The sequence below is a fragment of the Ptychodera flava genome, assembly GCF_041260155.1.
Source record: "Ptychodera flava strain L36383 chromosome 23 unlocalized genomic scaffold, AS_Pfla_20210202 Scaffold_24__1_contigs__length_23054250_pilon, whole genome shotgun sequence".
Taxonomy (NCBI): Eukaryota; Metazoa; Hemichordata; class Enteropneusta; family Ptychoderidae; genus Ptychodera; species Ptychodera flava.
In genome coordinates, this window is record NW_027248278.1 from 422,499 (window position 1) to 494,587 (window position 72,089).

The 72,089-nt window shown below is 36.8% G+C and overlaps 2 protein-coding genes and 1 long non-coding RNA gene across 7 annotated transcripts in view; all 3 read right to left on the reverse strand.

The window, feature by feature from the left end:
- Positions 1–16,335: 16,335 nt before the first annotated feature.
- On the reverse strand, positions 16,336–20,178 carry LOC139124906 (uncharacterized). The gene is made up of 3 exons (XR_011550089.1): positions 19,404–20,178; positions 18,618–18,688; positions 16,336–18,050 (listed from the first exon to the last, which is right to left on the reverse strand). It is a non-coding gene; the product is annotated as an uncharacterized lncRNA (long non-coding RNA).
- Positions 20,179–21,366: 1,188 nt separating this feature from the next.
- On the reverse strand, positions 21,367–57,381 carry LOC139124752 (sentrin-specific protease 1-like). Of its 5 annotated transcripts, XM_070690862.1 has the most exons (15): positions 57,290–57,381; positions 56,423–56,664; positions 55,827–56,002; positions 54,015–54,748; positions 53,396–53,425; positions 52,881–52,938; positions 52,487–52,582; positions 51,562–51,660; positions 51,054–51,137; positions 50,644–50,706; positions 49,613–49,681; positions 48,971–49,046; positions 48,021–48,089; positions 34,676–34,826; positions 21,367–22,588 (listed from the first exon to the last, which is right to left on the reverse strand). In XM_070690862.1, the coding sequence occupies exons 2-14, from the start codon at positions 56,558–56,560 to the stop codon at positions 34,797–34,799; spliced, it is 1,722 nt and encodes a 573-aa protein (XP_070546963.1). In that variant the 5' UTR covers positions 56,561–56,664; positions 57,290–57,381; the 3' UTR covers positions 21,367–22,588; positions 34,676–34,796. The 5 variants fall into 5 exon arrangements, 1 of the variants encoding a protein (XP_070546963.1); XR_011550022.1 differs by lacking the exons at positions 48,021–48,089; positions 48,971–49,046; positions 49,613–49,681; ... (8 more) ...; positions 56,423–56,664; positions 57,290–57,381 and adding exons at positions 35,019–35,102; positions 37,350–37,488; XR_011550021.1 differs by lacking the exons at positions 48,021–48,089; positions 48,971–49,046; positions 49,613–49,681; ... (8 more) ...; positions 56,423–56,664; positions 57,290–57,381 and adding an exon at positions 37,350–37,488.
- A 13,392-nt stretch (positions 57,382–70,773) lies between these two features.
- LOC139124757 (uncharacterized) overlaps positions 70,774–72,089 on the reverse strand; it is a 6,808-nt gene continuing 5,492 nt past the window's right edge. Inside the window, exon 4 of the mRNA XM_070690867.1 lies at positions 70,774–71,022. Within this exon, the coding sequence (XP_070546968.1) occupies positions 70,858–71,022 (165 nt within the window). The 3' untranslated portion in view covers positions 70,774–70,857. The remainder of the gene's footprint in view (positions 71,023–72,089) is intronic.

Sequence of the window (72,089 nt, forward strand, 5' to 3'; positions counted from 1 at the left end):
AATGTGGGGGCACTAATCCTCTAAGGCTACGCGTACGTGGTGGGGCAACTAATCCAATACGGGTACATATACGTCTTGGGGCCACTAATCCTCTAAGGGTACATATACGTGGTAGGGCCACTAATCTGAGGGTACATATATACGTGGTGGGGCCACTAATCCTCTAAGGGTATATGCCGTTCATACACAGGCCATTGAAACGCCTCTGAAATGGTTCTGGGCCAATACTGACACAGAAAGTTATGTGTGGACACTCCGAAGTGGTTCTGAAGCGTTTCAGATTTGAGACGGTTTAGTCGGCCCGACCAGAGCCGTTGTAGGGATTAACTCTATCCGCAAATTGCTGTGTGGTCAGACTGAGCCCCTTCAGAAGCGTTTCAAACGCCCTCACGCGACATTTATTTGTAACATAAAACAAACAACAACCAACAAACAATATTTTCTTTCGCCATGGCTGCCGAACACAGTACTACCAGTGCGGACGCAAATATGCGATTTTTCCGTTGTTGCTAAGCATGCTTATGCCAAATTCCATTGTTGCCAAGGGGTCCTGGCGTGCGCTTCAGAGCAACATCAGACTGACTGGGCGACGGTTCAGGTAGGTGGAGCCACAGGTGCTTAAATCAACCAGTGATTGGTAATCAACCAGTGATCGCGGAGCCTCCTGTAAACGTAAATAAATAGTACGTTTACAGGTAGCTGTGATATCGCAGCGGTACTTGTGGCGTGTATCGAACGCGATCGGGTCATTGAGGTCATCGCACGTGGCGATGACCTCAATGACCCGATCGCGTTCGATACACGCCACAAGTACCGCTGCGATATCACAGCTAGTTTACAGGAGGCCCCGCGATCACTGGTTGATTACGTTTACAGGAGGCTCCGCGATCACTGGTTGATTTAAGCACCTGTGGGTGGAGCTCCCCAAATTTTCGTTTAATTTCGCCAAATAACTTTGAGATCGAATATTTTAAGCACAGTCCCTCTATCCACCTGTGTTTTAAGTAATCTTATTTTAAGAATACTGGTCTCCGATCAAAATTGACCGTTCATGCAGTAATCCTCCTCTAAATAATGTAAATATGCCCAAAGAAAATTAACATTGCTGACGATAGTGGATTGCATCGTTAGGAGAAAGTTGTCAGTATTATGTCCTGCTTTCTGATGTTAATATTTCCGTCTCACGGCCGTATCTTGAACAATTTTGGTAATTTCCGTAACAGTTTATGTATAGGAATAGATTTTGTGAATATCGCTTCTGGAGGAGGTCATTTGACAGTACGATAGCGTATGAAATGCAGACACCTGAAAACCGGAATTACATTAACTTTCCAGGCGATATAATTGATGATAACTTCGTTCACAATATTCATATTTAGTATCACGGTCGTTTAATCCAGTTATTTGTTAGGGAAGCATTAAGTTGACAATCTTCTGTCGCTTACTTGATGTATTATCATGCAGAATAGCTATAACCGTCGCGGTATTTCAAAAGCAATACCATGCAAGTTACCCTCGAGCCACAGTCACTTGCTGTTCGATATAAGGCGATGGCCGCTTTGGTATGCATTAGAAACATAGGAAGTCGGGAAATTGAATAGCCGCTATACGCACGTACAGCCGAGTTCGGAGACGGATTTTCATGACAAAAAGCTATAGTTTACTTAATAAACCAGCATCGATGGCTTCCAATACGTCTCTGAATCCATACCTGTTATAGTCTATTGTCAATAACGACCTTCTTGCATTTTTTGGTACGATTTCCGATTCTTCTCTCGATTTTTCTCTGAGTGTCTACAATGTGACGTAGTATTAAACATGAAAAAAACAAAGTCTCCTTCCTATGACCCTGTCTTAAGCCATAGCAGTGACTATTTTTTAGCTTCACCTGTACACATTAGAGAAAATGATAGTCTAGAGGGCGATGCTGTATACTAATTAGGCTGAAGTTCATATCAAGCATAGGGAGTCTATTTGGAGTTCATATCGGATGTGCATTAAGTTTGTGAGATGAGATCCTATCAGAAACAAATGAGAGCATTTAAGTCGGACGATTCCACAGAACAGCTGATATGGAAGGATGTTTTGTGAAAATCCTGTTTTATATAACAATATCTGCTACTGATATCTGTTAATATATCATGCATGTTTATCCATTGAAGTGATAATTTTCAAAGAGTGTCATTCTTTATACAATTTACGCACTAAATTGTCCTAACAATTGACTGAGGACTTGATAAATAATCATTGACAAATACTTTTAAAACATATGTATAATAAATGATAAATTTGCTGGTTTTTGATATGCATGTATATTAATAAGTGGTGTGAACTTATTCTTTCAGATCAACACTACATGGACTGATGGCCAGTGAACGTTATGCGTGACAAGACTGAAACATTTAAATTTCTTTTTGACATGTCATTACAACAATGATTTATTGCCATTAAAGACATTAAAGACATTAATTACAATCTAGATTTGCTGCAATTTTATGAATTTTGGTTGAAAATGAACTCAAAGTTCCATCATAAGATGGTGACAGTGATATTGAAAATGTAGAAAGCGAAAAGATGCTTGGTGTGGAAGATTCAGAGTCATGTTGATAGTATTGTGAAAAATAAAGAGTAATCTGTATCTTCTGGCCAGAATTTAAGCATTTTTACCAGTTTCAGCAAGGCGTCAATTTTATAACAGTTTCACTTTACCATATTTTGATTATGGTCTCGGTATTTGGGGTTGTTGTAGTCAAAAGGATATGGATCACTTGAACTGTCTTTTAAAGCGGGCAATGCGACTGATTTTGAATTGTGACATTGGTACCTCATCCATTGAAATGTTTACACTTCTACAATGGTATCTGCTATCCCATCGCTATAAGTACAACATAGTAGTGTCTGTTTACAAGGCCAGTCTCCTCCATACATCCGGGATATAACAGCGAAGTACAAAGATCCACAAAGATTTTAAGATTTATTAATAATAAAGCTCTACAAGTTACATTTGCTAGAACCGAATTATTTAAGCAGTCTTTTTGAGTAATTACCTGTACAACAATTGACCTTCAGCAATAAGAATTTGTACAAGTGTTAGAGGTTTTGAGCAGGCTTGTTACAAATTTTATCGACAAAGCTTTTTCGACACTTTTACATGAAACCTGTCTGTGTTGTAATGTTGTTGTTATCCTGTACTCTGTCTTCTGTGTATAAGTTTTCTTTGTGTTTGACCCTTGTGAAAAGAGGCGTATACCTATCATGGCTATAGAGTTAAAATAAAGTTTATAGGGCCTACTATCGTTGTATTGTTGTAAGATACTTATTGCATCAAATTGTAAAAGATTTATAAAAAATACGTATTTTAGTTTAGGTAAATCGCATAACCTCATTATTAATTAAACCTGTACTTTTAGAACAATAATTGTTAAATTGGACTCAGGTATAGCCTTGAAGCTGTGATACTTGTAATTTTTTTCCCTTTCTGGCTCAATATGCAAGTGTGCATTTCAGAAAAATCAGTGACAATCAGTAATAGTTCATTTATGCTTTTTTAGTAAATTCATATTGGCCACTTTAGAGATACAAGGCTTCAGTAAATCGCCTCATGCTTAATTTTCTGCACTTTTATAGGGGAGATACTTTCTCCGGCGCAAAAGTTCAGGAAAACGGGAGAAACGGTAAACGGTAGCCGACTGGTTTTGTGTGAGGCCTAGCAGCTAGGCGATGTTGCTGTGAGTGTGTGGGGGTTCGAATCCCGTTTGGGTTATAGTAAAAAGTATATTTGAGAAACGCTTCAATGAGTATCGTCGCTAGAGGGCAACCTTCACTCATGCGCTTTAGCTGTTATTTTAGGGATTTGCAAGGACTACCTGTACCCGCCAGTGCTATTTTAAGTAAACATTTCCGTCTCACGGCCTTATCGCCAAAACTGAGGGCATAGCGTTTCAGTTGGATGTCTGTGTAAAAGGACAGTGACAAAATCAAACTTGGAGAAGAAACATGTAATGAGCGTGACCAGAAAATTCAGGAGTGAATGAGTTGTATTTTCTGTCAAAACGCACGAGACAATCGCGATTTTCAGCGATATAAACTAATAAGACACTAAAAAATGTAAGCTTTGATAAATCTAACTTTATCTTTCAATTCGCCTAGTTATAATTAACATAAGTTGAATTCTCGATGAACTACAGGCGATATTTCTTTACAATGTGTAGCGCTAGATTTTGTGATTTTTTTGAAATTTTCGCGTTCCATACCACATACCACCCACGAAGGAAAATCGATTTTGCGCGTCTCGGGTATATGCGTCCGCACTGTACATCTCGCGGTATACTGATCCGACGAAGAGATAAGCTTGCTACCAAAAACCCTGTAACCTCCACAAATGTAATAATCTCCACAAATGTAATATCAACCACAATTGTAATAAAATCAACCACAAATGTAATAAAATAGTCAACCATTAATGTAACAACCCGCAATCACAAATGTTATAAACAAATTAACCATAAATGTAATAAAACTCAACCATAAATGTAATAAACTTGAACTTGCATATGTGATCATTTGTTTATCATTGCCCTGAGTAAATAATAACTTTAATAAGACTAGTGTAATGTTATTGCATACTTTCCTGAAACTAGGTTTCCTTTTCGAAACACAAAATAGGAAACGGCGAGGTACTAATCAAACCGTTAGATAATGGAAGTGGAACAGCAGCTCTAGACACTGATAATTACATAAAAGGGAAGCGTCAAAATAACTCATCAACCAGTGATACCACACAAAGTTTATGACAGATGACTCAGAACAAATAACAGAGAAATATAAAACCTTATAACAGAAACTTACGACACAAAACATATTGACGAGAACATATATTTCAATCTAGTAAAAAAACAATACGAACTCTACCTTGAACACAGTAGAACAAAATTAGACATCCTGGCATCCCTAGTGAAGAAACAAACTTCAAGTGGGACAACATAGGAATACAGAAAATCTATTAATTATTCCACACAATTTATCCATTGCTTTCCTTATTACATAGATCAATATTTAAGGGCTAATTCCTCAATTGCGAGGACAAAATAGATTTATTACATTTATGGTTGACAAGTATTACATTTATTGGTGATTTTTTTATTACATTTATGGTTACCATTTATTACATTTGTGGTTGGTGTTTTTATTACATTTATGGTTGATTTTTGTTACATTTATGGGCGATATTACATTTATGGGTGCATTTTATTACAATTGTGGTTGATATTACATTTGTGGAGATTATTACATTTGTGGAGGTTACAAACCCTATCAATTCGACCAGAAAAATTAATTACGATTTGAAAAACGTCGAATTAATAGGAAATTAAAACTGCCGAAATAATTAAGTGGTCGAATTTAATTTGGAACGACGAGGATGAAATTTAAGCGAGACATGTTTGCCATGTTGAGACTGCTTCAAAGCATGGACTGTGAAATTTTGTGAGGTCGACAAATTAGGTAACAAAAAACCCTCAAACAATTGTTGGTGTCACATCAAAATCAAAGTGGCCACGATTACAGACGGAACAATCTGTTACACTGCCTCCGGCCGCTCGACAGACGACACGTAAGTTGACATCGTGTGCCAGCCCTTGGAAATATATTGTAACTCCTTGACAGGCAGATGAGATAGTCTTATGGCGTTTGATGCATTGAAAGTTTGTGAAAATAATAAAAAATGACATCACCCATCATAAGAAACGTGGTGTTGAAGATAATAGTTTTTAAGAGAAGACTATGACGACCCATATTTCTGTAAGTATTATCTAACTTTAGAAAACCAACATCTGAAGATTTACTTCAACCAACACTTTTGGATTTGTCCTACTCTTTATTATAAGATTAGTCGAATTTCTGAAAGTAGGTGTACATTTTCGATGTCTGTGTATCGTCTAAACCGAAGTCAAATCCGAAAGAGTATAATCAGTTCGCGACAGCGTAAACCTCTCTATCTCTCCCTCTCTTCTCCGGCATTTCAATGTTTTATATTGTCGACATTTATATATCAGTCTGAAGTTTCAGGTCACTGCTCAATGCAAGTAGTTGATGTCAATTTTTCCGTATCGGGCATGGTCTCTATCGTCACTCTAATCGTTAGTGTTTTCCTGTTATATTCGATATCAGACTCAAAACACAACGTGAACAACGTTGATAATATATTGCATCTTTCGTATCGAAAACCGGTAAAGTTCGTAACTGGTGACATGTCGCGGCCTGGAGAAAATTCATCACCATCGATCGAATGTCCGTGGCGCGGCGCTTTTGCTTCCAAATAGACATAATGAAATGCACAGGGAACTTCGCGGTATGGCAATTATATGAATTTTACCTTGAAGAAAGTCTGTGACTTTAAACTGGCCGTACAACCAACAATAAACATGGCGGAGCAATGATACCGATTTCAGAGACTTCGATTTTGTTTCATTGCGACCTCGGCCGCTGGTGAGAGCGAGTCGTCTAATTTTTTCCCACTGGCTATTTGGCTTTGAATTTTCAATTGCCATCATGTGCTAAGTTAAAGCTAAAAACAAGACGGGCGTTCTCTGTAAATCAATAAGCCTTTTAAATATGAAAAAATCGGACATCTGAACCTCAATACGCAGCTTGAAAGTTGTTCTCCGAATCAGGACAGGGACATCGGCCCCGGACATCGGTGAGGCCGGATTTCACGTAGTAGTTATGGAAACCGACGGCTCTTTCGTTGTAAGAAACCATGCGATGTACGCTCCCTTGGGCCATGGAATTTCGCCGTATCGCCTCTACAGACTACACCGTCTATTACCTAACCATGCTATTAAACAATCACACGATAGTTCAGTAACATATATCTTCATTAATCTACCGATCATCGACCGTCAAACACTTCGAAAACAATGGTCGCGGTCATGGATTCAAGGACGTTCACAAGAAGAAACTATCAATAAGTGGCGCGCAGAATTATTTTTACTGGTTTTGAGAACTTCTAAAATAACTTGTAATCTGCATATCTTCGCACATCGAACCGATATTGTATACCTATGACCGTCGAAGTTAATGTCTTTTACTGTAGAGTTCTTTTCATCCAAAACACATATCCAGAAGAGTCCCACAGAGCGGTCAAATGAAAGAATATGTGCTCCAAACGAATGAAATTGCACGAAAGAATGAAAATCAACAGCACACCCTGGACGTGATTTAAAACATTAGCGCTTGTGGATAGGACTATTCTATTTGAGTAAAAAGTGCCGTTTTTCTCGCAATTTTAGCAACTGTAACGACCCTTTATTCTTTAATAACTTTCCACAAGTTTAGGGCTTATACACACAGTGTACACTGATGTATAGAACTTTAAAAAGTATTCTGCTGGGACCGAGCAGGGGTTTACACTCTAATGGGCGCAGTAAAACAATGGTCACGTCCATAGGTTCAAGGACGTTCACGGGGAGACACGATGGCAAATAGTGCAGTGTCGTAAAATTGCTTAGACTAGTTTTAAGAATGGTACAATATCTGGTCATCGGTGTATCGCTACCTGTGAATCGAAACGACAAGTGTAGACCTATAGCTTCGAAATTTTATGGACGAGACACCACGACTGAGACCGACAGTAGCACAACAAACTATTCCCAATTGTGCGTCCGTGTTTAATATAGACATCTCTGTAGGTGATTCTGGTTTCTCAATCGAATCAAAAGTCCGACATTGACAAAATTGACATAAATAAGTCCGAAAAGTTATGTTTTATTCAACTAACTGATTCATCTCCTTTGATATCCCCTAAGCTACATGTAAACAGTCCGGAAAGACTGACATCGATGTCTCCCGGGCCCCCATTTCTTCACCGTTTTGCAAAACATCTCATCAGCCGGACGCATGGGCAATGTCTTTGTACGTTGGTCAAAACTAATGACAATATAGGTCAGCATGTAACATCGGTCAAAGTAATATTGAATATGGAAGACGAAAATGCTTTCATCGATTGACAAAAATGAGAGGGAACGAGTCAGTAAATATCGAACCATAAAGAGGAGATCGAGACTGCCATCCCCTATGATTAATCAACTGGGAACACAATATATATTTCGATCAACAGACTTATACAACCAGAGACAGCATTTTATTCAGCTTTAAAATAAGTCACAGCCTTTCCTATAATAACACCCCGTTTGCGTTTCGAGATATATCGAGAACAATAGAATTTAGCGTGCGCTAAAAAAGCCGTACGGAACTCGCGCCCGTTCCGTACGGCACGGTTTCAAGGCGCCCCATTCCCTGCGGCTGTATCTGCGCGTTCACTGTAGAACGGTTTCAAGGGACCCCTTGGACGAGTGCCAGAACAAGTCTCTCGCGCGCGCTCTGTACGTAGTGTGTGTGTAGTGCACACACTCCAAAACTTGCAGAAGCGCGTCCGAGGTAGCGTTCCACACTGGCGTGATAAAATCGGAAGAAAAATTATTGACATTGCACGAAAACGGTCACTACGACATTTTGATGCCCCGATCAGGAATGTAAGATGTATAATAATAAGGTTATTTATATATATTGGCGCCTCGCATCGCCCTCCGCTTCGCGTCGGGCGATACGCTGCGCCAATGTCCTCGTGCACCCTTTGCGGTATTTTCGTAATAACCTCATAATAGCGAGCGCAGCGAGAGCGGCCGAAGGCCGCTCGCGAAGCGAGCATTAAGACTAACGCGTGTACAAGAAATTTAGAATGGAATCTCTATATACCTACGAGTTTGAAAAGAGAGCACAGTTCCATGGAGGCGGCCATTTTGAATACTTTTACACGGATTGCGTGAAATTAAAGATATCATCTACCACAAAAACTACTCGACAATGTGTATTGCCGACAAAAGAATCTCTCTGTTCAAAAGAAAGTGTGAAATTTGTTTCAAAATAACTATTTTCGATCACTTATGAAGGCCTGGATCTGTCATCACTAGGCGCCGCCATTTTGAAACAAGCCTACTCTCGCGAGAACGAACGGTCAACTCACGCGAGAATTAAAAATAGTGTGCTGAGAGCTAGCTGCCGACGGGAATATCATCAAGTACGTGTTTTACATTAGACTGCCTCTGTTCCCGCCCCCTTTAATATAATAAACTGATCGGAATCATATAATTTACCAGTTTTAAATAATTTTCGTTAGTGAACTTGGCATTTCCGAGTTAAATTGCTATAAATGTTATTCTAGAAAACAATTGACAATAATCCAACCTCAATGGCCAAGATATGCAACATGCATCAAACACAGAAATTAGCATGCTATTGCCTGATACATTGTAACATCAATGACGATATACCCTACGCTGAGCTCGCTCTCAGATCAGACCTGTTACATATTATTATTATAGTTACTGACTGGCTGTGCACCTGTCTAGACGGCAGCTGGTACGGAGAAGCTTCATTATTTCGTAAATGGCGTGTAGGTCCGTAAATCGCTGCCACCACGCCAGTGAGGAGACAATCCCCGTTTAACCATCAGGTCAAGACTGCACAGGATGTCGGAGATAAACGTCAAACTTTATTACGACTGGAACAAAACTAACTACAACATTGCGATGCGGAGAGAGAGAGAGGGGGGAGACGCATGCGCATAACAACTAGGTAAAGAGTAAAGAGCCGACGCAAGAGGGCGACATAACAAAGCAACAACACATAGTTACTCAATTAGAGTTTGTTTTGTACAAATCGCTCGAGCAGCTTTTGTTTTGATACGAACCACTCAAGTAGATTCTGTTACGTATGAATCACTCAAAAGGAGTTTCTGTTGTACAAATAACTCAATCTGAGTCTCTTGCACTAATCACTCAATTGAAGTATTTTTCGTAAAAATTGATGAATTTAAGTTAGTCCTGCAGAAATGACTCTGTTGGAGTTAGTCTTGTACAAATCATTCAATTAGGGTTTGTCTTACAAAAATTGGTGTCTTGCATAAATCATCTCTCAATTGGAGTTTGTTTTGCACAAATCACTCAATTGAAGTTTGTCTTGTATAAATCACTCAATTGGAGATTGTCTTGTATAAATCGCTCAATTGGAGTTTATCTTGTCAAATCGCTCAATTGGAGTTTTTCCTGCAGAAATGAGTCAAAGTGAGTTAGTCTTGTACAAATCACTCATTAACAGTTTGTCTTGTAAAAGTTGCTGAATTTGAGTTAGTGTTGCATAAATCACTCAATTGGAGTTTGTCTTGTATAAATAGCTCAATTGGAGTTTTTCCTGCACAAACCACTCAATTAGAGTTTGTTTTGTACAAATCGCCTAGTTACAGTTTGTCTCATAAAAGTTGCTGAATTTGAGTTAGTCTTGCATAAATCACTCCAATTTGAGTTTGTTTTGTATAAATCGCTCAATTTGAGTTATTTTGCACAAACAGCTCAATTTGAGTTCTTTTGCACAAATCACTCAATTGAAGTTCGTCTTGCACAAATCGCTCAATTGGAGTTTTTCCTATAGAAATGAGTCAAAGTGAGTTAGTCTTGTACAAATCACTCAGTTACAGTTTGTCTTGTAAAAGTTGCTGAATTTGAGTTAGTGTTGCATAAATCACTCCAATTTGAGTTTGTTTTGTATAAATCGCTCAATTTGAGTTATTTTGCACAAACCACTCAATTAGAGTTTGTCTTGTCAAATCGCTCAATTGGAGTTTTTCCTGCAGAAATGAGTCAAAGTGAGTTAGTCTTGTACAAATCACTCAGTTACAGTTTGTCTTGTAAAGTTGCTGAATTTGAGTTAGTGTTGCATAAATCACTCAATTGGAGTTTGTCTTGTAAAATAGCTCAATAGGAGTTTTTCGTGCACAAACCACTCAATTAGAGTTTGTCTTGTACAAATCGCCTAGTTACAGTTTGTCTCATAAAAGTTGCTGAATTTGAGTTAGTCTTGCATAAATCACTCCAATTTGAGTTTGTTTTGTATAAATCGCTCAATTTGAGTTATTTTGCACAAACAGCTCAATTTGAGTTCTTTTGCACAAATCACTCAATTGAAGTTCGTCTTGCACAAATCGCTCAATTGGAGTTTTTCCTATAGAAATGAGTCAAAGTGAGTTAGTCTTGTACAAATCACTCAGTTACAGTTTGTCTTGTAAAAGTTGCTGAATTTGAGTTAGTGTTGCATAAATCACTCAATTGGAGTTTGTCTTGTATAAATAGCTCAATTGGAGTTTTTCCTGCACAAACCACTCAATTAGAGTTTGTTTTGTACAAATCGCTCGAGCAGCTTTGTTTTGATACGAACCACTCAAGTAGATTCTGTTACGTATGAATCACTCCAAAGGAGTTTCTGTTGTACAAATAACTCAATCTGAGTGTCTCTTGCAGGAATAACTCAATTGAAGTATCTTTCGTAAAAATTGATGAATTTAAGTTAGTCCTGCAGAAATGACTCTGGCTTGTACAAATCATTCAATTAGGGTTTGTCTTGCAAAAATTGGTGTCTTGCATAAATCATCTCTCAATTGGAGTTTGTTTTGCACAAATCACTCAATTGAAGTTTGTCTTGTATAAATCACTCAATTGGAGTTTGTCTTGTATAAATCGCTCAATTGAAGTTTGTCTTGCACAAATCTCTCAATTGGAGTTTATCTTGTCAAATCGCTCAATTGGAGTTTTTCCTGCAGAAATGAGTCAAAGTGGGTTAGTCTTGTACAAGTCACTCAGTTTCAGTTTGTCTTGTAAAAGTTGCTGAATTTGAGTTAGTGTTGCATAAATCACTCAATTGGAGTTTGTCTCGTAAAAATAGCTCGATTGGAGTTTTTCGTACACAAACCACTGAATTAGAGTTTGTCTTGTACAAATCGCCTAGTTACAGTTTGTCTTATAAAAGTTGCTGAATTTGAGTTAGTCTTGCATAAATCACTCCAATTTGAGTTTGTTTTGTATAAATCGCTCAATTTGAGTTATTTTGCACAAACCACTCAATTAGAGTTTATCTTGTCAAATCGCTCAATTGGAGTTTTTCCTGCAGAAATGAGTCAAAGTGAGTTAGTCTTGTACAAATCACTCAGTTACAGTTTGTCTTGTAAAAGTTGCTGAATTTGAGTTAGTGTTGCATAAATCACTCAATTGGAGTTTGTCTTGTAAAAATAGCTCAATAGGAGTTTTTCGTGCACAAACCACTCAATTAGAGTTTGTCTTGTACAAATCGCCTAGTTACAGTTTGTCTCATAAAAGTTGCTGAATTTGAGTTAGTCTTGCATAAATCACTCCAATTTGAGTTGTTTTGTATAAATCGCTCAATTTGAGTTATTTTGCACAAACAGCTCAATTTGAGTTCTTTTGCACAAATCACTCAATTGAAGTTCGTCTTGCACAAATCGCTCAATTGGAGTTTTTCCTATAGAAATGAGTCAAAGTGAGTTAGTCTTGTACAAATCACTCAGTTACAGTTTGTCTTGTAAAAGTTGCTGAATTTGAGTTAGTGTTGCATAAATCACTCAATTGGAGTTTGTCTTGTATAAATAGCTCAATTGGAGTTTTTCCTGCACAAACCACTCAATTAGAGTTTGTTTTGTACAAATCGCTCGAGCAGCTTTTGTTTTGATACGAACCACTCAAGTAGATTCTGTTACGTATGAATCACTCCAAAGGAGTTTCTGTTGTACAAATAACTCAATCTGAGTGTCTCTTGCAGGAATAACTCAATTGAAGTATCTTTCGTAAAAATTGATGAATTTAAGTTAGTCCTGCAGAAATGACTCTGTTGGAGTTAGGCTTGTACAAATCATTCAATTAGGGTTTGTCTTGCAAAAATTGGTGTCTTGCATAAATCATCTCTCAATTGGAGTTTGTTTTGCACAAATCACTCAATTGAAGTTTGTCTTGTATAAATCACTCAATTGGAGTTTGTCTTGTATAAATCGCTCAATTGAAGTTTGTCTTGCACAAATCGCTCAATTGGAGTTTATCTTGTCAAATCGCTCAATTGGAGTTTTTCCTGCAGAAATGAGTCAAAGTGGGTTAGTCTTGTACAAGTCACTCAGTTTCAGTTTGTCTTGTAAAAGTTGCTGAATTTAAGTTAGTGTTGCATAAATCACTCAATTGGAGTTTGTCTCGTAAAAATAGCTCGATTGGAGTTTTTCGTACACAAACCACTGAATTAGAGTTTGTCTTGTACAAATCGCCTAGTTACAGTTTGTCTTATAAAAGTTGCTGAATTTGAGTTAGTCTTGCATAAATCACTCCAATTTGAGTTTGTTTTGTATAAATCGCTCAATTTGAGTTATTTTGCACAAACCACTCAATTAGAGTTTGTCTTGTCAAATCGCTCAATTAGAGTTTATCTTGTCAAATCGCTCAATTGGAGTTTTTCCTGCAGAAATGAGTCAAAGTGAGTTAGTCTTGTACAAATCACTCAGTTACAGTTTGTCTTGTAAAAGTTGCTGAATTTGAGTTAGTGTTGCATAAATCACTCAATTGGAGTTTGTCTTGTAAAAATAGCTCAATAGGAGTTTTTCGTGCACAAACCACTCAATTAGAGTTTGTCTTGTACAAATCGCCTAGTTACAGTTTGTCTCATAAAAGTTGCTGAATTTGAATTAGTCTTGCATAAATCACTCCAATTTGAGTTTGTTTTGTATAAATCGCTCAATTTGAGTTATTTTGCACAAATCACTCAGTTACAGTTTGTCTTGTAAAAGTTGCTGAATTTGAGTTAGTGTTGCATAAATCACTCAATTGGAGTTTGTCTTGTACAAATCGCCTAGTTGCAGTTTGTCTCATAAAAGTTGCTGAATTTGAGTTAGTCTTGCATAAATCACTCCAATTTGAGTTTGTTTTGTATAAATCGCTCAATTTGAGTTATTTTGCACAAATAGCTCAATTTGAGTTCTTTTGCACAAATCACTCAATTGAAGTTCGTCTTGCACAAATCGCTCAATTGGAGTTTTTCCTATAGAAATGAGTCAAAGTGAGTTAGTCTTGTACAAATCACTCAGTTACAGTTTGTCTTGTAAAAGTTGCTGAATTTGAGTTAGTGTTGCATAAATCACTCAATTGGAGTTTGTCTTGTATAAATAGCTCAATTGGAGTTTTTCCTGCACAAACCACTCAATTAGAGTTTGTTTTGTACAAATCGCTAGTTACAGTTTGTCCCGTAAAAGTTGCTGAATTTGAGTATATCTTGTAGAAATCACTCAATTAGAGTTTGTCTTGTAAAAATTGCTGATTTTGAGTTAGTCTTGCATAAATCGCTTAATTGGAGTTTTTCTTGTACAAATCGCTCAATCAGATTTTGTTTTGATTCAAACCACTCAATTAGATTGAGTTTTGTAGAAATCACTGAAGAGCAGTTTCTGTTGTACTAATAACTCAATCGGAGTGTCTCTTGCAAAAATCACAATTTGAGTTTCCTTCGTAAAAATTGATGAATTTTAATTAATATAGCATAAATCACGCAATTTGAGTTTATCTTTTACAAATCGCTCAATTGGAGGGTTTTTTGCACAAATCACTCAAATAGACTTTGTTTTGTACAAATCGCTCGATCAGCTTTTGTTTTGTACAAATCGCTCGATCAGCTTTTGTTTTGACACAAACCGCTCTATTAGATTCTGTTTTGTACAAATCACTCAAAAGGAGTGTCTCTTGTAAAAATCACTCAATTGGAGTTTTTTCGTAAAAATGATGAATAATAAAATTGATGAATAAATCACTTAATTTGAGTTTATCTTTTACAAATCGCTCAATTGGAGTTTTTATGCACAAATAACTCAATTATAGAGTTAGTCTTGTACAAATCACTCAATTAGGGTTTGTCTTGTAAAAATTGCTGAAATTGGAGTTAATTTTGCATATTTTGCTAAATTGGAGTTTGTCTTGTACAAATCGCTCAAATGGTTTTTCCTGCAAAAATCACTCAGTTGGACTTAGTCTTGTACAAATCACTTAATAAGAAATTACTTTGCAAAAATTGTTGAATTTGAGTTACTCTTGCGTAAATCGCTATATCGAATTTTTCTTGCACAAATCACTCAATTGGAGTTTTTCTTGTACAAATCGCTCAATGGGAGTTTTTTGCGCACTAATCACTCCATTGGAGTTAGTCGAACAAATCACTCGATTAGAGTTTGTCTTGTAAAAATTGTTGAATTTAATCGCTCAATCGCTCAATTTGAGGTTTCCTTGCTCAAATTACTCAATTGCAGTTAGACTTGTAGATATTGCCCAATTAGAGTTGGTCTTGTACAAATCGCTCAATTAGTTTTTCCTACACAAATCATTGAATTTGAGATAGTCTTGAACAAATCACTCAATTAGACTTTGTTTGGAATTTGTTGTCCTTTTGAGTGATTTATACAAAATTGAGTGGTTTGTATCAAAAAAGAGGCTGATTGAGCGACTTTTACATAACAAAATTTAATTGAGTGATTTCTGCAAGACTAACTCAAATTCAGCAATTTTTACAAGACAAACTCTAATATAGTGATTTGTACTAGACTAACAAACTCCAATTGAGCGATTTGTACAAGATAAATTCTAATTGAGTGATCAATGCAAGACTAACTAAAATTCAGCAATTTTTACAAGAAAAACTAATTGGGTGATTTTTGCAAGATATACTCCGATTGAGTTATTTGTACAACAGAAACTCCTTTTGAGTGATATGTATAAAACATTATCGAATTAAGTGGTTTGTATCTAAACAAAAGTTGATTGAGAGAATTGTAAAAACAAACACTAATTGAGTGATTTGTGCAAGAAAAACTCGAATTGAGCAATTTGTACAATACAAGCCTTTATTGAGTGGGAGATGTGAGCGGGTAGGGTTAGGGTTAGGGTTAGGATCAGGGTTAGGCTTAGGGTTCGGCTTTTTGTTAGCATTAGGACAGTTGGGTACATAGAAACTATGTAGATTTTGGTTAGTTAGGTAGGCGGTGACCGATAGAATTTGAATAATTTAATAGCGCTGTTCACGGTTACAGGTTTGTTACTAAATACGTACGCGCGCGACATCAGACATGCAGCTTAAAATGCGGACAAATTTTATCAATGTTGCATACATGGCCGTTTTGGCAGTTTGTACTCTGAGTCGTGAATATGCTTTTGGTATTCATTGTTACACCAGCAGTCGCCTACTAAGATGTGTTTTCGTCGTTTTTACATCCGAAATTTTCAAAAGCGTAATCTAAAAATGCGGACAATATTTATTTTTGCATAGTAATGAGAGAACAGTGACGTAAACTGTGAACAGCCCAATTGTCGTTCAATATTTAGCAATGACCTCTAAAATCCAAGGTGTTGTCAAGCTTCGTTTGAACTTTTGAATGTTTGACATCATGGTGAGGATTAACACTCAATTCCTTGAAAGTCCGTTTAGGGCGTATGGAAAAAGATCCGAGAAAGAAGCGATCGAGGAGACTTTGAAAGAGATTAACAGTTGAATACCATTTATTGTTCACATTGATTACAGATTAGATTTGATACTTTTCTCGATCTCTAGGTCTCTTAGAATAATTAAATCCTTACCCAATATTTAGAAAATTAAGAAGACGCTCCCTGCGCTCCTCTCTTCGACTGATCTATGGTGGTCTATGGTGAGGATTAATGCCTAACTTACCTAGATAAAGTTACTGTCGTTTTTATGGATATGTCGAAGCTTAATGCCTAACTTGCATAGATATTAGCTGTCGTGGAGAGAGGTGACGACTAAATGCCTAACTTACCCGAGATAGGTATGACTATCGGCGTCATGATCATAAGCATGGCGAAGACTGGTTAGGGTCATGGTTAGGGTTAGAAAATTTTAAACATTGTCACTTTTAGTTTTAAAATGACTGTTTTATTCCATTTTTCCTTTAATTGAAGCATTTGACTTTGGGAACAAAAAAACGACAGTCTTTCAGATGATTGTGTCCAAAATCAGCTTTGTTGTTTTATGTTTTGTTGTGGTTTTATTTGAGTAATCCGTTTACTCTGTTGTTAAATTTGTGTTGCATCCACAGATCACCCAGTTGTTGCTGACATTCTCTGATGTATAAATCACCAGTGCCAAGAACTGCTGTTCCCCCGAAACCCTCTTGTAATCGTTACGTTTTTTAGGGTTTCGAGACTTTCGTCTCGAAATCCTATTGAAATCGTTCTCTGTTTTTTTATTATCATTATTGTTCTCCCCACGTTTTCGCCTCGCATTCGGACACCATTGTTCCAATTCAGTTCATATTTAGCACATTGGTAAAACTCAAAATTCACATTTTCTATCTATGTTACCATGGCGACAGGTCACATGACCCGGCTGCAATCTTGTTTTCAAAATTTAAAATTCACCTAATTTGCATAAAAAGAAAGGTATCAAAACTCCTCGAGGTCATTTTGTAGACCATACAGTTGGGCTGCTTCGTGCCAAAAATCAAGTTGTGTTCAAGGTCGTGTTCGTATCGTGTTTACCAGATTGAGAAATAGATAGATATATGTGGTCGTCAACATGTTTAATGTTGTGCTGTCAAAATGTTGTATTTTTTCTGTTATAAGTTGTCAGTTGTAAACTTTGTTTGAAATCGTTGGTTGACGAGTTATTTTTGACGCTTCCTTATTATGTGATCACTAGTGTATACAATGTCAATCCGCTTCCTCTATCTAACGGTTTGATTGGTATCTCACCGTTTTTTGATAGCGTTCGACATGCCTTCGACATGAGATGTGTTCTATTCCGTGTTTTGGAAGGGGATATTGAGATGAACTCGAGGCTGCTGTGTGTATCGATGTTCATTTTGGTTTCACCATTTGTGCCCGTGTAATGCGACATATTTGTTGATGTTATGTGCACTATTTTGTTCTCTGTTTCTGTGCCAGCTTATACTGTTATCGCCCGTCTTTATTTTGTAATTTTATGTGTAATTTTAGTGTACAATTTTGGTGTTGAGGCATGGCACAGTGTTGATACAGAAACTCTCCCTTTTGAGGCAAGTTATTATAGCGCCTCCTATGGGCAAGTGATTATTGTGCCTCCTATGAGCAAGTTTATATTGCTATGCCTGTTATGGGCAAGTGAATTTCTCCACATCTATGGCCTCGGAAAATAATCTGTTGAGGACAGAAAAAATCAAAGTAAGATATCCATTGCATCCTGTTAAACAATTGTACTACTTAGAAAACACTTGTAACAACCAATTTGAGGTCTTACAACATTCCATAATCTTTTACAGAAATAGCATCACAGCGCACAGAGAAAACTATTTCTTAGAAAAGCTTTGACTTGTTGTTCTTATGTCTATCAGACCTGAGATCAACAATGTATTTTGGTACTGAACAAAATATTAATGCATACAACCTGCTAGATATTCTGGGAAAAATTGGGAAAAGTGAAAACAAAATGGCAAGCCAGTGGGAAATTGCATCTTATCACAAAACAAATCAACAAGAATATGTAAGCCATAGAGGATTTTCCTTATACCAAGTTGTTAAACAATCAGTCAGGGCATGTTTGAAATAAAATGCCAAACACTTGGATGCACATATGAAAGAACAGACACACACTACCGAATCTATAACTCCCTGCAGACAAAGCATTTCTTAAACAGAAATACAAACAGAATAATAAAAAGCCTTATGGACTAACTAGCTAAGAATGAAAAAATAGTATGAACTCACACAAAGAATCGTGTTAGACTGGACTGTCCTTATAAATAACCTGTGGTGACGTAATTATGAACAGACTAGTCCTGCAAATGAAAACAAACATTACATCATTACTAACTGAGATGACCATTGTCATAATTTTGTTGCGGCTATGAACTTTCATATCATTTACATGAACAATCTAATCTTATACAGCTTTGTATACATTTTCATACAACTTACGTGTACTACAATAATTTCAAATACCACTAGCGATTTGAGACTTTTGGATGTAATCTGATTTAAAAATAAGTTTATGTTTTAGGACCGATTTCACCAATATCAGTGCACTCATACTAGGGTACTTTTGTCATTAATGGTAAACCTAAAAGCACATGCTAAAATTTTGAAACACCAAAACAGACTGTACAAACAAACAATAATAGTCGCGATTCATCATTGCTACCTATGTACTCAGTGCGTCCACGAGTCGCAGTCGCCTTCAATCTCAAGCGTTTTGGTTGCTGCGAATCCGTAGCCTCTGCCACTCGGGTAGCTTGGTCATTGGAGTGGTAATGTCTGCCACTCCCAGCAGAACACGTCAAGGAGTGGCAGGGCTCGTTTTCGCAGCAAGCGTTTTGGTGCATACGGTTGTATTTACTTAATTACTTATGGCAAACCGTCCTCATCAAATTGTAGTATCAAACACAGCTCTGTGCATAAAATTACGAGATAAAATCAAAACATCACATATAAATTGTGATTAATTACTTTGAACACGGTCCCTCCACAACAGGGACCGTCCTTTGATTTACTTACCCACACGACCGACAGTCTCAGTCTAGCAAACATCATCCAGAGTTCGTACTGCAGCAGCAACTTTAACAAGGGTAAGCGAGCGCAGAAAGTTGGCTGGATAAGCGAAGAACTGTGAGTTTCCACTTTAAATGTCGAACAGCTTCTTATGGCCAGGTATGAGCCAACACTACGGAGTATTTACCGATGGTGCACTCAATTTACACAACCATAGGGCGGCGGATCGACGCAAAACTAACGTGACTGGTGCCAGTCGCCATGAGCTCATTGTACAGCCTGAATTGCTTTGGTAGAGCGCCCTCAACAGCAGATGTAGTAATGACCTTTTATTTACTGACAACAAAAGCCTACATCAAATTAATTTCAGTTATTGCAATTAAGCAATCATGTATCCATTGCGTACATTGATTAAACAGTTATTGCCATTGTACTGTTGGATGCCTAAACAATTCGCTTCACTCAGATCACTGATTTTGAAGTTATTGTAAGTTTTATTAAATTATTAATTATGGAAATGATACTTAATTATGCACGCCACACCCGCCAAAAACTAATCAGTTCTTACCATTTGCAAACTGAATCTATATACCAGATTTGATTCTGATCTGATGAGCCGTTTTTGAGATATTGAGTACACAGACAGACAGACAGACAGACAGACAGACAGACAGACATCGCTGCGACATATGCTCACGTGTGTCAACACGTGAGCAAAAAATTGCTTTGGAAGAATTTTCTAATGAGATGTCAACCATACTAGAATCAGATAGTTTACAGATTCAAGAATGTGGTTTTGTTGTAAATCCAAAGTGGCCAAAATTTGGTGCAACACCTGATGCAACAATAGTTTCAAACACAACTGGAAATGTGAAAGCCATTATTGAAATCAAATGCCCATATAGATATCGGTTTGTCACCTATTGGTGTACTTGGATATCCCATTGTACAATCTGCAAATGGTCCAAAATTAGATGAGAATCATAATTACTTTTACCAAGTTCAAGGCCAACTTAATATATGTGATGTTGATGTTTGTTACTTTGTAGAGTGGACAACACAGGGTATTTTGATTGTTAAGGTAAATAGAAATGCTGTGTTATGGAAACGCATGATAAAAAAAATGACAATTATATATGATAATTTGGTGTTGCCTGAACTTATTGAACAAAATGTCAAAAATGGAAGATCACTTAAGGTATTAAATAAGAAGCTTTTACAATCTATTTTTTCATATAAGACACATTGAGTAAAACTATTTTGTCCATAGAAATGCAAACCATATCCAGGGGACAGAACAATTCAGTGATCTGAGGTCATAGATTTTTATACTGGGCTTGTAATTTTTGCTCTGACTAGCCCAACGGATTGTAAATTTAATTTGACCTTGACACTGGTATTGTACTTGCAGCCTTTATGCAAGAAACTAGGTTGGCCAGTGATATTTTTTGCTGTCAGCCCGAAGGTACATGACGTGCTATAGTGATGATTTTAATGATTAACATTAATAAGACTATTCTGTTCCTAAACTTGATAAATGTTAAAATGCTTCCAACTGTGTATCTGATTGCACAGCATCAAAAACCAGAGCCTTGAAGTTAATGTTGTGAATTGGAACTCAATAAATATTGAAAATTGTATCGTATTTTCTGTTTCTTAATGATTTGATTAACACATACCTATATATATACCTATATATATACCTATATATATATATATATATATATATATATATATATATATATATATATATATATATACATTTACACACACAGTAAAAATTGAACGGCGTAGGTTTTATTCAAGAGTTTCACACTACGTGTGTTCTCTGTAGTGATCATTTTATATATATATATATATATATATATATATATATATATATATATATTATATATATATATATATATATATATATATCACACACACACACCATCATCAAAGACGACATTGCTGCAAATGACACTACAATTTTATTGTCGGACTTTGAAAATTTGTCAGATAACCACAGGTCTTCACAATTTGCTCAACATTTCATTTCATACTGAGGGGGATAGATCTGTCTAATATGTGGAAATTTTTAAGGCGCCCAATGGCACGTTCGACACGTATGCGACACTCAGAAATTCGCCTACTTTGGCTTACTTCTTCACCTGTTAATTGAGATCTGCTTGCTTTGAATGATGGGATGATGAGATTTACTCCATAAGTACTGAACTCTGCTTCCATATCAAATCCCCTGTCAGCTATACAAGAATCACCAGCTTAGAATTCATCCATAATGCCACAATTTCTGGTAATACATTTATATCAGGCCCGCCCACCCCACATATTTGATACGTAACAAATTGCCCCTTTAGCGGATACACCAATTAAGAATTTGAAGGTGTCATGATGTTTGTAGTTTGACCAGGTTTGCTTGCCTTTCTGAAAAGATTTCAGTGCAATCGATTACTAGTTTCACTCTGGTGTATCTTTTGAAACACTGCGGTAGGACACCTTCATTTTCAAGCTCCTCAGATGATGGGATTTGAATTATTGACTGAACAGCATTGGACAAAAAATGTATCCAAGTTGTAAAAATACGAGAAAAGTAACTCTCAGAAATCCCAAAATTTCTTGCCACTTCTTTGTTTAACATACCCAGTCTAAGCCGTACTAGTACTGCAAAAAACTGACTTTCCAAGCACAGTTTTCTTTCCCCTTGAATATCATTTTTCCAAGTACCATCGGTAGTAGTGTACTTCCCTCGCCATATTAAATTTTTTGCTGCATCTGGCTCAAAATATTCAAATAAAGCTTTAAAAGTAGCGTAATTTGGTAAAGATGTGTAAAAATGAACTAATTTGTCATCGTCTTTGATGTTCTCAAGGGATAATATTTTTTTCTCTGTCTCTTTAAGTTTTTCTTTCACTGTATCAAGTTCTAGTTGCAGATCTTTAATTTTCTTGATTTATTCATCCAAGGTTGAATTATTTGCAGTAACTATAAGACTTGTTGCTCCAATGCAGTAATCATGATCGTGGAGAGATGCGTGGAGAGATGCGCTGATACTTGAGGTAGCTGGACACTCACTCACAGTATAATCATGGAACATGAGGGCATTGAGGTTTTCAGGTTCTCATCTTCTCTCGATTCTTAGGATTCTTCCATCATGTTCTCTCATCTTCTCTCGATTCCTTTGTCTTTTCTCTCTACAAAATATATATGAAAGTCGCTATATTTTATCTGCCTATGATTAAACTATTTACAGCAACCTTTAACCAGATATGAACTGAAAATGCTCACGTGTTTCATTATATATTGCATTTATGTGCAAGTTTGAACCTTTGCTACATGCTTTGCTACACTTAAATTGTTATGATCAACACAATGAATTTCACCACAGATCAATTCTAAAGGTCATTAAGTATTCAAATATGTAATTAGCTGAAATAAAAATAATTAATTTCTTCGAGTACTGTCATTGTATCACAATGTAGCATGTGTGATTGCCTTTGGTCAAGTCCTTCAAGTTCTATATGCCAAACCGTGAAAGCTTGTTAGCTATTTATGCAAATTATGAATTAACTGACATGAAAATGCAAAATGACTTTCAATACTGTTATAACCTGGTATAATGATCAATGTACACAGCATGTTTCGCTAAATTTTATCTAGTAAATGCCAGTATATATCCCTAATTTGGAAGGTTCATTAAATATGCATATTGGGAATTGGCTGAAAAAAAAATGTCAAATGACTTTCAATAATCTTGTATCATAGTATCTTTAATGTACATAGTAGGGAGGCCAACTGAAATTTTGAAATGTTCAATCTGCATTTTAATTAATGTAGTTTTTTAGATTTCAATGAGAGAAGCTAAACATTTTTTTAATTTTCGAAATTGGATGAACGGTTACAATTTTATAGCTTTTTAAAACATTCACTTTTACTCTTTCTGTAGAAAGACAATACATATAATAACAATGGGAACAATGGGACAAAAATGAAGGAGTTTTAGCTGAAATTTACAGTAAATTTGCTGTAACTTTGTTAATAAAACATCTTTTTGTACCAAATTTGGCATGGAGATAGATTTCAATGGCACACACAAATGTATCCTAAAATCACGCGATTACGATGGTGGCCATATTGGATTTATCCATGGCAACGGATGACCGACACTTAACGAGAAATGACAAAATGAAAATATTAAGCTCAAATGGCATAAGTGATATATCAAATTGAAGGTCTTTTTGAGCTGATGACACTTTTGAATAGCTCTACTGCATTAAGACTACCTACAAAAAGTATTTTATCCAAATAAAGGCTTTCAAAACATCACCACTGGGGCCATGTGGAGTTTTGATAAATTTACGGTATACATGTAATTACAATTGAAAATTATATACCCATAATATTACTATTCACTTATCTTTACAAATACCAAGTGATAATAAGCACCCAATAAAGTTGGAGTCTACAAACAAATATAGCCTCCCGAGAGTTGCATTGGAGTACAAACAAATCATGTGATGATTGTGTTCAAATCAGGTAGCACCAGATAGTCTTATTAATGGAGGGTCCTTGGATGTCATTTACAGTTTTGTGCATAGAATTAATGACTCTTTGGTTTTCAGATGTGTATTTGGTATTTGGAGCAAAAGGAAGGTATATGACAAGGTATATACATATGGCATGATATACAGAAATTTTTCATCCGTAAGTTCACTTTCAGATGCGAAAAATATATCCCAGCAATGTAAAATTGACACAGGAATCACGTAAACAGCCGATTGTCAGAGAGAAGTTTATACATTCAAACTAATAAATCATTTGTTCATTCATTTCCATTTTGTTATCATTGAAAATAAATTCTGTTGATCGTCAAATGGTCAATTCTTACACAAGATGTACAATGTACGTTCTATAACCAAGCGTAAAACGCAACGGTAAAAACAGACACTCTACATAGGGATGACTGTGTAGTACTGTACATGTAGTCAAGATTTATCGCTTCTAAAACCCAAATTAGTGGGGTAATCTAAAGAAATCTTCACAAAATGTCACAGATTCACATTGCAAAATATAATCGCTACATTGAAACAAGAAAAATACCAACTGTTTTCTGTCAAAGGCTAAAAACGAAGTCATGGTTGGGAAATCGAGGGGGGCCGCCATATTGAAAATACCACAAAGTGCCCGTATGAGAGAGTACCGGAATCTTCGATCGAAGTGCATAGCAAGTGAGGCTACCAACAATTCCCTTTGATTTGTGTGCTCAGACATTATTTGGTAAAGGCTTCTTCAATTTTATCAGTTTCTTAACAATTTGAAACTTAGAATTTAATTTAAGGATTATTGGTTAAAACTATGTTCCAAAATTATTGATCATCTTTAAAATTCAGGAGTAAATTGAATGAGAAGTCGATGTTTGGAGGTGCTAAAAATTGCACACTTGTCATGGTAAAGTTATCAGCAACTAAGATGGTCTCATCATACCACCTGTCAGACATGCAAATTTCCGTTGTTACAAACATTCAAAAAAATCAATACCCTTTCTTTTGCCAACACAGATGCAACTTATTCCCTTAGTTTCCTTGAAAATATTGTGTATGGCTGTCAAAAATCTATGTCGACAAAATCACAAAATTGCTATCTCCTCTGCGCAAAAGGGATTGATCTTCTCATTATTCACCGTGAGAAATTAGAGAATTATGATTATCAAAACTATGGTCCCAGAATTTTGATATATGGACCGAGCTGTTCTGTGTACAGAAGAAATTGCTCCAGTTCAATGAGTGATCTCCGTGTGTACGGATCATGGAGAATTGTGGGTAGCCTCACTTACTGTGAAGCGTGGTCAATATCTCCGTCAATAAATACGTGAGCTGTTCAAATTTCTCATTTTTCTAGCAAAAATTCAAAAGAAATAATGATAAACTGCGTACAAGAGGACGTTTCACTGAGAGTTGGTCGGGTTAGGTCTCGGAAAAATCGCTCTCAATTTTTTGTCTTGGATTTGGTCATATACACTGCCCTATGTTGGTGAAGAACCTTATATCGCGAGAAAGAGCGAGATCTGGGCTTTCAAATGAGTATTCGATGTAAGGGATGTTTTGATTGGCTCACCTTCAAACATGCGTTTCAAAATCGGCGATGTAAATATTAGGTGCTGCCATGTTTCAGATCCCATTCCCGGTACCGTTTCTAGCTCAATTTTGCAGTTTATTCAAAAAGTGAATAGTTCATATAAAGAAATAAACATAGGGCCAAAGTCCCTGAAGCTACTATAGACATGGATACAAAATTAAGTATTTCCTGACTGTATGAAATTATCTCACTAAGGTCATCCTAGGGACATGTAAACCAAATATTGAAGCTGTCTGACCAGCGGTTTTGAAAAAACAAGCGACTCAACAGTTGACAGAGCTCTGCTGTGTTATGTAGAGAATAACCTTTTGTGACACATGTATTGATGAAGAAGGTGGATATCTTTGATAGCTTATTTAAGGATGGCCTGACCAAAAATGGAAAAAAAAATTCCGTAAAAATACAGATTTGCATATTTCATCACAATTTTAACAAATCTAAGTTGGGTTATCCCTGGAGACCTGTATACCAAATAACAAAGCTGTCTGACCAGTGGTTATGAAGAAGAAGATTTTTTACCAAAAAGGCCTTTTTTGGTGCTAATTTGCATATTTTCAACAATATCAAAAATTAATAAAAAGAGTTTCTCAAAAACATATATTTTATTCACACAACAAATATTAAATCAGTAAGTACTGCTGTTCTCAAGATATTTGAGTGGACGGACGCCTCACAAAAGGACATACATACATACATACATACATACATACATACATACTGACAGTGCACGCCAGATGGATACCCATCCCAATAGCTTCTATAGACTATATTAGTCTATAATAGCTAGTAATAAACAAGAGTTAATTACATTATAATTAAAGTAAACAAGAGTTGCTTAAATCAAGATTTTCGTCATAAGAAAACAGCATATCTGTCAGGTTATAAAGAATCTTAAGCTGGTTATCTTTATATCAGTATTTTCATTTTAACTTTCAAATTAACATTGTAGATAGATAGAGATAGATATTTATTATAGTGACTAGTGACATTACACCAAGCCTCAACGGGCTTATTAGTCACTTTTAGAAAGTGGTACAATTTCATATGAGGGACTGTGCCCAAATGCATGAGAAAAGAAAACATTACAAAGATTTCTTGTCTTATATTATTATAGTGGGAAAAAGGTCAATGACAAAGGTTAATTCTTATCGTTTTTCGTATAATATGGATTGTCTTTTCCCATAAGCCCTGGCGATAAATTTCGCCGTGCTTCGACTAGTGTTTTTAATTAAGTGTTCCAGTGTTTTGACATAAAATTCTGGGATTTTTGAAGAGTCGATGTAATGAATATGTTGCTACTGGGAAACAGCGCCCTCCCCTCTCATTGTAAGTAAGTTCTGTTGAATAAGTTGAGACTGTACTTACTTAGAGAAAGCACACTGAAGAGACAAATGTTTGAAACTTAAGAAGTTCAAGGTCATCAAAAGCATCATGTAAGGCTTTCATTGCACTGTTTACACAGATTGCATAATTGCTATAAATAGCACGTGAGGAATCTTACAGCCAAGCTTTACCATAAAAACCCTATCACTTTGACCACTCTTTTAATTGACCACTCTATTTTTTTCCTCAAAAAGTAATTTTATTTTATCCTTACCAAGTTAACCATAAATGGAAATTAGAACTTTCTCTATCTCTATTTATTTGACCACCCTATCATGACAAACTATTTTGAGCAATTTCTTTTAGATAACATACAGGGCACAATAAATGACGGTTCAGAATATGTCAAAGTTGGGATTCAGGAAAGTTACTTTTACATGTTTTAATCCTCCAAGATGTAAGCATTTCACTATGAACTGTCAAAAAAGTTGAACTTTCTGATAATTCTACACTAAAATTATTTTGGCTTTGATGATTTCCTAATTCAATTATTTAAAATCATGTTAATTATTTTTTTCTGGGTGAATTGATAGGGTTTATACAGTACAAGAATTACATACAATGTAAGTCACATTTTGATCAAAAATGACCAAAAAAATTCCTTAAAAATACAGATTTGCATATTTCATCACAATTTGAACAAATCCAAGTTGGGTTGTCCCTAGGGATCTGTATACCAAATAACAAAGCTGTCTGACCAGCGGTTATGAAGAAGAAGATTTTTTACCAAAAACGCCTTTTTTGGCATTAATTTGCCTATTTTCAACAATATCAAAAAATTAACAAAAAACAGTTTCTCAAAATCATATTTTTCATCTACACAACAAATATCGAATCAGTAAGTACTGCGGTTCTCAAGATATTTGAGTGGACGGACGCCTCACAAACGGACATACATACATACATACAGACTGACGCCGGACGGATACCCATCCCAATAGCTTCTATAGACTATAGTCTATAGTAGCTAAAAAAACAAATGAGAGAATAGCTGCATTTTTAATTTTTAGCCTCATGTATTTTTTTCCACAATTTTCTTTCCCGTTATCGATGTTTTTCAATTCTGAACATGACTAAGTCACTGGTGATTGAGTGTCAATTCAGCACGTCCTGGGCGACCTGCTGGCCTCCCTATACAAAGCAAGTTTTGTCAACTTTAGTCAAGTCAATACAGATAAATATCGCTAATTAAGAAAGTTCATCAAATATGTAAATTAGAAATTGGCTGAAGCAAAAATTCTTCACAAATTTCAATAGCATGTATGTAGCAAGATTTATCAACTTTGGTTGAGTCAATTCAGATATATATATCCCTAATTAGAAATGTTCATTACATATGCAAATAAGGAATTGGCTGAAATAAAACTAGTTACTGACTTTCGATAATGTTATATCATAATATCTTCAATGTACACTATGCCATCGTGTGGGCCAATCAGGTGGCCCACTTTTAGGTCCTTGGCAAACAAAAAGACTTCCAGCAACACAGATTTCGCATACTCAACTTTAACGTTTTGAGACAAAAAATTTCATCGGTGGCCAAATTTTCCCGCTTGCAGAAAATGATCTTTGAACTCTTTGCTTGCAAATGGACCGCGTGGTTTTGATTTCTACTGTTGTTTTCAGGAGTTAGAGGTGATCTATAAGGGCGCAGTACAGAGAAAGATATAGATTTACATTCCCACGGCTTCCAATCCTGGAAAAACCTCTCAGATAAGCAGTGAAAGCAACTAAAAATGACAACAGAGTTGAAATACGGGTTTCTTGCAATCTTTCTAGTGGTCTCATATGCCTTATGCGGGATATCGGACCGCAGGTGGGCGAAGATTGCATTATAAGCGCGCCAACCCAAACTCACTGCATGGACATCACATTTACGAAATCGAAGTCCAAAGTCAACTACGTCATTGTTAGAATAAGAGAGGTTTTCCATCACACGGGAGCATACCACCACAAATTTTGCACAGATAGCGTTGCACTGGCATTGAAAAAAGGTGCATGGGAGCATGGTCCACGCGGGCAGTTTCCCTCGCTATGGGTAGGAAATGCATTGAGCAAGACACACTTCCGGGTTCGCAAAAAAACGAGGATCCCATTTACGGGGCGCTCAAATATAACTATTTGCTGTGATACATAGCAGAGGCGTATATGTTTGTGATGCTGAGAATAACATCAGTAAATAAATGACGGGTTTTAAAAGTTGACGTTTTTTGCGATGAAACAGACTTCTGAAGGTAGCTCGCTTGGGGAACACGTCATCCCGACCGCTGTCCGCTTTGACCCCAGTAATTCACACTGGTTTTGGTCGACCCCAGGTACCCAAGTCACTTCGACCCATCACACTTTTAACGTTATGTGACATTTTACTGAATATTTAACGCAACTTTGCTAGAGAGAATCGATGGTGTTTCTTTGATAGAACTGTTTGCTTCGAAACGATAATTTGGCCGCCGAATGTTTGCACCATGGCCTAGTGCCTACATGTCCACGGAGACGATTCAACATGTTCCACAACAAAGCCAAGACAAAAATTGAAAATATCAATAAAATGGCTTCACAAAGGCTGAAATACACGATACTCGATGAAGTATGAAGTTTATGCAATGAATCAAATTGACAACACAAGTGTTTGTCTCGGGTAGTACCACTTGAAGTTGAACTATTCTACAGACTGTTTTTTCCATACAGTGCAGTATTTGTCAGTGACAAATTAATATTTGCAATACATTATTTGCGATGAGCTGGAAATTTGATTAATATCGAGTTAATGTACATAAATATTCCGTTATTTACTGGGACACGTTTATTTTCTCAATCCGCTATCTGCCGACTATGTGCTGAAGTACATTGACTGTTCATGTCAACGATCGTTTCTCCCTCTGCAGAGTTTTTGTATCCCGTTCAACAACGCTGTACCTCGATCACACGATAGTGACGCTATGTAGCTGTGCAGTATTGAAACTTATCATCTCGTCTAACAGTAACATGTATTGTTGGGATTAACGTACGGAAAAAAGACTGCAAAAGTAAGACTTATGAATCTTCATCGGAATTGAACACATCATGATTGTACATGAGTATCAACCGTGAATGCACGTTGAGCTCGGCAGTTACACAAGAATGGCACGCTACATGCACTGCCGCGATGCTGATCGTATGCATTCCAAGGCCTATCCCGGAATTTGTTTCACAAACAACCTCACCTTTTTAATGTGACACAGTCAGAATTTAAAAATGGTTACAGAGGAGAGCAAACATACTTTTATGGACAATGACGAGCACGTTTCTTGGCGAAGCAAAATCAAAACACTGCAGAAGTACATGAAGTAGGTCATGGCCTTGGACTCTGTGCACGAACCTGATTGGACACTTCAATACCTTTGACCCAAAGTTATTATTCATCAGCACTTCCATATTTAGGGATCGGGGCGAGTGATAATGCCATGCCATGAGGCTAGGTAGAGAACGTATGTTTAATACGTTGACTTTTCAGGCCTCAAATCATAGTTATACGAGTTAATTGTTTTATATGTCCTCTGAATAATTAGGGCTTCTTTATTGCCTCTCATGGTGGCGATTTTTACACATTTCGGACCACGTATACTTTTTTGCACCAATTTTTGGAAAATGTTAACGCAAGAGTTGAGAGGATACCAACAAACACATCCGCGGATCCATGGACTGAAAATTACGAACATTTCCAAAGAACTAGTCTGTATGAGATATTCTAACGATAAAATATTACCTACCAACCAGTTTTACGATTCAAAAGAAAGTTGAGAAAGAATGGAGTTGTTATTTTTGGGCGAATTTTATCATTTAACCATCATCGGGTAGCGCAACTTCGGCAATCTTTGGATACGACGCTGAAGCTGACGCTGAGTAGCGTCATATTCAGCGTCAGCTAGAAAGGTCACCTGAGGATGAGGATGAGGATGAGGATGACGCCAACTTTACGTTGGTTTCCATATTTAGGGATCGGGCCGGGGCGAGTGATAATGCCATGCCATGAGGCTAGGTAGAGAACGTATGTACTCATTTCTGGCGATCGAGCAGCGAGGGAAACAATCAATTACCAAGGATAAAGCTAATTTGCTAAACGATATTTTATCTTGAATAGTGAGTTGAATGAGTAATAAAATATCATATTTTTAATGTTCAATACGAGGTTGAAACACGGAGGGACCGTGGTTGAAACCAGAGCTATCTAGCTGTAGCCAACCTGGACCAGCTCATTTCACAGCGCCCTCAAACAGTCGATTGTTTTCACTTGTCATACCCGGCGTAACAGAAAAATCAAAACTTTCGTAACTTCATTAATATCCAAGCCACACCCACCAAAACCTTTTCAGTTCTAGCCATTTGAATTCTGAAGATGTCTACCAAATTTGACTGAAATACGTTCAGCCGTTTTTGAGATAATGGGGATACAGACACACAGACACACAGACACAGAGACATGGCTAAACCATATGCTCACGTGTGAACACGTGAGCAAAAAATGTTAAAATATCTCTCAATATATTCAATTTATGTTGAGTGCTACAGGATTAATAACTTTAATCCTTGAGTTTAGAGCATATACCTGCTCAAATATATGGCTCAGAATTTTCCATTAAAAAGTTGCATATGTTTACAAACTTTATGCATTTTACATTTTGCAGATATCAGTGTGGGATTTGACTCTTGTCAGTATTATTTATTTTTACCTTGAGGTCAGAGTTTCTTGTGCCTTTCTTTTCAGTTTTTTTTTCTTTTGCTTGGTCTTAGGCGTTGTTTATGGTGAATACTGTGGGGATATATGACCTAGAGCCTGGTTTGTCACTTTTTTTACCACCAACAAAGTGTGCTGCCAAAGCCTGAAATAAGATAGTAAATAAAACAGTGATCAGTTTATGGAGAAAAGTGGCATCTCTTCTCTTTTTCACCAAGAAAACATTATATGATCAGCGGCGATTTTGAAATAGTACTCCGTATGTATGATATTGGCGCCATTTTCAAAACTGGTGCAGACGACATTTTTTGCTGTGCAGGGGTACGGGTTACCTTACCAGGTATTTTCATTTGGCGTCCAGTTTTTACGTGAAATTGCACATATCCACGCTCTGCGCCTCTGAGGTGGTCTCACAGGTATCCTGTAGAAGGGTATTTTTATTAGTCCACGACTGTTAGTGCATCCAACGGCACAGCAGTATGTTCGTTTTCCCATACTGAACTTCCCTGCTTGCCGTTTACGCTGTGGCAACAGCTGATCGTCGCCCGGGCCGGCAACAACACCCCAGACAGCGTCATCTGTCTCCGTGACTACCATGCGTGCGCATCTAAAAAGCGCCATCTTCCACTTCCGGGAAAGTGGTCTATAGAGGGATAACTATTGAAACAAAGTTTTTTAACAAAATGTCACATGACTTGGGACTTCATGTACCTCATTAATTATGTGCATATGTAATTCTGGGCTTGAAAATAGAGGTAGAGGTCTGATTTTTGGTTTATAGGGATAACTACGGGATACAATTTTTTTGAAAATGTCACGTGACCTCGATGACCTTTGACCTAAAATATACATATATGTCCATAACTAAGTAACCATGAGTGCTACAACCTTCGTATTTTATATGTAGTCTGGTTCCCTGACCCATTTTCTCCGGTAGAGGGCATGGGGGAAATATAGGGTCAGGTACCGGGTAGCCATCTTGAACAGAATTTTGTTCAAGATGGCGGAGGTTAGTCACCTGACAGAACACGCACACGCTGACTACAACAAATATGGCTGCTACCATGAAAACGCCGGTCAAAATTCGACTGGATCAGAATTATGTTCGAACACTGGTATCAAAACCAAAAACATTGGCACATGAGACGGGACACATAAACTGAAAGGATTAATCCAGAAGTACGGGGAAATGATTGAAGGCTGGCTGTGATATTGCAGGAGTACTTGTGGCGTGTATCGAACGCGCTAGGGTCATTGAGGTCATCGCCGACTGTGGCGTGACCCCAATGACCCAAGCACGTTTGATACACGCTGCGATATTACAGCTAATTGAAAGCAAACTTTGTTGGAACTGTGAACTACGATTGATTTCGATGGATAGAATGGTGTCCGAATTTCGTGAAAAATGCCAGGCATCATGTCAACGTTCTAAAAGTATCAAAAGGTGTGCTAAAATCTCAGTGGCTAAATCGTGGCTTTGTGCAGACATTACACCGGACTTACCGGTCCTACTAAAAACTGCCCGGCAATGCCAGGCACTGCCCGGCGACAAACAGGGCACTGCCCGGCACGAAATAAGCGCGTCAGCTATCACAAGAAGTCGATATCTACATACCACAGACCACTAACTCTTATTAAAATCCTAAAAAACCATAGTTCAAGCCTCGAAAACGTCGATTTACTGGTTTATAGTTACGGCGTTCGTAACCCTACGCTGGGCCGGCCCTACGCAATCTTGTTTACAGAACCAACTATTTACTGAGAGAAGGGGTAGTAGCCTATCGAAATTTAAACGAAACTTCGCCTTGTACTTTGAAATCTTGCTGGAATCGGGTGTCCGAAAGCAAGTGCATTTGACAGTTCCAGATTCCCGGTTTTTTTTTCCACTTTTGATGTTATCGATGTACAATTCATTATTCTGAGGGCTAGCTGGCCCAGAGTTATACTTTTTTGCACCAATTTTTGGAAAATGTTAACACAAGAGTTGAGAGGATACCAACAAACACATCCGCGGATCCATGGACTGAAAATTACGAACATTTCCAAAGAACTAGTCTGTATGAGATATTCTAACGATAAAATATTACCTACCAACCAGTTTTACGATTCAAAAGAAAGTTGAGAAAGAATGGAGTTGTTATTTTTGGGCGAATTTTATCATTTAACCGTCATCGGGTAGCGCAACTTCGGCAATCTTTGGATACGACGCTGAAGCTGACGCTGAGTAGCGTCATATTCAGCGTCAGCTAGAAAGGTCACCTGAGGATGAGGATGAGGATGAGGATGACGCCAACTTTACGTTGGTTTCCATATTTAGGGATCGGGCCGGGGCGAGTGATAATGCCATGCCATGAGGCTAGGTAGAGAACGTATGTACTCATTTCTGGCGATCGAGCAGCGAGGGAAACAATCAATTACCAAGGATAAAGCTAATTTGCTAAACGATATTTTATCTTGAATAGTGAGTTGAATGAGTAATAAAATATCATATTTTTAATGTTCAATACGAGGTTGAAACACGGAGGGACCGTGGTTGAAACCAGAGCTATCTAGCTGTAGCCAACCTGGACCAGCTCATTTCACAGCGCCCTCAAACAGTCGATTGTTTTCACTTGTCATACCCGGCGTAACAGAAAAATCAAAACTTTCATAACTTCATTAATATCCAAGCCACACCCACCAAAACCTTTTCAGTTCTAGCCATTTGAATTCTGAGATGTCTACCAAATTTGACTGAAATACGTTCAGCCGTTTTTGAGATAATGGGGATACAGACACACAGACCACAGACACAGAGACATGGCTAAACCATATGCTCACGTGTGAACACGTGAGCAAAAAATGTTAAAATATCTCTCAATATATTCAATTTATGTTGAGTGCTACAGGATTAATAACTTTAATCCTTGAGTTTAGAGCATATACCTGCTCAAATATATGGCTCAGAATTTTCCATTAAAAAGTTGCATATGTTTACAAACTTTATGCATTTTACATTTTGCAGATATCAGTGTGGGATTTGACTCTTGTCAGTATTATTTATTTTTACCTTGAGGTCAGAGTTTCTTGTGCCTTTCTTTTCAGTTTTTTTTCTTTTGCTTGGTCTTAGGCGTTGTTTATGGGTGAATACTGTGGGGATATATGACCTAGAGCCTGGTTTGTCACTTTTTTTACCACCAACAAAGTGTGCTGCACAAAGCCTGAAATAAGATAGTAAATAAAACAGTGATCAGTTTATGGAGAAAAGTGGCATCTCTTCTCTTTTTCACCAAGAAAACATTATATGATCAGCGGCGATTTTGAAATAGTACTCCGTATGTATGATATTGGCGCCATTTTCAAAACTGGTGCAGACGACATTTTTTGCTGTGCAGGGGTACGGGTTACCTTACCGGGTATTTTCATTTGGCGTCCAGTTTTTACGTGAAATTGCACATATCCACGCTCTGCGCCTCTGAGGTGGTCTCACAGGTATCCTGTAGAAGGGTATTTTTATTAGTCCACGACTGTTAGTGCATCCAACGGCACAGCAGTATGTTCGTTTTCCCATACTGAACTTCCCTGCTTGCCGGTTTACGCTGTGCAACAGCTGATCGTCGCCCGGGCCGGCAACAACACCCCAGACAGCGTCATCTGTCTCCGTGACTACCATGCGTGCGCATCTAAAAAGCGCCATCTTCCACTTCCGGGAAAGTGGTCTATAGAGGGATAACTATTGAAACAAAGTTTTTTAACAAAATGTCACATGACTTGGGACTTCATGTACCTCATTAATTATGTGCATATGTAATTCTGGGCTTGAAAATAGAGGTAGAGGTCTGATTTTTGGTTTATAGGGATAACTACGGGATACAATTTTTTTGAAAAATGTCACGTGACCTCGATGACCTTTGACCTAAAATATACATATATGTCCATAACTAAGTAACCATGAGTGCTACAACCTTCGTATTTTGTATGTAGTCTGGTTGCCTGACCCATTTTCTCCGGTAGAGGGCATGGGGGAAATATAGGGTCAGGTACCGGGTAGCCATCTTGAACAGAATTTTGTTCAAGATGGCGGAGGTTAGTCACCTGACAGAACACGCACACGCTGACTACAACAAATATGGCTGCTACCATGAAAACGCCGGTCAAAATTCGACTGGATCAGAATTATGTTCGAACACTGGTATCAAAACCAAAAACATTGGCACATGAGACGGGACACATAAACTGAAAGGATTAATCCAGAAGTACGGGAAATGATTGAAGGCTGGCTGTGATATTGCAGGAGTACTTGTGGCGTGTATCGAACGCGCTAGGGTCATTGAGGTCATCGCCGACTGTGGCGTGACCCCAATGACCCAAGCACGTTTGATACACGCTGCGATATTACAGCTAATTGAAAGCAAACTTTGTTGGAACTGTGAACTACGATTGATTTCGATGGATAGAATGGTGTCCGAATTTCGTGAAAAATGCCAGGCATCATGTCAACGTTCTAAAAGTATCAAAAGGTGTGCTAAAATCTCAGTGGCTAAATCGTGGCTTTGTGCAGACATTACACCGGACTTACCGGTCCTACTAAAAACTGCCCGGCAATGCCAGGCACTGCCCGGCGACAAACAGGGCACTGCCCGGCACGAAATAAGCGCGTCAGCTATCACAAGAAGTCGATATCTACATACCACAGACCACTAACTCTTATTAAAATCCTAAAAAACCATAGTTCAAGCCTCGAAAACGTCGATTTACTGGTTTATAGTTACGGCGTTCGTAACCCTACGCTGGGCCGGCCCTACGCAATCTTGTTTACAGAACCAACTATTTACTGAGAGAAGGGGTAGTAGCCTATCGAAATTTAAACGAAACTTCGCCTTGTACTTTGAAATCTTGCTGGAATCGGGTGTCCGAAAGCAAGTGCATTTGACAGTTCCAGATTCCCGGGTTTTTTTTCCACTTTTGATGATATCGATGTACAATTCAATATTCTGAGGGCTAGCTGGCCCAGAGTAAGGTTACAAACGCCGTAACTAAAGACCAGTAAATCAACGTTTTTGAGGCTTGAACTATCGTTTTTTAGGTTTTTATAAGAGTTAGTGGTCTGTGGTATGTAGATATAAACTTCTTGTGATAACTGACGCGCTTATTTCGTGCCGGGCAGTGCCCTGTTTGTCGCCGGGCAGTGCCAGGCATTGCCGGGCAGTTTTTAGTAGGACCCGGACTTACAATTGTGCTCATCATCGAACATGAGTTAAAGTCGCGTGTGAACTATTTGTATTTCCGAGCCGCGTGGTCAAGTCTGAGGTACCTCTGCGGCAACGTTAAGTTTTCTATAGAAATTGTTGAGCATTTAGAAAGGGTTTGAACAGAGTTTTTGTTCTGAAAGTGTGTTCAACTCCTGCCGTCGGGAGGTTGATCAGTACGGTTATTGTTACCATGGAGTAATATTTATAGTTTTGAAGTACGGTTTTACTATTTTATATGTAAACCCCGATATTTGACACAATATAGTAATATGACTGTGTGTTGGTTCCTCCTTTCATGCCCCATGCTCTGTAGCCCTGCGTACAGGTCTGTGCACGTGTGATCCCAGCATTATATGGCCTCTACCACAGCCCTGCAATGGTCTATGAAGAGAACTGAGGTCTCTGCGGCCTGGATCTGGACCGCACTGAAGACTAAACGGTCTTTTTGGCCAAAATTCGGCTCTATTGGGGCAAAATCCTTTCCCTGCCTACCTTTACCTCCTAACCAATCCCAGAAAAGATGCGATTGACTTCTTCTAACGTACAAAACCGCTCATTTTCTGAAACATAACGTACTCGACAAGTTGTTTACCCATGGAGATCCCTATTTTGAATCTCGCTGACCTTTGACCTCCCCTATACCTTTGCAGCTGAGCTATGGCAATGGCTTATTCTGGCCTATGTTAACGTCCGAGAATGCCAGCGTCTGTTCGACAATGACAAGTAGGGGACCAATAGTCTGGTTCCCTGACCCATTTCCCCGATAGAGGGCGTGGGGAAATATAGGGTCAGGTACCGGCTAATGTAAACATGGACGCTATTGGCTTAAAATAAAACAGGCTGTGATTGGTTGAAAGTAAAACTTGTAACTTTTTCTCATGTTTCTTGGGTTTCGCACTTTCAGGCTCACTTGACACCAACTTCTTGTTTGTACCACAAAGCCGTGGAGGTAGAAAGAGACTTTTTACCTCCATGATTTAGCCACTGTGATTTAGCACACCTCTTGATACTTTTAGAACGTCGACATGATGCCTTGCATTTTTCACAAAATTCTGACACCATTCTATCCATCGAAATCAATCGTCATTCACAGTTCCAACAAAGTTTGCTTTCAATTAGCTGTGATATCGCAGCAGTACTTGTGGCGTGTATCGAACGTGCTCTGGTCATTGGGGTCACTCCACAGTCGGCGATGACCTCAGTGACCCTTGCGCGTTCGATACACGCCATGTACTGCTGCGATCAATCTCCACTGCAGAGTTCTTATCGGCGTGTCTTTCCCACAATTCCTTGCGCTGTCACCGATAATGACTCGATACTTATTAGCGTACGCGCGATAAGAACTCTGGTTCGAGAGTGTGCTGCGATATCACCAGTTCGTGTTCTCTCTTAATTTAGAGATGTATTATGCGCACTCGCAGTAACGTTTTGACCCGTTGACCCTTTCGTGCGCGTGCGTAGAGCAGGAAGTTGAGCGTACCTAAATGTCAGAGGTCAGAGCTCGCTCCGATCGCGCGATATAATACTTTGGGTCAAAGGTATTGAAGTGTCCATAAAATGCTGGCCTTTGTGTCCATCAATTGTTCATCGACAGTGTTGTTCACGTGGGATGAAAAAATCGGCCAAAAAAGACAGTGTACGATGGATTTGAATATAGCTGAATGAAATCATGGATATTCTGACAGAAACAACATGGCGGAAACCCTGAGCGGATTGCTGAAAGTATTGCATAAAATCTACCGGAAATCCGAATTTTCCACCCTCGCTGGTAGCCATGACGTTAACTGAAAGTCCAAACTGTTTCTGCTTCCAAGCTTGACCCGAATATGTCTCTCCATCACCTTTACACAAGAGCCGAAAGCACCCGGTGTGGGACGTGTGCCCTGAGAAAAATCCATTTTCGTGTTGAACGGGTCGCTTATGCAAATGTCAATCTGCGCATGCGCAGTGCTCCAAACTACATCTCTAAATTAAGAGAGAACACGAACTGATCACAGCCAGTCTTCAATCACCTCTATTTCCCTGTACTTCTGGATTAATCCTTTCAGTTTATGTTTCCCGTCTCGTGTGCCAATGTTTTAGGTTCGGATACCAGTGTTCGAACATTCTGATCTGATCCAGTCGAATTTTGACCGGCGTTTTCATGGTAGCAGCCACATTTGTTGTAGCATAGCATGTTCTGTCAGGTGACTAACCTCCGCCATCTTGAACAAAATTCTGTTCAAGATGGCTATATTTCCCCACGCCCTCTACCGGGGAAATGGGTCAGGGAACCAGACTAGGGGACCAATAGGCCAAACCCGGAATTCGAATCGACCACGGTACGTACAAACAAAGCCATGTGCGCAAACGCGCTTAGACGTACGTGTATTTCCATACGCGTTTGTACACACGTGGGCTTGTTTGTACCGGCATCTTGGCTGGTCCCCGCCTCAGTGACGAGCACAAAGAGGCAGGTAACGGGAAACTGCCATGTATCGAATTACGAAATCTGATTGGTTGAATCATGGGGCGCTGTCATTGGCTGTTCAATTTTACTTTGAAGTAAAGCTAAAATTATCACAGCGAACGTGGCTAGAATTTAATCGAGGATTTAATTAACATTCTTACAAGTTTTGAAATATTGGCAGGTACCAGACTAGACTAAAAAGCACGCGATAAAAAATGATGCACTATGTGCGGGCATGCGCAATCAACAACTTCCGGGAGACCAAAAACTGTCTCATTTCAAAATGGCGGTTTGCCGGTATCTGCGTCTTACTTCGTGCTGCGTCTAGCTAGTCACGTGAGACGCAGTGATCAGCGAAACCGGCATCACGCGATTATTTGGGCGTACTGAGTCTGTAGAACGCATCGCGCCCTTTTTATTCCGGAGTAGAACTATTGCCCTCCACAGTTTTTGGTTCTCCACTTGACCTTTGACCTATGCATATTCCTGCAACTCATTTTATATTATCATTGATTATGCATATACCAACGTAAAGTTGGCGTCATCCTCATCCTCATCCTCAGTCTCAGGTGACCTTTCTAGCTGACGCTGAAAATGACGCTACTCAGCGTCAGCTTCAGCGTCGTATCCGAATATTGCCAAAGTTGCGCTACCCGATGACGGATAAATGATAAAATTCACCCAAAACTTAAGAAAATAACAACTCCATTCTTTTTCAACTTTCTTTTGAATCGTAAAACTGGTCCGCAGGTAATATTTTATCGTTAGAATGTCTCATACAGACTAGTTTTTTGGAAATGTTCGTAATTTTCAGTCAATGGATCCGTGGATGTGTTGTAGAGTTGACTTTTCAGATCCTCAGATTCAGATCCTAAATCCTCAGATTCAGATCCTCAGATCTCAGACTTCAGATCCTATAACTTCAGATGCAGATTCGAATTTACAAGCCTTTTACAATATCCGTATTAACAGTATGATTTAAAATAATAATTTGAATATGACATGTACAAGGCAGTTATGAAAACCAAAAAAGTCTACATAAACGTTTTCGCTCAACAAGTTTCAACGAACACGGGTCTACAATTACAGATTAGCTAACTTGCTTCTTCCGACCCCTGAATTCTGATTTAGCCCGGGGTCACTGGCCTCCAACATGAATTAGTCATATTCCCTCGCCATAAATATTACGAACGATGGTAAAATACGGACTGTCGATAGCCAGCATTTACATGATCGTCGCGGTCTTGATCGTTCGATCGTGCGCGGGTGTGTTTATCTCTATGATAGTCTGGTTCCCTGACCCATTTCCCCGGTAGAGGGCGTGGGGAAATATAGGGTCAGGTACCGGCTAATGTAAACATGGACGCTATTGGGTTAAAATAAAACAAGCTGTGATTGGATGAAAGTAACACTTTCTCATCTTTCTTGGGTTTCGCACTTTCAGGCTCACTTGACACCAACTTCTTGTTTGTACCACAAAGCCGTGGAGGTAGAAAGAAAGACTTTCTACCTCCATGATTTAGCCACTGTGATTTAGCACACCTCTTAAAGGCAGGGGGAGCCTATAAATACCCCCTATCTCCCTGGGGATTCATAATCCAACATGAGTGGCACATGGTAACAACGTCAACGAATGCTCCCGAAAATGTGGATCTTGCAACAACCATGGTGTAAATTAAAGCACTGTTCCAACATATTACGTTTTGTGAATACTTGTGGCATCACCCTGTTGGCGAAATTCTCTCATTTTTTCCATTTTAAGTTGATTTTTTATGCCAAAACTGCTTCGATGCTGTGTTCGAAGCGGCCAACAAACAATAGATGAAAGCATTCAAACAGCTGCCAATCACGAGGGGACGCAGAAAGGTGCAAACGATCAAACATTTGTTGTGTACATCGGATCGATTACGATGTCAACAATGAATAAACGATTCTTACTACTGAACGAAAAACTTGACCAACGGTTACTGAACACGCGCCTCAATGAATTCTGACACAAACGGACTACTTCATGGTTTCAAGCAGATTGCCTCTCCCTTTTTGTTCGTTGATATGTGTACCTGTAGGCCTATGAATGGGTGATGTGTGTGTTGACCTGCAGTACGATATTTTACGATAGATCGCTTTTGGAAGTATGTTGTGGCCTAGCCCTGCGTACGATGACGTGTATTCCCAGCGTAATACGGCCTCCCATCACAGCTCTGCTGATTACCATGGACAAAACCGGCAACATGCGGATCCGATTTGGACGGAGCACGAAAAACTACTTTCTAACTGTTTTCGGCCGAAATCAACTCGATTCCGATCTACATGTATGCAGCCTATCCAAACCACTCAACCGCTCACAGACTGCGAAAAAAATGCTCTCGTGACGTCCAAAACCCTTGTTTGCTCGCGATGCACGGTCAATGGCTCATGCAGTGGACGGGCATTGTATACGTTCATGCCACGATTACATGTATCTGATGTATACAGGTGCCCATGAGCTTCATTATTTCCTGTCGGGTCGGGGCGATGAAACTAAATCGTGATTGATTCATCTCTGTCGGATTTGACCAAAAAGAGACACTTGCCATAGATTATAGCATCAAATGTTGACCGTTCAGACTGAAACATGATAAAGGTCTGAAGATCGCCGTGATCGTGATGTCTTTCTTCTCTATACGTTTTTCTGAGCTAGTTTTTTACTAATTGTTAGAGTATTAGCTGACGTTTTTTTGAAAACTTAATCAATTTTTCTTTCCCAACCAGGGCACAACATTACCTTTTTTACTTTCATGGTAACCTAGGATGAATTAAATCGCAGATTAATAGACTCTTATGTTCTTCCTCGATTGTTTGTGACTGATTTTGCTATCCCAATATCGATATTGCGTTCGCACTCGGGTGTCTTGAAACTTACGTCATTCACTGAAATAGTTTTCGGACAAACTCAAGAAATTCGACAACTACTAACGAATAGTCGGCAAAATTTACAGAGATAAGCAATAATAATTATGGTCATTTTACCGTCTTTTTTACCATTTTTGCCGTCTTTAGCTAACCGGACTCGTTTGACGGAAGCAGTATATAACGATCTGAGTTCCCATATTTTTACCCTACCGTACGAGTGTAGTATTCGAATGAGTGAGATCATAATCTTACGCTTTTCCGAGTGGTCTGGGGATTTTTTATAATATACAATAAATTGACCTTATCAAAAGTACTCTGTTTTACATTGCTTGGATATTGATATTTTTTCCTACGTTTTGACTGTTGATTTGAAGTCTTTTGATTCTCCATTGGCAGCAGCACATGTACGGTTACAACCGTCATGTGATGATCAGAGTGTGTTTGTAAAGTTGTCGAGAAGTTGTTCAGAAGAAAAATCATTTTGTATTTAGAGGCTTCAGTTCGGGATTTTTCAAGATAAACAAATCATTATACATTTCCTACGTCTTTGAAACGGGGATTACGGTAATGTGATGAATGTGATGAAAATTTTGTGAACGTCTTTGCAATGTGTTCCCACGATGAGTGTGAACTGAGTCTTTGTTAGTAAAAATCGTCAGAAATGATCCAGTGACCGTGATAAAATAACACAGATGCAAAACCATTGCGAGGAAGATAGTAAGAAATTCACATTGCAATATTTGCTGTCGTATTTCTCAGCAGGAATAATAAGTTTTTACACGTTGTGTATAAGAACAGCAAGCAGGTGTTCGGCGGTCAATTGCTTCTATCATAATGATCTTGATCGCAGCTATTTGGCGAGAAGACAGCGGGTACTTATAATCTCGCAAAATTATTGATATCATGTCTTTGTGTTAAAAATTTTCGATTGGAGGCAGCTCAAATCAACAGCCGTGATATATTCGGAATCGTGTTCTCACTGGACACCGAACTGCCTGCTATCAACAGTGTGTTATGTACCATCGGCGGTAACACATTGGTCGTAATCTTGTCTAATTCTGCCCCGACGTTTGTGCCGTCCAGAAATTACAAAGCTAGATTTTTTCACCCTGACATATAATACAGCGATCTTGCACACTAATGATCATTCCACTGTTTCTGTTGTGGTTTGTTGGTTTTTTAATTTGCTCCGTGGCCCCGGTAAGATTTTTTCAATACGATACACAGTTTGAAATTTTTTCAAGGTAAATTTAGTATATTCCCAGTTTGTGGGGTAAAGTTTTCTGGAGTGAAAGTTTGAGTTGACGCTGATAGAGTAGACGTCGAGCCCGGCACAGCTGACTGGGACCCGGTCGGTTTAGGGTCGTTTAGTCCAGAAACCTGCAGCAGAGTTCTGTATGATCACCGTTCGGCATTTGGGAGATTTTTTGGTCAAAGTAATGCAGTAACAATGTACGCCAGATTCTTTGTGTTGTTTTTGTCACAACCGTCATACGCGTATACGGACGGTTTTCGATTAAAAACGGTAGTAATAGCCAGTGCTCGTAAATGCGTGCAAAATTTATTCAGTGACTGTTTACGCAGCAGTCGTAAATACGACTAGGATTTACCACCACGTAACAACTGTAAACACCGCATCAACAGTCCATACAAAAATTTTGTGCTGAATCGAGGGAGATAACAATTGCGGTAGAAAAGGTCAGTCCATCATCCGTCAAAGTTGTTGATCGGAAAAATCTTCACTGAGCGCCAACTACATGAGTGGCTGTTATAGTTGTACACGTAGTTCTGTGGGCTTTCCACTGTCCCTTGTTACGAGCTATGTTCAAAGTGCGTCAAGCTACGAATATTTTCATGTACTGAGTTACAGACATCGGTGAAGTACTGGGTACATTGATTTTGTCCAAAACCACTGCCTGTTTGTTCCTCGTGTTGGTTTTTTTGTGTGTCCCTAACGTCGACTGGCTCTATGTGCGTACAAACATAGCAGTCGGGATTAAGATTTCCTGGATAAATAGATTTATTCCGCCTCTGACGCAAAGATACACACTGTTTAACATGTGCCACTCCTAGGCCCTGGGATCGATTTCCATACCTTTAAGAACGTCGACATGATGCCTGGCATTTTTCACGAAATTCGGACACCATTCTATCCATCAAAATCAATCGTTGTTCACAGTTCCGATAAAGTTTGCTTTCAATTAGCTGTGATATTGCAGCAGTACTTGTGGCGTGTATCGAACGTGCTCGGGTCATTGGGGTCACGCCACAGTCGGCGATGACCTCAATGACCCTAGCGCGTTCGACACACGCCACAAGTACTGCTGCGATATCACAGCCAGTCTTCAATCACCTCTATTTCCCCGTACTTCTGAATTAATCCTTTCAGTTTATGTTTCCCGTCTCGTGTGCCAATGTTTTTGGTTCGGATACCAGTGTTCGAACATAATTCTGATCAAGTCGAATTTTGACTGTCGTTTTCATGGTAGCTTCCATATTTGTTGTAGCATGTTCTGTCAGGTGACTAACCTCCGCCATCTTGAACAAAATTCTGTTCAAGATGGCTACCCGGTACCTGACCCGGAAGACACTATTTACAATCCAGTAGAACCAGGTAATTTACATATTTGTGGTTTGACAGGTGACGTCATTCAGTGGGCGGATCTCACATGCAAATGTTGTTTCCATCGCTCATCGTGCATATGAGCGGGCTGCCATACACAACTTCCGGGATCAGGTCACGGACACTCACAAATCGCTGGCGACTGAGTGTATAAAAACCGTTCATATCGTGCGAATTTCTCATTTGAAATCAAAGAATTGCTTGGCATAAGTTTAAAGGTGATATTGCAATCAGAATAGACACTTGTGGCCAAGTCAACCGGTATCACTTTAATATGCGTTATTTATTCAACCCCTTTACTCAATCCATTCACATATGTACACAAAACGTTCTGAAAAAATACACCCAGCAGAGCTATGTGCCTCAGCTACTTCTCTTCAACCTCCAGGTAATGTACTGATAATGTGGGTAGTTCTTTTGTATTTATGATCCACTAGTTTAAGGCATCTATGCAATGATTTGAGATTTCCGATCCAGTAGAATCAGGTAAAGAAACCTTGTCACTGATTTGCATTCTCCGTATCCAGTAGAACCAGTTAGAGCTTGCATTATTGTGTTATTGTTGCAGTGATTTATTTTTAAAATACCATATAGTATAATTTCTCATCAAGTAGATCAAGGTAAAATATATACTGAGAATATTTACGATCCAGTAGAGCCAGGTCGTGTATAAATTACCAATGATTTTATATTTGCAATCCAGTAGAACCAGGTAGTGTAATATAGATAGACAGTGATTTTACATTTACAATCCAGTAGAACCAGGTAGAGTATGTACTGAGACTATTTACAATCCAGTAGAACCAGGTAGAGTATGTTCTGAGACTATTTACAATCCAGTAGAACCAGAAAAATTAAGTACTGAGACTATTTAAAATCCAATAGAACCAGGTAGTGTAATATAGGCAGTGGTTTTATATTTACAATCCAGTAGAACCAGGTAAAGTATGTACTGAGACTATTTACAATCCAGTAGAACCAGGTAGTGTAATATACGCAGTGGTTTTATATTTACAATCCAGTAGAACCAGGTAGTGTAATATAGGCAGTGGTTTTATATTTACAATCCAGTAGAACCAGGTAAAGTATGTACTGAGACTATTTACAATCCAGTAGAACCAGGTAGTGTAATATAGGCAGTAGTTTTATATTTACAATCCAGTAGAACCAGGTAGTGTAATATAGGCAGTAGTTTTATATTTACAATCCAGTAGAACCAGGTAGTGTAATATAGGCAGTAGTTTTATATTTACAATCCAGTAGAACCAGGTAGTGTAATATAGGCAGTAGTTTTATATTTACAATCCAGTAGAACCAGGTAGTGTAATATAGGCAGTGGTTTTATATTTACAATCCAGTAGAACCAGGCAGAGTAAGTACTGACACTATTTACAATCCAGTAGAACCAGGTAGTGTAATATACGCAGTGGTTTTATATTTACAATCCAGTAGAACCAGGTAAAGTATGTACTGAGACTATTTACAATCCAGTAGAACCAGGTAGTGTAATATAGGCAGTAGTTTTATATTTACAATCCAGTAGAACCAGGTAGTGTAATATAGGCAGTAGTTTTATATTTACAATCCAGTAGAACCAGGTAGTGTAATATAGGCAGTAGTTTTATATTTACAATCCAGTAGAACCAGGTAGTGTAATATAGGCAGTAGTTTTATATTTACAATCCAGTAGAACCAGGTAGTGTAATATAGGCAGTAGTTTTATATTTACAATCCAGTAGAACCAGGTAGTGTAATATAGGCAGTAGTTTTATATTTACAATCCAGTAGAACCAGGTAGTGTAATATGCAGTAGTTTTATATTTACAATCCAGTAGAACCAGGTAAAGTATGTACTGAGACTATTTACAATCCAGTAGAACCAGGTAGTGTAATATAGGCAGTGGTTTTATATTTACAATCCAGTAGAACCAGGTAAAGTATGTACTGAGACTATTTACAATCCAGTAGAACCAGGTAGTGTAATATAGGCAGTAGTTTTATATTTACAATCCAGTAGAACCAGGTAAAGTATGTACTGAGACTATTTACAATCCAGTAGAACCAGGTAGTGTATGCTCTGAGGCTATTTACAATCCAGTAGAACCAGGTAGTGTAATATAGGCAGTGGTTTTATATTTACAATCCAGTAGAACCAGGTAAAGTATGTACTGAGACTATTTACAATCCAGTAGAACCAGGTAGTGTATGCTCTGAGGCTATTTACAATCCAGTAGAACCAGGTAGTGTAATATAGGCAGTGGTTTTATATTTACAATCCAGTAGAACCAGGTAAAGTATGTACTGACACTATTTACAATCCAGTAGAACCAGGTAGTGTAATATAGGCAGTGGTTTTATATTTACAATCCAGTAGAACCAGGTAAAGTATGTACTGAGACTATTTACAATCCAGTAGAACCAGGTAGTGTATGCTCTGAGGCTATTTACAATCCAGTAGAACCAGGTAGTGTAATATAGGCAGTAGTTTTATATTTACAATCCAGTAGAACCAGGTAGTGTAATATAGGCAGTGGTTTTCTATTTACAATCCAGTAGAACCAGGTAAAGTATGTACTGACACTATTTACAATCCAGTAGAACCAGGTAGTGTAATATAGGCAGTAGTTTTATATTTACAATCCAGTAGAACCAGTAAAGTATGTACTGAGACTATTTACAATCCAGTAGAACCAGGTAGTGTAATATTGGCAGTGGTTTTATACTTACAATCTAGTAGAACCAGGTAAAGTAAGTACTGACACTATTTACAATCCAGTAGAACCAGGTAGTGTAATATAGGCAGTAGTTTTATATTTACAATCCAGTAGACCCAGGTAAAGTACTGACACTATTTACAATCCAGTAGAACCAGGTAGTGTAATATAGGCAGTGGTTTATATTTATAATCCAGTAAAACCAGGCAGAGTATGTACTGAGACTATTTACAATCCAGTAGAACCAGGTAGTGTAATAGAGACAGTGGTTTTATATTTACAATCCAGTAGAACCAGGTAGAGTAAGTACTGAGATATTACAATCCAGTAGAACCAGGTAGTGTAATATAGGCAGTGGTTTTCTATTTTCTACCCCTCACTAGTTAAAGCAATTTCATTGTCCTTCACAGCCAGGTCATGTGGTTCTGTTATGGTATCATTATGACTATAAATAATATAGCTTTACATCAAATGAGCAAACTCACCTTCAATAAACTTTCTGCATATGCAATTACAAACATTCCACAGTCAAAACTGTTCTTTTGCGCAGGTACCTGGAATAGAAATAGTGTTTTTTAAATGGAAGTTTGGTTTGAATGAATTTCTGTAAAGTACATTCAGTGTAAACTGATGGTGTCCCACAGTTTCTATGTGAATGTTTTTTCATGTCTACTACATGTATTTATAGGTTAATCATTTTAAACACCATAATACTATACAGTGCAACTTCTCAAATATGACTGATTTCCGATTTAGCTCAATTATTTTTTATTTCATTGTCAATTCTGTTTAGCTAATGAAATTCCAATAAATGTGGCTTACATAGTACAATTAATTACCAACAATTCAGTTTGATTTGTACACAAGGATAGAATTTTTATAACTTCTTCAATTCTGCTGGAAAGCAACTATAAAAACTCTAGATAATTGATAAAATATATTGATTAAAAGTATATTTAAATATTTCTGTATAAACTTCAAAGACACTGTTAAATAACCTTGAAAGTCACATTCTGCGGGTACTACAAATGCCATTACCTTTAGGAAGCCATTTATGACAAACTGAATGGATCATTCTCTTTGAAAAGTCAGCATGTAATTTTGTTTTGTCTTTCTATTTGGAAAAAATCAATATCTTCTTATTTCGTAAAACATGTGCAACTAGTCTTCCCACTTTCAATCAGGTTATACTGTATGGCTGAAGACACAATTAGTGGAAAATTTTGCAAAAATACTATCTTCTCTCTCATACTTTTCTAAATCATTAAAAGTGGGAATTGAGAAGAATGGTATTCATAAAAGTATAATTTCTGCATTTAAAAAAAACTAGTTTGTGAATTTGTCTACATATAGGAAACGCAGTAGACTTCACCAAGGAGTCTTTGTGTGTACAAATCATTTTGAATTATGGGTAATCTCCAGTATTGTTGCTTACCTTTGGAAAGCGAATGTTTACGTCCTTCAAGTCTATACTATAATTGTATGCATTTTCCCATTCTACCTCCATAAATCTGAAAAAAAAGCAGCACTTTTGATAGATTACATAGAGAAAAGAAACAAGTCTTCGTAATATGGGTGCATATATATGAAGTGTGCATGTCGCTCATGAATTGGAAACTTTATGATCAGTTGAGATTGGTCAATCAGCAATACATGTACATACCGGTAGATGATAGACAACTTGTCCTTTATTAAATCATTATAAATAGGTATAATACAGTGATTGACAAAGATGTATTTTTTCAGATCATAAAATTGCAATCACATTAGATTATTCAACTGAAAACTCAAATACGCAATGTATCAACTTGGAACTTCCTTCTGTTTTTAAAAACGTCTCTCACATTATAAAATGTCGCAAACTGTATGTTGTTTATTCTTATGATTCTGTGTTTCAATGGTTCTACTTTAGTGTTATCACTCAAAATGCTGGGCAAGGTCATGTGTCTGTGTCATAATGCTGTCAAATTCAAGCACTTCAAACAGACAAGTTTGATGTAGTTACTACCAAGGGTATTTCAATGAACCTTCAACAGTTTAAGTCCTAGGCCGTCTTAGCATATCACAATATACTTACTGAAGTATTTCTCTGGCAGTATCTTCTCCATCGTCTCCTCCAAGTGAATCAAGTACAGTGACCTCCAATCTGAATGAGAATGACATTTTCAATTTTTCGGGATTTCTGTCATTTGTAGAAAATACTAAATACCTGATGAATTGAATGACAGATGTATTTGTAATGTTCTGATGTTCACCTAAAGGAGAAGCGTTCTATTTTTCGGAGTTGGAGGGGTAGGGGAGAAGAGGATGAAAAGAGTATATCAGCAATCTTATTTTCCCTGTTATTGTGACAGCAAAACGTTTTTTATAATTAAACCTATATTTTTCCACGGTACCATAAATTAACAACAATTCTCTTTAATTTGTATGATTGAATGTTACCATTTTTATAATTATTATTTCTGCAAATAAGCATCAATGTGCAGCATCAGAAAAATTGGTATATAATACCAAGTAAAAAATAGTAGAAAATTTTACAAAAAAGCTATCTCCTCTCTAAATCATTCATAATTATCTAAATCAATGAAAATGAGAATCAAGAAGAATGACATGCGTAAAAGTACGTTTTCAGCACTTTTACAAGTAGAAAAGAATTTTTCTACACATGGAAGACATAGTAGACTTAATGGGACAACGTCGGCAAATTTTCATGAATTTTGTTTGTTATGAGATGCTACTTATGTTATTTGACATATTGAAAGATACTGAATGAATGGGTGATCATGCATATATTCAACCCCAGTTTTGGACATGATACATGAAACCATCACGAGAATGAATTAATGGTCATGACCATTAATTAATTTTCGTGCTGGTTTCATTTAATTTGTCTAAAACCAGGGTCGAATATATGCATGGTCACCCATTCATTCAGTATCTTGCAACATGTCAAATAATATAAGTAGTATCTTGCATCAAACAAAATTCATGAAAAATTGCCAACGTTGTCCCTTTAGCCGAGGATTTATTGATGATACAAAACATAATGAACAATGGGAAATATAATACAGCATTGTGAATGTGTTGTGAATAACATAAGATTCCTACCTATTTGAGCTGTTCAGTTGATGAATTCTACATAAGTCAAAAATAATTAATATCCAGTGACCTCTGAAAGAAACAGACGTGCTGTTAATATACAGTATATTTTTTGGAATATTTTCGATTGTCATAAAATTTATTTAATGTGTTCCATATTTGAAGCAGTTTCATACCTGATGTAGCAGTGTTTCAATGTGCAGATTGAGGCAGATAGATAAACAATTATTGAATCACAATTTTTTAAACATATTTATAGACAGATGATTGCTTATTATTGTTATTGGTGATCTATAACTTTTTGAAAAAATACTAGCTACAATAATGTTGTGTTTAGAAAACATTAGTTCTTTCTTCGTTTGTCCAAAAATTACCATTTCAAATTATTTGTTACACCTGTTCTTGAACTTATTACTTACCCAGTGTTGCATGGTACAAGAATATATTTTCTTGTAAACAGTACATCAGTTGGAACCTGTCTTCTTGCCGATTTCCATATATCTCTGAAAAATTAAAATTTGTTCCAAATAAAGTGAAATGGTAAAATTCCTCCAAGGTAGAATTCTACAATTTCAAATATTTTTGTATATGTCTTTTGGTTGTCTTTATAGCTTCCCTTTCATAAATACAGAGATAAAGATATATGTTGGTTGACAGGCCATTGTTCAAAACATTTTCACTTGTTATGTACAATTATTCACAGTGTCTAAATGGTTAATCATGTGATGAGAACAATCCCACATTGTAATTATTCGTATTATTTTCTAAGAAACAAGACTTGTTTTCTGTGGCAATCACTCTAAGACCGAGTCAACTTATCATGGTTTTATGGATACAGTCTCATTCAACTTTTAGACTTTGATGTAAAACTAATTTCAATTGGTAGACATATAAACATACATCTACCGGTATAGGCAGTTTACTTACCGAGGTGATCTTGTCTTGCCCTTTAACGCCTGGTAGAATGTTGTTGGAATAATCACACTCGTTGAATTTATTTCTTTGCTTGCGTTGTTATGATGATAGCTAATTGCAATAAACAAAGTTGTACGATACAATATTACAATTAAACTACAGTTAATATTTCCCGCCCCTCAATGTTGTAATTTTCATATTTTTAAGGTACATACCAAAAAATTCAATTGCAAATAGATTTCCTTTAATAAGTATGTCAAACCATCATAAAGTAAATGTTTTTGTTTACAGTGATGGGTAATAAGAAAAAAAAAGTCAAGAAAGTTGACCTATCATACTGTTAACAATTCACTTGTGATTTTTTTTTGTGCAGAGACAATGACAACTTTACATTATTGATATTTACTGTAGACAGGTTATTGTAACTAGAGCAATGCCATTTTATTTGTGATTTTCACCTTTTCTATCTGAATTCTTACATGTCTGTAGTTTTGGTATGTATAACACTTCTAAGAAAGTCCTTTGCAAATGTTCAGGTAAAATGACAAAAGTTATGGCAGTGCTATCATTTCAACACATTTAGTAAAAATGTTGCTCGACAAATAAGAAATCCATATAAATGCAATCCTTACTGTTCAAATGAGTAAAATATAACGGCTATTTAATGCTATAAAGCACACACTATGAGAGTAAACCATGAGATTTTGACCAGTTCGCAACATATATGCATGAGCTATAGCAAGTGCATATATTGAGGTGAAATTGTCAAAACATACCGTAGTTGTATACTGTTGCTGGGTGTGCTTTACTGTTATTACAATCATATCATCTCGACAAAACAGATTACTGTACCGTATTTGCACCATCAATATACCAATAGGATATAAGAATATGTATAACATTGTCTACCTTTTAGTTTGAGATTCAAGATACTTACTGTAGTGCAAAGTCAATAATGCTGCCATTAATCCAAGCACACGGGTTAAGTGTTTGAATATCTTCAGTTGTAAGTGATTCTAATGATCTCTGCCATCTTGATATTACATTAAAGGATTGGACAAAAAATAAATAATTGAATTTTTTAAATTTCATCAAATCATATGCAAGTACATGTATATTGTTGTCAACAACATAATGCAATACTTCACATTTTTAATCCATCATGCACAATGAATTTTATTGGTTGATTCATTTCTTCACAGATGATCTTAGTGATTCTGGTATTGGTTTTTTGTTTTCAAAAAAAAAATGAATGGTGTGGCTATATGTGAGCCTGTTGCTTGACAGCAACATGGAAATGCATTATGGGATACAAATAAATGACTGATTACCTTGGTCTATCTCTATTCCCGGTCTCTTCATTTTCGTCATCAGTAATTATAATTACATCTAAAAAGATGGTATATAAATCTGTTTCAGTATTATTCTATAGTATATCACATTGTTTACAAAGACTTGTACTTGAAATTATAAATGAGCATATCAGTACTGTTATGTATGTCATTTTCCCCCACACTCATCATGACCCGAGTTTAATTAGTCCAGTACATTCTCAAGGTCACTGCCCTTAACGACCTCACAACCTTGAATTCAATTAGCCATGTTTGGATTGTTCTGGAAATTTAATTAGTTGCGTAAGAGAGATAATTTTAGAACAGTAATTAGCATGTCAATAAAAGTTCTGGATTGTTCTTATATGCTCTCATGTAAGCACAAAGGTATAAATACCAAAAGCTGGTTCACCAAGGTTTCAAATACTTGTTAAATATGATAATTGTTATTCATCAAAGATAAAAATTTTATAGCAATGTTGTTCAATTCATAAATAGATAGGGCCTTGATTTACCTTGTTTGTAACTTCGTTGTGCTTTTCTTCCTGGAAAGAAGAGTAAAATAAAGAGTAACTGACTTAAAATAAATTCATGAAATATGTCTTGGATCACAGTGCTGTGAAAAGTGGAATCTAAAGGGATCACAACAAAGTATGTTTGCTGGAAGAACATTCTTAACATAAATCATAAGTTTGGCAAAAATGAGACGGAATATTTTAGCAAAATAATGTTATAGTCAGTATGTGTGTTTGTGAAAATGTTAAATAAAGAGACACTCAATGTTTACTTTATAATAGCGCTGTGTTCACGGTTACAGATTTGTTACTAAATATAGCTGTACGCGTGCGACATCGAACACGCAGCTTGAAATGCGGACAAATTTTATCAATGTTGCATGTGTGGCTGTCTTTGCAGCTTGTACTCTGAGTCGTGAATATGTTTTTTAGTATTTACTGTTACACTAGCAGTCGCCCACTGTGATGTATTTTCGTCGTTCTTGCACGGGTAATTTTCAAAAGCGTAATCTAAAAATGCGGACAAATATTTATTTTTGCATATTAATGAGAGAACAGTGACGTAAACTGTGAACGGCCCTATTAACAATCAAACCATCAAAAATGTTTAAATTCTTACCTTTATTACTCAAAGTTTGTCGTTTTCTCTTCTTAGTGATGAAACCTTGTTCCAGTGCTAAACCTCCTTCACAGTCACTTGGAAGATGTTGACAGGCACTCTGGTTGATTGATTTGAGATGATCGTAAATTGATTGTAGGACGGCCTCATCTTTCATAAGATACGTAAAGTTCCTAAGTTTATCTAGTTGTTCTCTGCACTGGACGGCCAAGGATAGATGTTTACTTTCTGTAGTGGTAGTACTGGTCATCTGGTTAGCATTGGGAATGTTCTCTGAATCTAGGTGATTTCTACTTCTCTCGTCATTGTCACTTGGAGTTGATGTCAGGGAGTGTGATGCAGCCATGTATTCACTGGGTACGTCAAGCTGAAAGTACATACTGTCTCTGTACAAAGGTGATAATTTGTTCCAGCCCCATGAAGGAAAGTAATTGAAGATAGCCAGAAAATGTTTGCATAACCAATGTGTTCTCTTCCAGTCGTGGCATTCACAGGAAGGCATAGCGTTCTCATTTCCAAAGTTTACATGGTATTTCTCCTCTCTCGATTCACTTGCTATCACAAAATGTCCTTCTTGTATCTCTTTTATGTCTGTCTCTTTGATGTGGATGGCATTTCGATATCTGCTACAAATGTGGTTCACCATTTCCCTTGGCCGGTTCTGCAGGAAGGCAGGAATTTCTTCATTGTACTTCTTGAAACTTGCACAACATTTTATGTTTTCTTCTCTGTATCTGAAAAAGGGCAATTAAAAGACGTCTAAAGATGCCCAAGTATAATTATTGGTTTTACTCATCATGACTATAAGATATGCAGTTCATGTCATTTTTAAAATTGGCGATGCTACACCATAAAATCATTTCGAATGATTAGACAATCACTGATTGGATTACGTTATCATTAACCCTTTTCCTGCCAAGTCCATATTTCACCATCAGGTCAAGATTGTTAAAATTAATGAAACACAACATATTCCATGTGATGCACTTTAACATAATACTGTTATAGAAGGCTGTTGAAAACATAAATACTATAAACTTTATTTTTATTGGACTGAAGATGCTATAACAGGCCGAGCCAAGCGGGTGAAAATATGTCATGTTTTGGCTCAATACCACTTTATACAGACTTGGCTGATGAGGAAGTGATACTGTCTGGAAGGAAAGTAAAACAGCAACCAAGATATTTGCATTACATTCCGATTACCCCTTTCTTAAAGATCCATTAACTATAACTTTCATCAGTTTTTTAATGTTATATGTTCTGTGTATCATCTGCAGTTTCTGGTTTGAATCCCTGAACCATGGAGAAATTCCTAATATTTAGCTTATAAATATACCCTATATGAGTATAATCTGCATTGTTATTGTTTACACTTTGTATTCAGGTCCAGACTAGAATACATTTATCAACAATAACAATGGTTATTTCAAATATACAGGCTGTGTTGGCAAGCAAGACACATAAGGAATTGTGTGTTAACACAAATCCAGTTTGTAAGTCCATGGAGCTAGGCTGCCAAGACACCGGGCATTGGTCATGATGATCTGATTATAGTAAAATTCTGTAGTTGATACATTGGAACAGAGTAGTGAAAAATTAGTCAGACTTTACAGCTAATGTCCCTTTAATTTTATGTGGAAGAATTTCTTATAGTTGCCATATCTGAGAAAATGGTGTTTTCTGAATGGTCTGTGTAGATACGCAATTTATATTTACCAAGACTTCTGGCCAGAGTCAGGGCATCAAATTGAAAGCAATACATTGAGTTTGATTGTTTGAGCCATAAAAGGAATCTACATGACTGCTTACCTATTGTAAGATGATGGAAAGTACTGCTCCACAATCACTGTTATCATTCCACTTAGTGTTCTGTCGTTGTATTCCCTTAGATAATCATATTTAAATGCTCGATTCTGTCTTTCTATTCCATTGTTTGTATTAACACTGACATTGAACCTTTCCATCCTATATGCTCTCACCCATCGCTGTAAATAGAAATAATTTATGAAATTTAAACAATTGAATTAACATATTACATACTACACTCACTTAACTGTTCCATTGCATCTTTTCAATGAACTAATCCCATGATAACAATGCCAAGTAAAGTATTTGATGGAATATGGTGTTTATTTGAAATAACACAGATAAATTTATAACCAGATTAATCTCTTATGAACTTACGAATGTTTCATTCCCAAATGATACAAAAGTGTTAATATGTAACGGTATATGCTTATTAATATTGAAAGTTTTGTATTTGCTATAATATTTCACTATTTGTTCAATTGTAAGAGATATACTTGTAGATTTGTTTGCACCATGTTTATCTGCTAGGCATGGCATATACCGGTAAACCAAGCTAGTTGGTAAGCGCTTCTTCAGAACAAAAAAAATGAATTTACCTGATGTGCAGGTATCCATTTACCCTCGATGTACTGTTGTAGTCTTTTATTTTGTTTCCATACACTGCTAGCTTTTAAATCACTGACTGCATTGTTGTACATTGCTTTAGTTGATGCATGTGCTATTCTGCGCAGCATTGCCAATACCTCTTCCTTGACTTGATAAACTTCATTTTTGGTAGTATTGACCCATCTCTCCCATGCCTGCTCTCAGTGAAAATCATACAGATATACCTTGGTTTCTGAAAACAATAGAATGTACATATAGATGTAAATCATACACTTCCTGAGTTGGACAGATTTACAAAGCCTATGTCGGAGAATTTCAGAACTTCATGAGTTCAAAATGCACAGGGATTATGGATATACTATAAGGGATGGCTGTCAATTAAATTTTTCCATCCGGAATTTTTACATAGAGTCAATGTCTTCACACTACATGTATCTGTAACTGCACTTTGATTTTTACTACTTTCAACCAAAATCTTTCGTACATCCCATACATAAGGTCAATTATATTGTATCAATTCTTTGGTTTTTATTAAGATAGGCCCATCAAAAACAAGAACATAAATTACATGGAGCCATATAAATTCAGTGATAAATATTGTTTTCTGAACTCAGGCTTCGTTGCAATGATTGTAAAAATCTCAAAACAGCAAGACAGGCAGAAATTCAAAAGGAGCAGGGCTGTAGCTTGTGCAATAAATAAATATTTTGAGCTTCTTCAATATTCCTATGTGTTTATAATGTACACACAGTTTTCATTATCAACAGCCCCTTGGTACATAACATATAGGTCTCTGCATGGAGTAAATGTTAGATGGACTTTTGCATAGAGGAACACAGTGAATAAATGTTACTCACCTGGGAAGGTAGTTTCTAGTGCCATGATTTCTGGTTCTGAGAAGTCAACCATAAAATGTGCAGGCTTCCAATCTGGGTTCCAAGCTTTGAATATATCCAGTGCTTCTGATATTGACTTTGTATCTTCATACTGAATGACGAATGCTCCAACAACACAATAGTCTACGTTTGTCTTTGTACACAAGAAGAACAAGGGCAAAGCATATTTCGTTGTTTTGTAGGTGGCGTCAAGTAGTGTGATTTCATTTCCATATTTCACCAGTAGATCTTGCTGCCATTTTGATTGATGTGCAAATAAAAGTCCATTTGTTCCACTCAAGACAACATCATCTTCTTCTTCATCTTGGGTATTTGTATCAGCATGTCTGTCCGAGTATGATCTGAAGTAAAATTTGTCTTCACTGTTCTGTTCTTTCCACTCTGTGATCTTCAATGATAGGTTTACCTGATCAACTTTGGATTTAACTTGCTGCATTCTGGTTTTGTACACATGATTCCTGATGTCAGTTTTGGATGGGTAAAACCTCTTGTTGGTGACAGGTGGTGGGCTGCAGTCCCTGAAGAGTTCATTTTTCACAAAGGAGGATACATGGCGTTTGACTTCGTTGACAGAATTGACACCCTCTCTGACCAGAGATACAATCTTTCCTATCACCCTTTCATCAGTTGGTAAAGTCATATTTGCTGTCTGTAAAGAAATATAAGCATGATCAGACCTGTTTTATAGCAACCAGAAAGAAATTTGTACAAAGCAAAAATTAACGCTGCATTTGAAAAAAAAAGTGTGATGGAGCTGAAGAAATTCAGGGAATTGGATAATTTTGATGGTAGTGCAGGGGATGGACTTGAAAGTTTTGCACTGCCTAAAGAGAAGGGGACCTGAAAAGTATTTGGTTTCCTGTTTAGGCCAAAAAAAAAAATTGTGTGTTTCCTGTAACATGCTCTTCAGAAATAGGGTAGGTAGGTAGGAAAAAAAATTTTTTTTGGTAATTTTTTTTTCTCTGCAAGAAAGAAAATGTGAAAATTTTAATACCCTTCGACAAGGGTCAAGGCATCGTCATTGTCAACACAAAATATTACATACACGAATGCAAAAGACAATTATGCAACACTCAGTATTATACACAACTAGACAGTGACGACACAGATCAAACAGTAAACAAAGTACACGAACTATTAAACAAAATGTACGAGAACAAACACATCGACCATGATACTTATAAGTATCTCGATCCAAGAAACATAAAAATCCGTACCCCGCATTGGTACTTATTGCCTAAAATTCACAAACCGCCGCCTGAAAACTCAACGTTTGCAGGAGACCAATATTTAGTGGCTGCTCCAGTCCCACTAACAGAATTTCAGAATTCCTGGATTACTTCATAAAACCACTGGTCCAGCAACAACCGTCAAATATAAAAGACACAACAAACTTCATACAAGAAACAGAAAAAAAAACAAATTTCCCCCAATATGCATCATTTCTTGTAACACTCGACGTGGTGTCGATGGACACAAACACAATTCACGACGAAGCGATTCGGCTAGTCAGTGAAACATTAAACTCACAAACCTCGCTTCAAACAAATTACGGCATCAAAAAACCACCCACGGAAGACTTAATAGAAATGCTTTCACTAATTCTAAAACACAACAGTTTTGAATTTAACAAGCAATATTTCCGCCAAACCCGCGGCTGCAGCATGGGATCGAATGCCTCGCCAGAGATAGCAGACATTGTTTTTCATGAACTTGAAAAGAGAATAATCGTAAACAACAGCAACAACATTCACTTCTGGAAAAGATTCAGAGATGATGTCTTTGCAATCTTTCTGGGAACACAAACCAAACTCACTAACTTCCATTCAAAAAATCCACACAATGCACCCAACGTTTAAGTTTTCATACGAAAACTCAACACAAGAAATTACATTCCTAGATGTAGTAGTTTTCAAAGGTGCAAGATACCACAAAGAAAATATCCTCGACATCAAAACACATACTAAACCAACAGACACATTCCAATTTCTACATACTATGAGAATCGTGTCACCCGACAGCAACATTTAATGGCTTTATCAAAGGTGAAATCCTTAGATACGCTCGCACTTGAAACAACAATGACGACTTTACTAAAATAGTCGATTTCTTTAGAAACAAACTACTCGACAGAGAATACAAAAACAATGAAATCACGAATATAACAGAAAAAATGAACCACAGTATTCGTAATACACTAACAAACTGTACAAGTACACGTAAAGAAGCAACAAACAAACTCATCTTCAGTACAACATACAGCCCTTACATAAAAACAAAAGATCTTAAGGGAAGTCTTTTGAAACATTTGGCTGAACTGGAGAAGGACTCAACACTAAGGAATCTATTCCCAGAATCACCAATCATTGCTTACAAGAGAAACAAAAACCTAAAAGACACACTAGTCAAAACAAAATTTACAGAAGTAAAGAAACAAAAAACAAACAAACCAGACCACCAAACGGACTCACAACGAGACTCAAACATTGATATTCTCGCCTCGCTATTCGAAGAGCAAGACCACTGAAATACATTAAAATAAATTTTCACAAACACAAACTAACGAAAGAATCTACATTGCGACTGATGAGAAACCACACTCTCGAAACGCAAGCGTCAAAGGGCCACTTATCAACTTTGTAACACCATAGGTCCGGCTGCGTCTCGCCATAAGCTTTCCCCACACAAACAAAACATTACCGTACACACTAATCCAAACTTCCCTACAAATATCCGAGGCGAAACAAACATTTTCATTAACACAAAAAATCGGATAAAAATATAGGAACACATTTTTGAAACGAATTAAACACAAACTCGACACAAAAACATTTTGGATAGTTAGGTGGGGAGCCTCTCACACTTTTTACATTTTTTCTTGAACGTGATCGCATTTCTCACATGTTACGGAAAACACGCTTGCACAAGCAGTCGCTATTGTTGTTTAATGAAATCACGCGTGATTTAAAACTTTTCCCAGCCAATCTCGCGGGATTTGTTTTCAAGGTCCAAAAAAAGTTTAGGGTCGGGGGGTTTGAACTAGGGTAGGTCGGGTTACCGGAAACACACAATTTTTTTTTTTAGGCCACCTTTACATTTCAAGGTTTGTCAGGTAATTCAATGGAAAATTAATAACATTTTAATGTCATCCAATTGTTCTAATGTTAATAATAACTGAACAAAATCTAGAACCATTTTGTCACATTTCATGACTTTTATCTTGAAAAAAAAAGTAGGATTTTTCGTAAAAAATACCAAATAAGTGTACCTAGAAATTGGGCAGAAGGCAGAAGCTGCAAAAATTAATAATAATTTCAATATTTATATGCAATGTATCAAATAATGTTTCTTGCTGTCTCTCTACATTTCACTGAAACACATGATATTCATTCTGTTGAGAAAGCCTGTATATATAAATATGTATTGGATGATAGTTCAAATAAATTCAAGACTGGAAAGTCGTTTGACAATGAAACAAAAGCATGGTACACATACACAGACTATGTTGGCTAACTGAATACTGGATAGTTCAACATGCTGTATATGGAGTAAAACAAAAACATGGTTGTACAAACTGTACCAAAATATTGTTAAAATAACCAAATTTAATACAGCTTCTGCCTTGCTCCTTAAATAACACTGTCACTGCTGATCATCAGTGACAGAGATATCTCTGACTCTGATATAATTAAAGTTTACTTTGGGTCAAATGACACTCATGACAGTGAAATATACTTGGACATAAAGATCAGACTAGATAACAACACATTATACGGAATACCAGGGAACATGAAAGTGATCAGATATTTTTTAATTCTGGCATTTTGGAAAAATCAAATATTAAAGAAAAAGAAGAGGTCACAATGCTTGATTTTCTAAATTTTTACATTCTCATCGTTACTAAAACAAGAGTAAAACTTTGAACATGATATGGCGATTAGACATTGAACTTGAAGAATTGTATTCAAAGAAAAAAGCGCTCATAAAAGTTTTATAATTTATGTTGTAGTTACATCGCCTCTGCTGCTTACATAAACTTCATATTTTTGTTCGTCAAACTGCACTAGGTTAAAATTTAAAAAATCAAAATCAATCTGAAGCCATAGAATTGTAAAACATTATGGCGCGTTGAGCTCTCACAGTGTTTTTGCTAAGGTTTGGGAATATCGGTAAATTATTTGGGAACCCCGGTAACATTGCTGCTGTCCCCTAATCTGATTGCATTGATGTACCAAGGGGAACCCCGGTAAAAAGACTGGGGAACCCAGGTAACATTTACCGGGGTACCGGCCTTAACAAAAACACTGTCTCAAGTTGGCGTTCGAAATTTGCGCAAGCTCAAAAATGTTACTTGGTGCTGAGGTCTTCTTGTTGAGAATATAAACCCAGGCTCCAGCCAATCAGAGTGCCGGTTTCCAGCCAAGCATATTATAATATATATTATAGCCCAAACATGGGACTATGTGCCCGAGGGTAGGTGACCATTTGCCCGATGTAAGGAGGGCAAATGGTCTCCTGCCCCGAGGGTACATAGTCCCTTGTTTGGGCTATAATGTTTTTATTACATACCTCTCTTACTCAGTTTGCACCAAAAATATTTACGTTTATTGGCAAATTATAGTCAAATGCTTTATTTTCATTTTAGACGAAAAACTGTTAAAAATAGAACGATTTTCATCATCGAATGGCGCATTGATATATTTAAACTACTGTTATGCGGTTTATCAATATTTTTATGCGAAATTTTCCAAAAACCGGATTTTCTGTGCAAAACATGAAATTTCAAGACTTTTACGTCCAAAAGTTTTAAAGTTGCAAATAGTTTCGGTTCACTTTCAGTCCAGTGATGACTATGCGGCCCGCGACGTCATCGGCGAGTTACCATTGAATCCTATGGAGCGCGCAACGTTCGATATACGAGGCATGTAATAATAATACCGTAGTTTTGTTATTTGGTCAAATCTCAAGAAGTCCTGAACCAAAGTTGATGTGGCTTTGCACATACTTTCATTAACCTAAAGCAGAACTATCTGAAACTTTATTGGGTTTGGCTTGATTAAGTGTCATTTGAATCTTTAATTAATTCTTGTAATAAGTCTATGTTCAAGAATTTCTCAAAAAAATTCATTGAGAAACGCAGTGTAGAATTGGACGATATTTGCTACAAGTGTTTATCTTACAAGAATTTATCAGCTATGAAAGACATGTAAGTTAATTGCTAATATGCATATTCAATGAACTTTCCTAGATAAGTTACTCTCTCAAAGATGATTAAATTTGTGATATGTTTTGAAAATACCATAATTTCACACGATTGAAATTTATTTAGCATTTCTACTTAAGCCAATTCCTAATTTGAATATCTAACGAACTTTCCTAATTAGGGATATATATCCAGATCAATGTGACCAAAGTTGAGGAAACTTGATGATCAGTACATCATAGATACGCTGATATATTATTAACAAAGGTCAAAAATGTAACCTGGTATTTAGTTTGGTTGAGTCTCACCTGCACATTAATCACTAATTGTTTTTTATTCATAATTAGGCAATTTCTCAAATCAACAAAAGCAAACGTGATGATTCTATGTTCATACTTTGATCTTCCTCTAATAGTGACTGCGTTGAGTGTTTGGTTGGATTTGACTTTCTTTGCCGTGTATTGTTTTTCAGATAAATACAGATTGGCCACAGTGTCCAATCAAGTCTCACTATGATGTCATGAAATTGTCAACATTTCCCTACGAATTTTCCTTTTTTTTTTCACTTTTGCACACATTGACACTTAATCGTGGTACATGGTACTCTATTAATTTGTTCTTGTAAATGGCAATCCTAACATTTGTTGAATGGCAATGTTGTTATTATTATTTTTCATGTACTATTAATTATTTTAGAAGGGTAGATGGTATTAAATGTTATTAAACATTGTCATGTCAACAATGTTAGTGACACTGCATTTGTTGGCAATACTAACAACAAAAATCCTAATTTTGCCAATAGGCCAAACCCGGAATTCAAATCGACCACGGTACAAACAAAGCCATGTGCGCAAACGCGCATAGACGTACGTGTACAGTATTTCCATACGCGTTAGTACACATGTGGGTTTGTTTGTACCGGCATCATGTGATTATTTGGGCGTACCGAGTCCGTAGAACACATCGCGTCCTTTTTATTCCGGAGTAGAACCATTACAATATGCAGCATTTTGAAATCCAAAACAAAAACTGTGTTACTGTCCATCAGTCATGTCTCATGCATTGTTTTGGGCTAGCTTGTTTAAGAACTTTAAGTATGTTATTTTGTCATAATTCTGACAAATTTTTCATTCCTTTTACATAGCTATTTTTATTACATTTATGCAATTCTATATATCTGCAAATATCATTCTACAGTCCCTTGGACAGAAAAAGGGCATAATGGACTTTGTTGGAAAGCTAGTATATAAACACAGGTTTCATTGAAATTTAGACGAATTTGCCAATCACATGCCATAAATTTGTTTTAGAAATATCGCATCCTATAATGTTTGTAGGTTTTGAAGCATACTAAAAACAATGGTTTATCATTTACATTTGTTGGGAAAAAAATCAATTCATGTATCAGGTGCAGCTAAAGCAGCTATTCATCAAAAAAGCTATTCCAGGAGCAATATTTGAGGGCAGGGGAAATTATAATATTATAGCTTGGGCAGGGGACATATTTTATTTTCTTTTGTCGTGCAGGGCAGATATCGGTTGGTTGTCCCGGGGACAGAGCTTTGCGAAAAATGAGGAGAGGGGGAGCTACTTTTAAAACGGGTCAGGGGAAGTTGAGCCATGGTGTTTTCAGGGGAATTTTTTTCACAGGGCAGGGAAAAATCGACAGGTTTTTTCATCACAGGGTAGCTCCATGTCTGCAGGGGAAATGCAATGACGAAATTTTGTGGGGAATTTTTGCAGGGCAGGGGAAATTGGCAAGTTTTTTCTCGCCACAGGGCAGGGGAGCTTCAAAAATTTATAGCGGGGAGGGGAAACAGGCAAAAATAAGTGGGGAGTGGGTAAAAATGAAGTTTGAGTGCGGGAGGGCAAGTCGAAAAGTTTTCTGCGGGAGGACAAATTATGAACTGCTAATTAATTACCCTCATGACTTAATTAAAATTAGTCAGTTCACATTAGTTGTCATGCACAATATATCTTGTCATAGTAAAGAAGACCCCTTTAAAAGTGCATTGTTCATTGGCTGCACCTGATGTATGCCTGTTCATATCTATGTCTAGCTATATCTATTGATGAGTTGACATTGTCTTTCATTATTCATCAACAATGGATAGAATACGAAAATTCTTACCTCCCCAGTAACATGAAATTTATGCTCATTCACAGTTGGGAGAGTAACATAAATTCTCCTCTGAAAATCCATAGTTGGATCCTCCACTGTAGACAGACATTGTCTCAGTAGTTTTGACGCTTCTTCTTTCCTCCAAATACTGTTTGATGATACCTGTAAACAACATAGGCATTAAATATTGCATTCCAGCTAGATTGCATTGTATTCATTTGAATCTTTGTTAATTATCATGAATTGATAATTCAGCTGTTATGAATGCAGATTTCAAATTGATCAAACCTCTCTTGACATACTATAAAACCTACATTTTTCAGCTTTTTATGGAGTACAATTGTTTATAACATTGACAAGGTGACAGGCATGTAAATAGGAAATGATCAATAGGAAGGGGTCATATTTTTTGAGCAGTGAGGGTTGGACAAATTGAAAATCAGTCTAACAGTAATATTTAAATACACCATAGGAATAACTCTTATTATCCAATAGCACTATAATTGTCATTTGGTTTTGTTTTTATGTCTATGAAAGAGAACTTTTTTGTCAGCAAATATACTGAATTTACCAATGACACCAAAATCAGACATGATAGACTAAAGAATTAATAAATTTAATGTTAATAGTACTACATGTATCATCTTAAACTTTGCCCGATGTGGTATTGTTCTTTAATAATTGGTGAATGAGAGGATGATATGCCACTTTTGGTCAACAATCAAATTCAATGTTTAGTTATACTGAAAAGTTCAACTGTTACAGTTTGTAGTTTCATAGAATTTTTTATTTGATATGATAGTAAAGGGAATATGAGACATTACTACAGTATGTTATTTGAAACTGAAAAATGAAACTTTTTGTACAGGTCACTACAACAATGGCAGTATGTAGAATGATGAAACTAGAAACAAATGCACAATTTCCCCAAGTTCTATTCAATGTTTCATCAAAAGTTGCATATCTATATTATGCTGTTATGTCATATTATTCCGTTTCATTGATTTAAACTTTAATTAGATATTAAAAAAGAATTATAAAATTCAAGATTTGAAATCTATGAAAAGGCAGATACATTTTAGAAGCAAGCTTTAAATGCGTTTTTCACCAATGTTTCAGACTTAGTCTAAGTCTTCAAATATAAAAATATTTAGGTTCACATAGTAACGAACTTGAGCAATTATAACCAAGTTAATGAAATTAAGTATTCATTCTGTAAATAAAATGTGATATGTTTATATCTTTTCCTAGATCCATCGGATGTTGAGGCATACCATCTTACTTGACCTTACAAATGCAATCATGTCACCATGGTAAACAACATTACAAACACAGAGATACTGAAAAACTGACAAACTATATTCTAGAATGATATTATCATCAGCTGACACATATGACAGCATACATTACAAACAAATATAATAAGGCAGACCATCTTAGTTGACATGACAAGTGCAACCTGTCACAGTGGTGATAATAAATGATAGAAAAATCAGAGATACTACAAAACTGGCAAATCTGTTCAAGATTTCTATCAATTTAGATTAGCCGGTATCCTCCAGTGGTTAAATGAAGCACAGACAAGCATGTTAATGCAACAAAATACATGACATTTTGAAGACAGAAATGGTTTGTGTGGTACCTGCAGCATTATATACCAGTGTATTTCAGATGACCAGGCAGCTATGATACTGTGAATACATAGGTCATCTCCTGGTGCAGTGTTTCATCCAGGATGGCTGCAGGGGGGAATTTCCCCTTTACCAGAAAATTTAGGGGGGATTTCACCAGTTCATGTGTTCTACTTGTATCTCTAAGGTGTGACTGGCAGTGATTCTGAGTGGCCTGGTCCCCCCCTTGACAAATTACTAGGTGGTACCGACATGTCGCCAGAGGGGGAATACCCCCCGTCCCCCTCTCTAGATAAAACACTGCTGATGATAAGGAATTTTTGAAAATGCAATGAGGTAGTGTGATCACGAACTGTGTCACACGGTGAACATTTTTCAAAATCCCCTCATTGTTTAACAGATTATGCATAACCCCTTTTCCTTTTCATCATTTTTCAAGAGACCCATACAGCCATAACAGTGGCTTCATTAGGAATATTTGTTTAAAAGTGTGTCATGATATATAAAAATGGTCAGTAAATTTGTCTACACATGAGATGACTCAAGTGAGAAAATCAAACAGTAAAAATATGACTTTATATATTACATTCCTCAATAAATTAATATCTGTGTTACTTCCATTAAAATAGCATAATATAACTGTATGAACTGCATGGAAGTAATCTACCATGAGGGGCGCACTGCACCCAACACATCTCATCTTGCTCAAAAATCACTTGTTTACAAATATTAACTCAATTTTAATAAATTTGTTAACCCAATATTGCTTGTAGCTTGTCAAGCAGTCATAAGTTGTATGATAAGGAAGTGTTAATTTATGCAAATATATACGAAACACCCAATTTTCTGGCTTCTTTATCCACCTAATTTCAAAAGTTCAAAAGAATTTTACTCCTCTCTGGCAGGTCAAATTTTCTGAAATTTTCACATTATATGTTTTTGAAATGCTATACCAAAATGACTGTTTTGTTTGGCAATAAATTTCTTACATTTCAAATAGAAATGAATTTTAATTTTAATCACTTTTTTGAGTGTCAGTCTTTCAACCCAGGTCATTACTGAATGAGAATAGATAACGTCAAATAAAATAGTCCTTTTTCCACATAAACTCATCTTTCAAGTGTAATATTATATTTCAGAAAATAGCATCAAGTTTTTTACTTATATAAATTCATTTTAATCATTAATATCAAAATTCAGGTTTTTTACCACAAATATACACCCATTTATCCTTCAAGTGAACTATTGCTACCATACTAAACTTAAGAGTCTCTGCTTTTTGAAAATATTTCCTTGTCATCTTTGAAAAAAACTGTTAGCAACATGCAGCTCCACCTTAATTTATTTCCAGGTTTTTATCTAGGATTACTGTCAACTTCCCTAAACACAACTTTGTTTGGCTCTGATGTGTGTAAGGACAATTTTTTAATTTGTCTATGATAAAGTAATCAATAAAAAGCCTTTCAGCTTTGTTTTAATTCATATTCATGGCCTTGGGGTATGAGGAATGTGAGAGGTGTCACTCATAATATTGAAAACTACAAAAGGGGTTGCTCAAAATGTGAAGAAAAAGGGGGATTGGGTTGGGGGTTACTCAATTTTTGAATTAAAACCCCTTTCAGACTGCACCATTTCACACCTCAATTACTCAGAATTTTTGATGTTAGAGGGGGTACACCCATCTCTTGCACTCCCACCCAATGGCATACCGGTTCCCACATTTTTTCTTAGTAAAATCACAAATTGAAAACACCTCTCATATTGCACCAGATTGCGTCATTACACACATCAATTTCTCAATTTTTCACACAAGACAGAGTACAACCTCTTGTGACTCTTTCCTCCTCAGCCATCCTCAGTATTTTCAAATTTTTCTTGTCAAAAATCTTTAAGTTACTGAAAACCTTGTAATGATACCCATACCAATTAAACAATACTATATGGCTGGATACCGAGTTATAGCGTGAGCTTTTATATCTTTATTTTATTGTGACTTGGAATTTCATTTATCGGTTTCATCTATTTCAACCGTCATGAGATACCCAATGATAATCTAGCAGCTGGGTATAAAGCAGGATATGAACGGTCTTTACTGTTGCTATTTTTTTTTGTAAATTTTACAAATATATGTCTTGATATTTAAGTTTTGTAAGTTTGGGGGGGTCAGTCAAAATTTGTGTATTACAGAGGGAGGTTACTCAATTTCATCAGGGTTGGCAAGGGGGGTTACTCAAAATTACAGCGTTTCATATGAAATTCGTCAGACCAACCCCCCTTCCCCCCCCCCCTCAGGCCGTAAATAATGATGGCCCCTATATCATGAAGATATATTTTCATAAACACCAAAACAGAGAGTTACATACAAATTAGTCAATAGGTTTTTGAAATTAAGAAATTTTTCATGAAAAATTTCTTCAGACACAGCTATTAGGGTCCTTGGGGAATTTTTTTCTACAATGTAAAACAGCTCACAGTAAGTGATGCTACCCACAATTCCCCTTGATTTGTTCACTCAGACATTTTTTGCTAAAGGCTTTTTCAATTTTATCAGTTTCTTAACAATTTTTAACTTACAATTTAAGTTCAGGATTATTTGTTAAAACTATGTTCCAAAATTGTTTATTATGTTTAAAATTGAAGAGTAAATCGAATGTGAAGTCGATGTTTGGAGGTGCTAAAATTGTACACTTTTCAAGATAAAGTTATCAGCAACTAAGATGGTCTCATCATACCACCTGTTAGACATGCAAATTTCCTTTGTTACAATCATTAAAAAAATCAATACCCTTTTTTCTGCAAACACAGATGCAACTTATTCCCTTGGTTTCCTTGAAAATATTGTGTATGGCTGTCAAAAATCTATGTCGACAAAATTACAAAATTGCTATCTCCTCCGCGGAAAAGGGGTTGATCTTCTCATTATTCACAGTGAGAAATCAGAGAATTATGATTATCAGAACTATGTTGCCAGAATTTTGAAATATGGACCGAGTTGTTCTGTGTACAGAAGAAATTTGCTTCAGTTCAGTGAGTGATCTCCGTGTGTACAGATCATGGAGCATTGTGGGTAGCCTCACTTACTGTGCGGCTGTCAATCATTTAGTCACATGAATAGATGCAAACATGTGAACCATTTCCATAATGTCATATGTAAATGACAATTTAAAATTATCTTTCAGGTTAGAAAAGCCAGTGTCTATATGAGTTTGTAAGTTGCCATGAAATGACAAAGCCAATTACTTTTGTGTGGTTATATTAGGGAGTTTATTTCTGACTCATTTATGCATGTGACAACAAAATTGCATACATGATATTTTAGATCTGATGGTATTATTATTTATTTTAATTACAATAGTTACATTATTAATAACATTTTATGGTCTCACATTTATGTATTGAAGTTGTCTTTCTTTCAAGACTACAAACTCACAAGAACACCTTGCCCTTAAAAGAAAGTCCAAATTTACCCCTAGCTCATGTCAGGTCATAAATAACAAGTGTGAGACTGGGTATTTTTGAAATAAACACAGTTCATATCGATATCAATAGATTGTACACTTTTTATTGTTGTAAATTTAATTTTGAAATGACAGACAATGTAGTAATGTGGGCTGTATCCATATTAACTTAAGTGTGTGTAGTTGAAATAAATCACACAGGACAATTTACTGCAAACATTCCAGAATCAGTCTGACACTTTTCAACTCATTATGAAGAACCATGACGAATGAGCATCAAAACAATCACAGTGTCAATCACATTCCTTGACCATTTCAGCATTGGGTTTCAATACAAAGTTTATAAAATATGTACACTGTTGCACAGCTCAAGTTTTCATTCTTGTCACTATCATTTCATATTTTCATTTGTCTCATTGAATAAAGTTACTTTCAAATCTGTTCACAAATACACGGAGGAGGAAGCTTAGGCTTTGTGTATAATGTGTGTTCCAGCATGCTGTACGGAAATACCAAGATACTTTATAAGCAGTGGCAGTTTAACAATCTTTATCAGAGGTGACGTTTCAATGATTAATAAAACAGCTAAAATATCAAAAAGATGTGAAGAAAATACTGAAGGCTTTTAACACAAAAAATGACAAAATTCCCAAAGATACCAGCCTCAGAGTATGAGCCTCATACTCTCTTTACTTTTGAGAATTGTCTGCAAAAATATGGAATCTGAAATGTATGAAAGCAATAAACCAAAATCTTAATCTCACTACTCGACCCATTGCAAACTTTTAAAATAACACCTACTACCACCCTACCCCCTACATCCCACCCTGGAATTCATCTGGCCTCCCCCATCCATTATAATCTCCACAAGTATTTAACATTGTCAGAGTGCTGAAATTAGTTAAAACTCACCTTTAAGTTCACAACTTAGTTATTTGTGAATGCATACATACACTATGGTTAATTATACATCTAAAAATAATACTCATTTGTATACCATAAATAAAATGTTAAGTACTGTATCAGTCACCATATCTGCACAATTGGACTCCAGCTTTAGAAGATACATGCGTATGGGAATGAAAATGAATTCCTTTTCACAAGTTTTGGTAACTTTACTGTATAAGGGTACAAAGTGTGTGACATTCAAAAAGATTCTTTACCTTGAACTGATCAAATCGAATCACTTCCCGCATAATAACTTGTGCTGGGCAACCAATCTTCTTGCTGGGTTGGACAAGGAATCTCTTCTTCTTATAACTACCATGATCATCATTGAGCTGAGAAAAAGAATAAATGACATCATACTTTTGTCTATATGTGTCATGGTTTTGAGGAGTCTACAAAACCAAATTTAAACATCAAAGTCATAGTTTTGTAGGAGGTCATAAAATATCAATTGATGTTAAACTTTGAAATACTAAGTTACCACATAAAAATATACACATAAGGAACCTAGCTAGTTACTGGTTTGAAATGTAGACTACCATCACAGTGTGTACTTCAACTCTGAATAAAAAATATACTGTTCCAAAATGAAAGAAAGGCAATATTTAAATTGTGCGATTCAGTCAAATACATTTATTACAATTTAATGTCCAAGTTAGTGTTCCAAATTCTTTGTGATCTCTTTAATATGGCAATATTTCACATTTTCATGTGATTTCATTGAAATAGGCACATGTTTCTATGTAACTGTCAATGAGTATCTTTGCATTATCAATTTCTATTATTGTAAAATCTTCAAAGACATGTTCATTAATGTAAGGAATAAAAACAATATGAGAAGATACCATTTTAACCTAGTCATATTTGTGTTTTGAATAAGTCTTTTTTTGTGTCAACATATGAATATAACATTGCAGGAAGATGTATACAAGAATTAAATGAACATGTATGAGAGCAGGGCATTGTCAACGACCAGTATTTTGCCAATGAGGAAAAGGAAATGTGTACACTCCAATATAGTTGCTTATTGTAGAAGGCCATATGTTTAAAGAATGTGAAATAAAGAATGGCACAACACATGTGAATAGTCTTCGAATTTTGTGAAAAGTGTCTCTAACTTGCAGTTCTTATTCTAATTCTTTCCTATTGTCATTACAGCAACCATTGAACAGGGCTCGAAATTAGCACTTGTCCCGCGTCCACAGGTCGGACTACCAACTTTTGTATGGGGCTACCAAAACACATGCATTTGTAGGCCACACGGACTACCAAAGCCTGAGACCTGAAATTCAGTCAGTACTTGGCATTCCATGTCCAGTCCTTCACTTTGGGACAAGCGAAGGCAAACTCTTCTTCAACGACCATATACATCTGAGTCAGAGCTATCTCTGTCACTGCT

Coding starts and splice junctions, on each gene's coding strand:
- LOC139124752 (XM_070690862.1), bottom strand. CDS start 56,560: ATGCTGCGCAGAATAGCACATGCATCAACTAAAGCAATGTACAACAAT. Junction 50,707..51,053: donor CTTGTACCATGCAACACTGG/GTAAGTAATAAG, acceptor TGTTTCTTTCAG/AGGTCACTGGATATTAATTA. Junction 49,682..50,643: donor CAACTGAACAGCTCAAATAG/GTAGGAATCTTA, acceptor ATTCTCATTCAG/ATTGGAGGTCACTGTACTTG.